This window comes from Narcine bancroftii, chromosome 1, assembly GCF_036971445.1.
Source record: "Narcine bancroftii isolate sNarBan1 chromosome 1, sNarBan1.hap1, whole genome shotgun sequence".
In the NCBI taxonomy this organism is placed as follows: Eukaryota; Metazoa; Chordata; class Chondrichthyes; order Torpediniformes; family Narcinidae; genus Narcine; species Narcine bancroftii.
The window spans coordinates 336,586,633-336,658,721 of record NC_091469.1 but is presented as its reverse complement, the minus strand read 5'-3'; the positions used below and the strand labels follow the sequence as shown (position 1 = coordinate 336,658,721).

At 40.8% G+C, this 72,089-nt stretch overlaps 1 long non-coding RNA gene across 1 annotated transcript; it reads right to left on the bottom strand.

The window, feature by feature from the left end:
• Nucleotides 1-19,446: 19,446 nt before the first annotated feature.
• LOC138752246 (uncharacterized) lies at nt 19,447-50,660 on the bottom strand. Its single transcript, XR_011350441.1, has 4 exons — nt 50,280-50,660; nt 47,697-47,769; nt 35,779-35,825; nt 19,447-19,609 (listed from the first exon to the last, which is right to left on the bottom strand). It is a non-coding gene; the product is annotated as an uncharacterized lncRNA (long non-coding RNA).
• Between the last annotated feature and the right edge of the window lie 21,429 nt (nt 50,661-72,089).

Genomic DNA, 72,089 nt, shown 5'->3' with positions numbered 1-72,089 from the left:
ATTGTAAACAGCCATCAATATTTTTGGGTTTATCACATATGTAAAAGCTAACCATGTCAAATTGTCATTTAGTCATTGTTTTTACTTTTTGTGGGCCTTTATAAACAGGATTTTTTTTTAAATTGCAAAGTCAGAAGCTCCTATTGTTAACTTGCAGAATAATTTCCTTTCCTTTTTTTTTGCCAGTAGGCAGGATCAATTATTTGCTCTCCTTTGTGGCACTACATCCTTAGTACATTATAGCTTTCCTGCCAGTAATAATTTAATAGATGCTGATATGTACAAATGGTGCTGTATAAACAAAAGGGGAACTAGTGGCCAGTGCTTAAGTTTACATTATACCTTGTACAGGAAGAAGGGTCTTCTGTGAGCAGTCTAACAGGTCAACTCAAATATAGCATACACATATATAAAGTCAAAGGGCAAGAGCACAATTATAGAGTATTGATTTGGAATTGAAAAATAAATGATCAATTCACACCAGGCAAGGGCAGCATGAAAGCATTGTCGCAGGGTTCGTTCAGGAGTTGGATGTCTTCGGGGGGTTTGGGGGGGGGAATGTCTTTAACTTGTTAGTTTGTGATTTTATACTCAAGCCTTTTGGCTGATGGGAGGCAGAGAGAGTATGTCCGATGAATGTTTCACTCTGTTGGCTGCTTTTCCTAGGCAATGGGAGAATGTTGATTAAGTCTTTGGAGGGAGGGATGGATTGCCTTAATTTCACTTCCTTCCACAGCTCCATCTGATCTTGAGCAGAGCAGCATAGTAATGCGTCCAGCAAGTATGCTTTATCTGTGCACCTGCAGATGTTGTTGACGTTGTTGGGTATGTTGAGCTTTTTTAGTCTTTAAAAAGTGGAAGTGTTGGGTGTTTTCTTTGACTTTTATGTCAGAATAATTTGGTCAATGTGGGATCTACTCCCACTTGAAGTCTATGATCATCTCATATGTCTTATCAATGCTGATATTATCTTGGCACCATGCCCCTAGTCTTTCAATCTCCTGTCTATTTTATTCCATTTTGTCATTATTTGATGCCCAGGCAATGACTATTGAGTCATCAACAAAGTTGAAGATGGATTTGGAACTGTATTTGGCTGGGAAATTGTGACTGTAGAGGGAGTATAAGTATAGGACTGAGTACACATCCTTGAGGAGCACCAGTTTCGAGTGTGATCATGGAGGAGACGACATTAAACTCTTTACTGATTGCAGTCTGTTAGACAGGAAGTCAAGGATCCATTTGCAGGAGAGGTCATGAGGAGGCAGTAATGCTTAGATTCTAAATGTGGGAAAGTGCTTAAGAGGGACTATCATACAAAAGTAGGGATATAGTCATTGAGCAGTAGTTTGACATGAAACAAACAACATTACAGCACAGAACAGGCCCTGGAGCTCATGATGTTGTGCTGACCTATGTAAACCTACTCTGTAACAATCTAATTCTTCTATAAATCTCCATTTTTCTTATACCCATGTGCCTGTCTAAGAGAATTTTCAATGTCACTTTTGTACCAGTCTCCACTACTGACTCCAGCAATCCAATCCAGGCACCCACCACTCACAGAATGAAATAAGTACCCCTGATGTCTCCCGTATACATTCCTCCTCTACCTTAAACAGATGTCTTCTGATATTTGTTTGTCACTCCAGGAAAAAAGGTGTTGGCTACCCCCCCACCCCCATCTATGCCTCTCATAATCCAATGTACCTCCATTATGTTATCTCTTATCCTTTGTCGCTCCTAAGATTACCTGTCAACCTTGCTTCATAAGAAATTATCTCCATTTCGGGCAAAATCCTGGTAAATCTACTCTGCACCCTCTCTGAAGCTTTTACATTCTTCCTGTAATGAGGTGACAAGAACTGAATGCAATATTCCAAGTATGGTCTAACTAGAGTTTTGTAGTGATGCAGCATTACCTCATGACCTTTGAACCAATGCCCCGACTAGTGAGCCCAGCATACCAAACCTTCTTAACCAAACCATCAACTTGTGTGGCAATCTTGAGTGATCTATGGATTTGGACCCCAAGGTCCCTCTGTTCTTCCACACTGTTAAAGATCTTCCCATTAACCATGTACCCCACCTTTAAGTTTGATCTTCTAAAGAGCATTTCACACTTATCTTGATTGATCTCCATCTGGCATTTCTCTGCCCACATCTGCAACCTATCTATGTCCTAATGTAACCAATGATAACGTTTTACACTATTACAAAACCACCAATCTTCATGTCATCTACAAACTTATTGACCCATCGCTCCATTTCTTAATTAATGTCATTTATAAAAATCACAAAGAGCAGGGGTCTCTGAGGAATGAAACTAGTTACTGACCTCCATGCAGAATACATTTCATATACTCCCATCCTCTACTTTCTAAAAGCAAGCCAATTCTGAATCCACAAAGCCAAGTTCCATGCCTCAATGACTGAATGAGCCTACCTTTTCAAACGCTTTACTGAAATCCATATATGCCACATCCACACCTTATCTTCATCATTTTATTTTGTCACCTCTGCAAAAAGTTCAACATGTTTGTGAGGCATGGCTACCCCTCACAAAACCATGATGACTATTTTTGAAAAGACTATGCTTCTCTAAATGCACATAAATCCTGTTCTAAGAATCCTCTCCAATAGTTTGCCCACTACGGACATAAGGCTCAGTGGTCTATAATTCCCAGGATTCTCCCTATTATCTTTCTTAAACATCAGTGTTCTTGGTGTCCATGTGTTTCAAGGCAGAGGAGGATGGCCAGGAAGATGGTCTCTGCTATGGATCTATTTGGACAATAGCAAAATTGAAGTGGGATAAGGCTGGCTGTGAGGCTAGGGTTGATGTGAGCCATGATCAGGCTCTCAAAGCACTTCATGATGGATGATTTTGGAGCCAGCAGTAGGTAGTCATTTTCCCTATTATTGGGCATTTCTTTTGTACTGGTATGTTGGTGGCCTCGTGGGAAAAAAAGTGGAAACGCAGAACTGTTGGTCCAGTGGCTTTACTAAATTAAAACTATTCTGAGGTGTACCCATGCAGGAAGACTGAGGGAATAAAATTCTCTGGCAATACTTGATCATGATTTTAATTCAGAGACATTGAAGGGAAGGTGAGTGATTTTATTTCTCTCCAGAGATTTTTGTTCTAATTTTTCTTCAACTTAGAGTGAAAATGGAGTCTTAGTTCAATTATCAGAATTTCTGGGTTTCACTTTTTGTATGTTTGGTATGAAAGATTCAACAGCTCTGTTAAAAAGGGTTGAGGAAACTTTCAGTAAGGCATAAATAAGAATTATGCATCTTTATACCCAATGATGTTTACGACTTTCTAGTAAGCATAGAAACTGGTCTGAGTGAAACACAAAAGTCTGCATACTTTGTAATTTTACCAAAAACACACCACAATGCTGGAGGAACTCAGCTGGTCTTTCAGCATCCATAGGAGACAAAGATGCTGCATATTGCTGATGTTTTTGGGCCTGAGTCCTTCTTCAAGGAACTGGCCTGCTGTACTAATACTAAATTGGGAGCCAGGCTGGATTCTTCACCAAATTGTTGCCTTGAGGAAGTACATGGCACATGTAATCAAGCAGACAATTTACTGAGCTTGTTAATGTGAATTTCGCTTGAACAGTAGCACTAAATAAGATATTTTGAACCAATGATAGTGGATGCAGGGACAACCATCTAATTGTCAACCTGGATTGCACTTTTATCAACATTAATGGAGCTAATTCAGAGATCCTTGTTTTGGCCTTTATGCCATATTCATTGCAAAATGTGAATATCTTCTGGTGATTGAAAGACAATCCTTTTGTCAATGATTCAAACCAATGGTTAAGAATAATTTTATTTGTCTGCATAATACTGATACGCATTTGTATTATTTGCAGTCAATATTCGGACAAGCTTCCTCTTTCTGGGCAGAAAACGTGTATGAAAGAGAAAATTATAATCAGGTCTCCAGGACCAGTTCAGCTGAAGTTTCCAGTGGGACTACAGAAATGTTAGGCTGCAGCTGTCAAAAGCACCAAATTACTGTTCACTTCTTAACTTTAAAAACCTTTGACTTTACTCCATTTTATACTAAAATTTCACTCTGAAATAACAAAGTGCAAAATATATTTTCCTCTCAGAGTTGTGAGATTAATGCTAATCACATTGTCAACAATTTATTTCTCATCAATATTGCTATTTAGGGCAGATGCTGGCAGTATCTTTGAAAACAGTTCTTTATCTGTTACCATGGAGAATACTATGAAGTTGGTATTCAGCACCAGCCTGCCCTCTTTAGCTGTTTCAGCAATTCAGGCATCCTGACTGTGTTAGCATTTCAAACCTGGCCTCACCATTAGCTTTTCTCCCCAACATGTCTCCCTGGCGGCTCCTCTTTATCATTACAAGATTTTGCTTTTTCCTGCATAGTTTTATGGGTTGTTGCATCACTTTATAATTATTGTTTCTCAGCAATGATTTAATATAGCAGCAGAAAGAACAACATTGCAAGCTACTTCATGGGGGGCAGGTGGGGGGGGGGGGGGGGGGAAGACACAAAACTAAAGGAGGATACATGGCAAATGAAATAGAATTTCAAAATGGGCCAGAAGGAAGAGAGACAGATGACTGCAGAAGCGTGGGGTGTATTTTATGAAAATAATCTCAGGCTATGTATGCCCAACTAATGTCGATGAGCCAAATATATTTTCAAAGCTGTAAAATAAGAATTTAGGGAGGGATTCTGTGGTTTTCAGGCTGAAGGATAGACAGAGACAAACAAACATGAAAGCCTTAATATCCATATTGCAAAAATATAATCACCACACAAAATAAAATCACTTACAATTGGAAATAATTTATTTTGATTCAAATCATGGAACCATGTTTTAATAGATGAGTGTGCTTCCAACACTTTAGAATGAATATTGTGAAATGTTCTGGTGGGCAAATTGATTGCAATATTTGGTATCCAAGTAGAGAATTTACGTTGCTAGAATTATGACTCAAGATCTCTAAAAGGCTGCGCAATCTAATCACTTCAGTTAATGGAAAATGCAAATGGCATACAGGATGAATCAACAAGCAAGTATTATCTTTAACAGTGATTATCCCACAGCTTTCTGAAGTCTGCATAAGGGAATCAAAATTATAATTCTAATTGTGCTCAAAACATGTTTAAAAGTGGGTTATTTTAATTTCCCAATGTTATTAAACTGCTGGGCAGCTCTGCACAGAAAATTATGCATCGTTCTAGCTTCAGATGTTGACATTGCATCATAAATTGCCAGAATATTTCAGCTGATTTCAGATTTCACAGTTATTGTCAGAGTACATACATGACATCACATATACCCCGAGATTACTTTTTCCTGTGGGCGCAGCAGAATTACCACTAATTTGCAATGAAAAATAAACTGTACAGAGTGTAAACATGTAAACAAATAAAAGAACAGTAAACAGATAACAAATGTAAGCAAACTGTGCAATATAGGGAGAACAAAAAGAAAATCAAAAAAAGTGCGCAAGTAAAAGTCCCTTCAATGAATTTCTGATTAGGTTTGTCATTGATGATGGAGGGGTAGGTGCAGATAAAACCAGATATAATGTTCCTGAACCTTGTGGTGTGTGTCTTGTGGCACATATACCTCTTTCCTGATGGCAGCAGTGAGAACAGAGCATATACTGGTTGGTGTGGGTATTTGATTGCTGTGAGAGAAGTGTTCCCTGTTAATGTACTCAGTAGTGGGGAGGATTTTGCGTGTGATGTCCTGAGCTGTGTCCACTACTTTTTGGGGGGCTTTATGCTCCGGGGTATTGGTGTTCCCATACCAAGCCATGATGCAGCCATATAACCATAACCATATAACCGTTTACAGCATGGAAACAGGCCATGTCGGCCCTTCAAGTCCATACCGGTTCACTTGAACAACTCCACTAGCTCCTCTGCAAACTCCTGAGGAAGCAGAGGCTCTCTCAGGTCGCTACATCCTGAGATTTTCCAGGTCCTCATAGATTCTCTTTCTAAGACCCCGTTTTCTTGGATACTTTACTCCGTTCCATTTCTCTTTAGAAATCGCTGTTCTCTGGGAATCTCAAAATACTTCCCACCACACCTCTATAAAAATTTGTCAGCGTTTCTGTGTCATACCAAACCCCTGCAAACTCCTGAGGAAGTAGAGGTGCTCACATGCTTTCTTCACAATGCCATTGGTGTGTTGGGTCCAGAAAAGATCCTCTCAGATAATGACTCCCAAGGACTTAAATTTGCACACCCACTCCCCCTCTGATCGCCCTCAATGATCATTGGATTGTATACCTCTGCCTTTCATTTCTTGAAGTCAACAATCAGCTCCTTTGTTTTGGTGACATTGAGTGTAAGGTTGTTGTTTGTGCACCATTCAGCCAAGTTTTCAGTCTCCATCCTGTATGTTGACTCATCCCCTTCCTTTATACAACCCACTACTGTGGTATCGTTGGCATATTTGTAGATGGTGTCATTGTAGTACAAAGCCACATAGATGAAGGTGTAAAATGAGTAGAGCAGGGGGCTAAGAACACAGCCCTGTGGTGCTCCAGTACTGATAGAGATTGTGGAGAAGTTCTTATTAATCTTCACTGATTGTGGTCTGGAGGTGAGGAAATCCATGATCCAATAATACAGTGGGATGTTAATATTCAGACCTTGGAGTTTTCTGATCAATTTTGAGGGGATGATGGTGTTAAATGCCAAACTGTAGTCGATGAAGAGCATCCTGATGTATGCATCTTTGCTGTCCAGATGTTTAAGGGCTTTGTGAAGAACCAGTGAAATGGCATCTGCCATAGATCTGTTACTGCATTAGGCACACTGGAATGGATCCATGTCACCGCTCAGACAGGAGCTAATATACTTCATCACCAGCCTTTCCAAACATTTCATCACTGTTGATGTAAGTGCTAATAGTTGATAGTCGTTAAGGCAGCTTATGACACTCTTCTTGAGAACCAATATGATTGACATCTGTTTGAAACAGGTGGGTACTACACCCTGCTGGAGTGAGATATTGAACATAACTGTGAATTCCTTGGTGAGTTATGTTAGGAATTAAAGTACCTTTAAAGAAATTGCTCGAGACAAAAATTGAGAACAAAGAACATTTATTACTACAACAATGCAAAGTTGGGTGCTTCCCCTTACCCTGGGAATACACACACACACTGGGGCTCACCCAACTTTTATACAGTTGATTTCAGTGTAGGAATACCCTCCCCCTTACATTCTTCTGCCTCCTGCTGGAGAGGTTTGGCATTAGGCAATCCTGCCTGCCTACGTGCAATTTCAGTATACTTGGAGAACCAGGGGGGGGGGTATCCTGTCGGTGTCCCTTCATGTCATTGTCCTTATTCACACCTTCCTGATTCTCGGGGCTACAGTCTCTTGATATGCAGAGTTGACTCATTCTATCTAGGGTTGGCTAATTTCATATGTATAAATCTGTGTATGGTTAGCTAATTAGAAATGTATGACTTGGTACTTCTGTCCAGGGCTAGGAGACCCTTATCTGATCCAGACTACCTCAACTTCCTACATTCTATTGTACCTTACCATTCCTTATCTTAGTCCTATGGTCTTGTCACAAAGGATAGAAGATTCTTATGTTAATCGTGCTGACTCTGCTTTCCTGCATCCTAAGCCCCAAACTTATCCTGTTTGAACTGGTTTCAGCCATTTTACTGATGAACTTTAGTTTCTTCCATGTTCATAATTTTAGGTCAATTTTCCCATCTCTCACAATCCTCACTTTTCTTTTAGATCAGTAATACTGATCTTTCACCATGATCAGTGTTACTGATCTTTGGTTACTAGTGTCAGTGTGACTGATCCCCCCCCCCCTTTCCTCACTTTTCTTTTAGATCAGTAACACTGATCTTTCAAGTGTAAGGTGTAGTTTTACCCAGTTGGTCAATAACCGAATTGTAACACCTGTGTAAAGTCTTTAGGTAGGGGAGCACCATGAAGGTCAGGGGAGTGAGTCCAGCTGCTTATTAGGGTTTGGAGTATCAGGCTCCAGTTCTCAGTAAAGAGTCTAGTCCATCCCATACGTTGAAATATTGAAGCAGTGTCTTTGAAGCACACGACCTTTGTAAGTGTTGTCCCGACGAAGTCTGTGAGAGGCGCTGCCTTCAGCAGCGAACAAGTAGCAGTCTATGAGAAGCGCTGCCTTCAGCAGCGAACGAGTAGCAGTCTATGAGAAGCGCTGCCTTCAGCAGCGAACGAGTAGCAGTAGTCAGGCGGTTCCGTTTGATTGTGGCTCGTATCTGATGTCCTCTTCAGCCCCGAACCCTAGGGCCACCGATCTCCGAAGGCTGTTTGGAGCCTGATATTAAAGTGTCAAGCAGCTCACGTTGTTGGAAACTGGTGCTCCCTTTCATGGGGTGATGAAAAGTGACCAAGCAGGGGGGGGATTGTTTCTTGTGATTTAACTGTGTGTTGCAGCTTGTCTGCTAACATTAGCATATGTATCATTGAACTTGTGAGTTGCAGCCTGTCTGTGTACATTAGCATATGTATTAACTCTCTCTCTCTCTGTTACATGTACAATCCTGACTACCATTCTGTCTGTCTTTGTCCCACCATGTCCTTTGTGCTATCGCTTCAAAACTCCTGTCTTTAATACCTGTGTAGGCTAAGATACAAATTAGATGTACTCCACTAAAGCTGTTCAGTTCCCCTGGTCCGTATTGGAATCCCTTGTTAACCCATTATGACTATACATTAAATCTATGCCCTGTCTACATTCTAAAGGAGCTGAATTGTAACCTCTGCTGCCCCTATTCCAGGGGGGCTTAAAACATTAACGAACAATATTCCAAAGAAATTAGTAAACAACAATGAAGAATACATGTAAGCTCATTAAAATACAATAAGAACTGAATAAAACACAAAAAATGTAAAGCTCATTGAAAACTGCAATAAAATGCAAGAAGAACTGAATAAAACCACAATAAATGTCAAACTCATTGGAAACTGCAATAAAATACACAAAACTGAATAAACCACGATAAATGTAAAGCTCATTGAAAACAGCAATAAAATACACAAAACTGAATAAACCACGATAAATGTAAAGCTCATTGAAAACAGCAATAAAATACACAAAACTGAATAAACCACGATAAATGTAAAGCTCATTGAAAACAGCAATAAAATACACAAAACTGAATAAACCACGATAAATGTAAAGCTCATTGAAAACAGCAATAAAATACACAAAACTGAATAAACCATGATAAATGTAAAGCTCATTGAAAACAGCAATAAAATACACAAAACTGAATAAACCATTAAAAAAAACGAATAAAATTGTAACATTATGGCACTTTGTCATTAATTCTTTGAATGTGGGTCCAGCCTTTCTCTCTTGTTCTTACTGCGGTGTCTGTAATTAAAAGTACACAGAAGGGACCATCCCAGGCAGGTTTTAGTTGATCCTCTTGCCATGCTTTTACATATAACCAATCACTAGATTTTAATAAAATGAATAACAATCTGACTTTCCTTTGTGTTAGTGTAAAAATTGTAAAATGAAACACAAACCATATTTGCATGGGTTTTGAATATGTTAGACCTTATTAAAATGCAGTTGGAGCTGCTTGTCTGTATGGGGCACAACCCTCCAATTTGTTAGAGTGAGTACATAACAGACATTGCAGCACAAGAGCCCCTGCAAGAGAACTTGAAACATATTCAACCTTTAGTTCTGCCTTAAGTAAAATGCCTTGTGCCACAGCTCACAGGAGCTGGCCTTATTTAAAACAGTCTGTAAAACAGGCACCAAAAAAAAAGTTAAAAGATGTTGTTATGAAGATTGCACACACAATAATTTAAGTACAGGCTAGTTTCTATTATATTCCACTTAAAAGTTCTGCTGCATGAATCCTGGAGCTTGTGGAGTCATTATTGAATCAAGAAATATTGGTACCATGCCAATCTCATTCTAACATGCCAATTTCTCCAGTCCTTAAGTCAAGATGTACTGAATAGCATCTGGTACAAGATCTGTGAGTTCTCAATGATATTATTATTCTTATGCACCCAATTGTTCTGAACAATGCCACCAATTTAAATCATATTCCACCTATTGCAGTACTCACACACCACCATAGACCAGTTCGCAGGTTTATTTCTCCATTAAGCTGAATCCAGTTGCGCAGGATTTACCTCCGTGATTATTTACAATGTAACTTCCGCACTACCGGATTTAAATATAAACCTGATGAATGGGGGAAAGTTATCATGAATTAAATAACAGCGGCAATACAGAGAAATTGTGCTGAGGCATTAATTTCACTCCGGAGGAAAATGCACCAGAGAAATGAATGATTAAACTTATAGGAATCCCCATAGGAATCCCCAGAGGTATCTTTATTCTCCAGAGGTGGGTGATCTTTAAACTCACGGACCTTGACTGCTGAATGTGTAGAAGAAATGTATTTGATAGGGCTCCATACCTCTAACTGCAAGACAAGAGCCTGAAGCCTCAATTTCAAGTGCCACAGTGCACTTAAAGGGACATGCACACTCCTGCTTCAACTGGCTGAACCAGCCACTTTACACATCAGATCCTTTCTTTATCTCACATACACTTAAAGTTAAGATGTATAGAACTCACCCTATTTGCGCAAACATTTCTCCCTGCAAATGTTATAACATCACTCAACTCTCAGGTACTCCCTGTGCAAAATCACATTTAAATACAATTTATTTCATAAATTGGAATTAACTGGTAGTTAAATTCGCTAATTCTACAGTATTGAAAAACGATCATTTATGACATTTAATTTTTAGCATGAATTTTAATCAATATTGGTCAGTGACTGAAGGGGGAAGTCGTGATTTATGAAATTATCTCTGGTCTCTACTCTCCCACTCCCTGCACTTCTCCCAACATTCAGGAGCTGGCACACAGTCCCTGCCTTTTCCATGTTACTCATCTACTATTACTTTAACTGCTTGCATCAAAATGTTAGCCTTTGCTTTCTGCTTATCCTCAGATGTCTGGACAAATGCTTTTTGTGTGATCTGTAGAAGCTGGGTTATTCCCTGCTCATGCCAATTTTCTGTCTTTTGTAATTTTCTCTTAATGTCTGGGGCTGAGTTGGTAACAAAACCTGTTAGTACCAATTGTTCCCCTGCTGGGGATTCTATGTCGAGACCCCTATATTGTATATATATTTGGTCCCAAAAATTGGTCTAACTGTTCGGCACATCCCTGGGGATCTTCTATCAGGGAGGTCAGTTCTTTCTTAAAGTTACACACTTCAGTACTGGTCAGGGGCACATTTACGAAACCGAGACCCTCTCCCATGGGAACTTCCCACAGTGGTCTCATCCAATTGGTTTCTAGCTTATTAGGTCTGGGTTCCTGCTCCCTGGGAAATGAATCAAAGGGTTCTGCCCTTTCTTCCTGAAGAGTCTCACGCTGTTCTGAATTAAAGTTACCTCTCTCTCCTGCCAACAGAGGTGGTAATCGATTGCTTTGTGAGCAAGTTATCATACCACTCCTGCTCTCTTCTCTCTTCTCTAGTGGTGGGGGAGGTGGGGAAGGTGCAGAAGGGTAGGTCATAGGAGGGGAAGGAAAGATAGGAGCCGGCATAGGAGGAACATAGGGTGGAGGGAGGGAATGTAACACATCCCAACCCTGTGATTCAGGGACAAGAGGTTCCTCCTCTCTCTTATCCCTGGATTCTTTCTCATTCAAAACCAGCTGTTCAATGGATCCCTTGAGCCAGCAGGCTGCATATTCCCTGCTCTCAACATTGTCTGGCTGGTTTTGATAGAGCCATAAGTTCAAAGCTTCACACATCCATTCATCCTCGGATCCGAATTTTGGCCAGTACACGGAGCTCCCTTTAACCGGGTATCCCACCCATTCATTACAACAATACCTGACCGTCGTCAGTTTGTCTTTACCGCGGGTCTTTCCTGTGCCCCACTCAGATAACATCATCCCAAGCGGGCTGTACGTAGCTATCTGGTGGTCACGTCCTGTGTCAGGACTCTCATCTCTACTGCCCGCTAGTTTGTCTTTACCGCGGGTCTTTCCTGTGCCCCACTCAGATAACATCATCCCAAGCGGGCTGTACGTAGCTATCTGGTGGTCACGTCCTGTGTCAGGACTCTCATCTCTACTGCCCGCTATTCCCATACTTAGGAACAAGTAAAATACTCTTACCGAGTTCTGGCAGTACTGCTCTAGCGCGCGTCCTTCCGCCGTTTGTTCTCAATGCCTCTTCTCGGATATCACTCGCTTCTTCCACTGACCAGCCACCCGTCGCCCGTGAGTCCAGCTGAATCAGCCGGGGTGCACCTACTCTCGTCGTCGGGGTACTCTGTCAGTGGAGGGAGTGTGATCCCGGACGAGCCCCCATTTGTTAGGAATTAAAGTACCTTTAAAGAAATTGCTCGAGACAAAAATTGAGAACAAAGAACATTTATTACTACAACAATGCAAAGTTGGGTGCTTCCCCTTACCCTGGGAATACACACACACACTGGGGCTCACCCAACTTTTATACAGTTGATTTCAGTGTAGGAATACCCTCCCCCTTACATTCTTCTGCCTCCTGCTGGAGAGGTTTGGCATTAGGCAATCCTGCCTGCCTACGTGCAATTTCAGTATACTTGGAGAACCAGGGGGGGGGGTATCCTGTCGGTGTCCCTTCATGTCATTGTCCTTATTCACACCTTCCTGATTCTCGGGGCTACAGTCTCTTGATATGCAGAGTTGACTCATTCTATCTAGGGTTGGCTAATTTCATATGTATAAATCTGTGTATGGTTAGCTAATTAGAAATGTATGACTTGGTACTTCTGTCCAGGGCTAGGAGACCCTTATCTGATCCAGACTACCTCAACTTCCTACATTCTATTGTACCTTACCATTCCTTATCTTAGTCCTATGGTCTTGTCACAAAGGATAGAAGATTCTTATGTTAATCGTGCTGACTCTGCTTTCCTGCATCCTAAGCCCCAAACTTATCCTGTTTGAACTGGTTTCAGCCATTTTACTGATGAACTTTAGTTTCTTCCATGTTCATAATTTTAGGTCAATTTTCCCATCTCTCACAGTTACTCAGCACAGATTTTTAATACTCAGCTAGATACTCCATCCGGGCTGAATGTTTTCCTCAGATTCACTCTCTTGAAGGCAGCACACACATCATCCTCAGATATGGACAAGATGGGATCATCAGGGGATATGCGGGTGTAGAGGAGGAATTCTTTGTTGTAACTGTCATCAAATCAGGTGTAGAAGGCATTTTCTCCATTGGGAGAAAAGCTTTGCCATCTAGTACTTTACCGGATTTGGTTTAGTAGCAGGTTATGGCATTTAGGCCCTGCCACAGCTGTCGGGTGTCCCTTGTTGTTTATATTTTTATCCGGAAATTCCACTTTAGCCAGGAGATGGCTTTCCACAGGTCATACATGCCCCTTCTGTATTGATCTGGATCTTCGGACTTAAAGAAACTGTTCTTCAGCCTTCTGTGACCAATTTCTAGCTGTCCTGATCTCAGGATCCTCTCTTTTCAGACTCTGTCTATATGAAGGCAGAAGGAGCATAGCCAGGTGATCCAACTTGCTAAGATATGGTCTTAGGAAAGACCGGTAGGGCTTCCTTATCTTGGTGTAGCATTGATCGAGTGTGCTGGGAACCTCTGGTATAGCAGGGTACATGGTCGTGGTAGTTAGGCTGGGTTTTCTTGACAAAGGCCTGGTTAAAGTCACCAACTAAGATTTGTAGTGCCTCAGGCTGGGCCATCTCTTGTTTACTGACGACATCATGCAGCAGATCATGCAACACAGTTGCATACCATTTACAGCATTATAGTTTTATTATTAAATTCCTCTACTTGGAAGTACCATTAAAGCTATACAAATGGTTCAGATCACATATGACTTGAAGCCGCATAGAATCTGAGAAGACAGACTTTCCATTTGTCGTGCATCCACGGAGAATGCTGCAGGACAATGACTTGCCCTCTCCCACCCCCCCCCCCCCCACCACGTTCATGTGTCATGCGTTCTTTCTGGCAGCCTGCAGGCAGTGGATGCAGTGGAAGAAGTTGCTTATGGAGCAGATGGGTGGGAGAAGTGGATGTAGGAAGATTTAGAATTTGGTTTAGAATAGTTTAGAATCCAGCATTTTAGGAGATGGGTAAGCAAGATGTTTGGGTAGTGAGCAATGGGTGAGACCCAATTAGAAAGCCAGATTTTGTTGCCCAACTAACAGTCCCTATTAGTAATTGAGCAGGTGCATACATTGCTGTTAATTTGGAGTCACATCTAGGCTAGTTCATGTTAAGGGAATAGATTTTACTCTGGAGCACATCTCAGAATCGGATCGGGTTTACACCAATTTCATAATTACTGTGCTGGTAGAACTTTATGCCACATGCATTTGAAATTCCCAGCTGCCATGTTGAACTTAGAATACAGCACTCCATCTGTTAAGTCATCATTAACTGAAAAATAACTCTTGATGCTGGAAATCTGATTTTAAAATACTCTGAAGAGTCAAGATGAGTAATATCTGATGAAAGACCATTGACCTGGAATGCTCAGCGTGGTTCCCCTTCAATGAAAGCACCCTCAACTGCTAAGGACCTCCAGCATTTTCTGTCTTCAGTTCATAAAGCTACCATCAGGATTTTGGTTGCTAGCCTCGAGTGGCACCTGCAGAAACTGATCTTGACATACTGAACAGACAGTATGATTAAAGGGCTGGGGCTGATTTAGCTTGTTTCACTCTGACATTCCTGAGAAGAAGCTTTCATTTTGAATCAATCGGTGTCCAGCTAGTGTGCGCTGTATCAATCTCTTCCTCTGGCTTGTGTTGGTAACTTGGAATATCACCTTCTCCAAATGAAGACACTAATTAGTCTTCCTCAACCATAAGGGACTGTCTATGAAAACAAAAAGAAAACCTATCAAGACTTAACATGAGAAACATGTTCATATATTCCTAAAGGATGCTGTAGAATTTGAATTATACTTTTTGAAGGTTTATTGCACTGGGAGATATTCACACTCAGCAAATTATGAACATCATTTATATTCTTTGTGGCTGAGTCACTTTTTTAATTTCAAATTCCTGTATCATTTCCAGCTGTGCCATCAACTTTTCGTGAGGGAAGCTGAAGGTGCTAATAATACCAGAAACCATGCTTTCAGCATTCAGTAAATGCTAAGATTTATCTCTCCACCAACGTTAGCAAAGTTGATGAATTGCCTACTTACTGTTATTTGTGGGATCTGGTGTTAAAACTGCCTGCTGGAGCTTCCCACACAACCACAGTCACTCAACTTGGAAATTCCATTGCACATTATTTCATATCTCCCAAGGACTCGATATTTGAACCTCCCAAACTTTTCAGTGTTACTAACAAAAGGAAGATGGAGTGGGAAGCCAATGGGTTGAAATAAGTGCTCTAAACAAATGAGTTTTCTGGTTCATGAACTGAGAGATCAATGTTGTAACATTTACTGGTTGAACACTGGTACGAAAGATGTGTATAATCCCGCAGTAATAGCATTCGGCATGTCTCTATGTTCACCCATTTTCATTGCAGCAATGGTGTTGAGCATCTAATGCTCTGTGACAACTCAATGCATTATTCATGAACCTTTTACCAAAATTTAAACTTCAAATTTATCGTCAGAGTATATAAATGATGCTGTCATTTATGTCAGTCCTGAGATCCTTTTTCCTATAGGCCAGCCAGAATTTCTAATTATCAGTAATTGTATACTGTACTCAGAAATGTTTAAAAAAGAAAGAAATGTAAACAAAGTAAATGTGAAAATGGAGAAAAATAAATATTCAGTAATAAATAATGAGTAAAGTAAGAATCCTTAACTGAGTCTCTGATTGAATCAGTTGCTTATTAATCTGTTGACTGAAGGTGGTGGTGAGTGTCTTATGGAACCTGCGGCTCTTTCCTAATGGCAGCAGCAAGAACAGAGCTTAACCTGGGTTGTGTAGATCTGTGATGATTGCTGCTGCTCTCCGATGACAACGTTCCATGTAGATGTACTCGATGGTGGGGAAAGGGGAAAGTTGTGCTTGTGATGTACTAGGCTGTGTCCACTACCTTCTGCAGGGCTTTCTGCTCAGAGGTATTGATGCCTCCATACTAGGCTGTGATGCAGCAGGTTAGCACACTTTCTTCTACACATCGGTAGAAATTTGCCCATGTTTCCAGTGACATACCAACCCTCTGAAAAATCCTGAGGAAGTTCGAGGCACTGACTTGCTGTCTTCATGAAGGCATTACTAGGTCGGATCCAGGACATGTCTTGCGTGTGAATATGAAGTCTTGGGTCATGGGCTAATGGTGTCATTATGATGTCATCAGCCCGCCCCTAGCCAGCTCTTGATGCAGCAGTACATTTATGAAGAGAGGGGAGTACTCCGTTTCTCCTCTGCCGCAAGCCTGAGGGATCGGACTCGGCGCCTTGGAGTCGCACGTGGAGAATTTTTGAAGGTAAGGTCAGCCATGTGAGGGCAGAGAATCTCCACCTTTACGGTCACATTTTCTTAATCTATAAAAGGGCCATTAACTCCCATGAATTTAAATTTTCTCGCCCTCTCAACTTCTGATCACCGGTTTTCCTTTCCTGAAGTCTATAATCAGCTATTTGATCTTGGTGACATTAAGTGAGGGGTTGTGGTTAGTACACCATTCAGCCAAATTTTCAATCTCTCTCCTGTATGCCAACTCATCACTCATTTTTACACCGGCATTACAGATGTTGCCATCCAGTTGTACTTCTGTTTGTTTGCTGATTCCTAAAATCTTTGCAAAATCCTTTTGTGTGTGTGTGTGTGTCTGTGTGTGCATGCATGTGTATGCACATGCACATGTGGGTCTGTCTATGTGCGTGTCTTTTTCTAAGAGTTATCCACCAAGAATGAATTGAAACCCAGTCCACTCTGTTCCTCATGGCCACCAGTTTCATTCCCCTCCTGAACTTTGGACTTACAAGATTTGAAAGTTTTTTTTAAAAAAAGCTTTAGGTTTGGATTTGTCTTTTATTAACTGTACAACCTGATCATATTTTAGTGATTGTGACTGAGTAAAAAACTGGTTATAGTCAAGCACTTCTCTCATCCGAACTCCGAGCCACAGCCTTCCAAACTTCCTTCTCATTCAGCACAAGGGCAGCACTCAATTTCACGCTTTAAATATTGTTTGCATCAGGGTTCCTTTGTGTACGTGAAGACTGCCTGGCATCAATCTGAATAAATCATTGAATTGTGAGGAATTCTGTTTCAATTTGATCTCTGATTGGGGGACACTCATATTGCCTTCGTTGATATGCAGACCTCTGCACAATTCCTGATGAAGTCTGTGAGGCAGTGACACATGTTTAGCTTGGCTGCTGAGTTCTTGAATGTTGACCAGCATGTCATCTACAGGCTCAGATCAGTAGAATATGAGTATATTACCACATTCTCACGTTTCAGCTTCTCTTCATAAGAGGTAAAGAAGAGTTACATTATCCCAAAATATGGGCAGGGATTAAAGCGGAGGTGTCTTTGATGGCTGTGAAGCAATGGTCAACAGTGCCTGTGTCTCTGGTGGGACACAGGGTATGTTGATAGTATTTAGGTAGTACACTCTTGAAGTTTGTTCTGGTTGAAGTCTCCAGCTATGGTCAACAAGGCCTCAGGGTACTCTGTTTCAAGACTCTTGTGAGGAGTACATAGTACATCAAACACTAACATTATTTCCATCTAGAAACTGATGTCAATCAACTTCATCCCTATCATTTCTGTCTATACCTCTCATGGTTCCAGGAACATTGACATGATACCCAACATTTCCTCACTTTTAACAAATGTGCAACAGCGACTGCACTTCCTGGGAAGACTGAAGCGGGTAAGGCTACAGGCCACCATTATGTCAACCTTCTATACGATCACTATCAAGAGCATTCTGGGCAGCTGACTTACAGTGTGGAACAGTTGCTGCAGAGAAATGGATCAGAGGTAAAACCGCAGGACTATAAGAGTGGCAGAGGGATCACTGGAATCTCCCTCCACCCGATCAACGTGATATACCGGGATTGTTGTCTGAACAGCACATGCAAAATCATTAAGGACCTCTTCCACCCCGCACACAGCATCTTTCAGTTGCTCTCATTGGGGAAGAGATACAGGAGTATGAGCCAGCACCACCAAAACATGTAATACAACATCCCTTCCTCAGTTATGCATTTTTCACGTTTAGAGGAAACAGTAGGATAAAATTTAGCTAACTGAACCGAAGTGGGCCCAATCGACTACACAGCTTCTTCCCATGGGCAGTGAAAATGATGAACAACCCAAGGAACTACTCACACTAACCATCCGAGACTTTCGTATGCACAAAACCATATATCTATTTATTTATTTATACAGATAAAATACTCGTCCTGCACGTGTATTATTTGTATATGTGTTATGTCTGGTTGTGTGTTGGCATGTTTTGCACCAAGGAATGGAGAAAACTGTTTCATTAGGTTGTACTTGCGCAATCAGATGACAATAAATTTGATATGATTAAATTTTTGACCTCATTTATGTGCATTCACAATCCAAAAAAACTTTTTTTATTTCAGAGCCAGTTACTGTAGGATCCTTAGGCTTAGACCAAAGACTCCAGCGTAAAAAGAATCACAAATTCATAATTATTGATCTGAGAGGTATATGGGAAAATCATCATAGTTTCTATCTATTTCTCATGATAAATTTACCTGGTCTTGACATTTCTCACTATTTCTGCATTGTTGCTCGATAAAAACCCTGGAATAGTCTGTTCACTGCACCACCAAAGATAAACTTGAGGAACAGCGCATCTCTCTCCTCAGGGGTAGCCTGTAACACAATGGTGTGAACGTCAAATTTTCTAATTTTAAGTAACTCCACCAAGATCCAGTTCCACTATTTCCATCGATCTCTAACCTTCACATGTGCTTACTTTTCTCTTGAACCACCCCCCACCCACCTCCACTCCTACTCGTGGTGTCTGTACTTCTCTAAACTTCATTTATATGGTACCCTACCACCTGACAATGTTCCCTCTAATTTTTAATAGTTAGTTTGTGCAACAATATTATGTTGTGCAAATATTTTTCCTGTGACAAAAGTATGTGCACACTGAATGCTTCTGCAAATGTAAATTAGAAATTGTTTCAAAATAATTTTGACACAGCCTATCTCACATGGCTAGCAAAAATGTATTGGCGTGTATTGTCATATGATTGCATTCTACAAAGTATAATTATTAATTACTACATTATTTTAGGTAACTAACCTTTTGTGCGCACATTAATTTCTGTTGTGCGCTTGTTGCAAAACGTATGTGCACAGCTTTGAGAACAGTGCCACCTGCCCCTCAGTCTTACCTATCCCTCACCTTTATGCTTGCTGTCTCCCCGTCCCACTTTAGTCTTGACGAAATGTCTTGACCTGAAATGTTGACTGGACAGCTCCCTTTCTCCAGCAGCTCATTATTTGCTCAAGAATCCAGCATCCGCAGTTCTTGTCTCTCTAATCCAGGTCACTATTTGTGCACTCCATGTTAACTGCAGTGATACCAGGAAACCAGCAAGTTACTTGATCAAGGAGGTCTAATGGAAGCAATCCTTGCCAGCAATCTTCTAGTCCCATGTACAAAAATATACTTGATATTGTGCAATGTTAAGTCCATTGATAATTTTTGATATTTGGAGCACCCTTGCTTTTTTGGTTTCCAACTTGACTGATAATTTGGTTGTCAGACACACTTTGAGAATTTGGTTTCAATTTAGAAAACATTTTGGTTACCATAGGTTTTTATTGATTAGCCCTAGTCTACGTAATTCCACTTTAAAAACAAATCTTTGATCTAAGATATTGATTATATTCAGTGACTAAGCTTGGGTACCCAATCATTTCTAGATCTCTATATTGACCAAAATTTTGCTTCTTTTGAACAATTATCTATTAAATTCAAAATACCTAAACATCCCTTTTTTTGTTATTTACAGATTAGAAGCATCTTAAATTCTTTAATGCTGAGATTTCCACAGGATTTAGATTTTGACCTTTTTTGGGAAATATTATTTTAAAGGGCTTTCTGCCCTTTATGAACTACTTTTAAGATCTTGGGATAGTTCTCTGGGTGTTATTAAGAAATTATGGGAGCAAGACTTTCAGCAAACATTTGCTGAACTACATGGGATTTTATTTTGAAACATGTTCACTCATCTTCTGTATTCATTAATACAATTTAAAGTAGTCGATTGGGCCCACTACGGTTCAGTTAGCTAAATTTTATCCCAATGTTTCCTCTAAACGTGAAAAATGCATAACTGAGGAAGGGATGTTGTATTACATGTTTTGGTTATGTCCTTCTCTCTTTAATTTCTGGCAAGGGGTATTTCATACCTCATCATTAATTCTTAGTATTAACTTGACTCCTAGCCCTTTCATTCTTATTTTTGGACTGAGTGGGCCATTTGATTTAATGCTGACTGTTTCACAATCCCACGTAGTGGCTTTTACTTTCCTCATTGGTAGAAGGGTCATTTTACTGAGTTGGAAAGATGCCGTCCCTCCCACTCCTACTCAATGGTTGTTGGACGTGATGGCATATCTTTCTCCAGAAAAAAAAATAGTTAAGATCTATTGCAGTTGTAAAACACCTTTCTTTCTGTTTGGCATCCTTTATCAATTATTTTCAAAATTTGTAGATTATCTTTGTTTTTTTTTATGACCCCATAGTTATTATTAGTAGTGGATTCCTTTACTCGGCCAGCAATCCTCATAAGGTGGGGTTTGATTCTTAGTTGAGGAATATGTTTTTTTATTCATTTACTTTTTTTTTCCAGGTAATAACATGGGTATTTGTACCTTGTTCATTGTTATAACTTGATATTAATTTACTTTATTATTAATGCCATGTGTAACTATGTATTTTGTGTATGTTAAAAACAATAAAAAATTGAGAAAGAAGGACATTGTTCAATATTTATTACTAATAAACTTATAAATTATCCCTGCTGAATTTATCCAAACATATTGTTAGAAACAGAAATATGTTTTGACTTCCTACAGCATTTCAAGCAACATTGCATAGCTCTTTAATGCATTTTCCCCTCCGTAATGTTGATGCAAACTAGGTGCAGATAATGAGAGCAGACATTTACTTACTGAGCTATTTAAAGGTTTGAATATAGCATGAAATCTCCAATTTGCATTCTAATAGGACCTTAGATAAGAGGCTTTTAGATTGATACATATGAAGGAGTGGAGGGATATAGATCATGTGCTAGATTTACTTTAATTTGGGCATCATGTATGGTGCACACATTGTGGGCTGAAGGGCCTGTTCCTGTGTGTACTATGTTTTATGTTTTCGATATTTCTAAGATTTTCTTCATATATCGCAGGAATCATTCAAGATTTCAAAATTCCTTTATGTAATAACGTATTATACAAAATTTCCTTCAGCTTGCTGTAAAGCAGACAAAGAGTTGCCATTATTATGGCCAATAGCACCTTACAGTAAAAGAGAAAGAGAAGCAAAAGATGTATAAAGAGATATTGAGAGTCCATGGATTCCACTCCAGTGCTCTCACAACCTCTGCTGCACCGATCTCTTTTCAATCCATTGGCAACCCGAGGTCCAGTTCCAAAGCTCATATACAATCAGGGAGCCTTCTGCGCCCAAGGCACTTTGGGAGCACTACTTTCCCTCAGCCCCCTCACAAATCCCGACTGCATGAGCCCTTCAACTACGTCACTAACTGCCTGCAGCCTGTGTGGGTCCTTCAGCTGCTGAGCCCATTGCTGCTCTGTTGCTGTGGTCACCACCCTGTATGGTCATCATCTCCTCTCCTTCTCCTTCTCATTCATGGATGGGGGGTAGTGTTCTCTCTGGTTCTGGTGTCCTGAACACTTATTATCATGATTATTCCCAGGATTAATTGTTGAAAAATTTGTATGCTCAAATAAATTTTAAAATAGATAAAATTGCTATACCACAAATCTTGAAACTTTCAATCTGATTTAATTTCAAGTGTGGTGATACGGAATTAAAATCTAAATAACCTTTTATTTTTAAAGAGGGCAATTTTTCTGCTCACTAAAGAATATCCAGCAGCACAACTCTGTACCCCAAAGTTCCCAGGATACCTAAAGTGTGGGATTTACTCCACAGATGCCACTTAACCTGGTGAGCTCTTTGATCATTTTTTTTTTAAGATCAGGGACAGGCCTCCAGGTGAAGACTAGGGTCAGAATGGGGCAAATCTGAAACACCTCCTCTTTATCTTATCTCAGCTGCATGGGTGTGAACGTGGTGGAAAAGATCACATCTGTGCAAGGGGTTCACATCAGACCACATCTTCCATCCCATCCTATCGTCAACAGTTTGTGAATGTCATTAGCAAAGCCTACATTTTGTCTTTATCCTCAATTGCTCTAGAGCAACCTGGGCATAGATGACATTTATTACTGTAAAGCATATTAATGAACCCATTAATAAAATAGCATTTTTTTTTCAAAAATCCATCTATTCATGTATTTATTTCCATTTAAAACCACCATCTGTTATGGTGTGATTCAAATTCATATTGCCATATCTTATCTGTGCTGATCCAAGTATTTAATCACTCCACTATCAAAGCCCACACAACACTCAAAAGCTCTCTCTTATTCTACTGTCTGAGTCTTCTTCCTTGTCCTCACTTTGATTAGAATGTGGTGGAAGACTTTTATGTTTAGGTGTTCAGTATTTCCTATCTCATCCAGAAGAAGACCACATTACCAGCTCCTGTCTGTTCCAGGATAATGGAATGGAACAGTGATTGATCAGGTTAGATCCTGTCCATCATTATCCTTAGGTATATTCAGTCCCACTGAGTCAACAAACCCACCACACTGCACTGTTCTTAATAGTAAAGCCATACACCTGTCTTGTGGCAGCAAATGAAACATAGGTAAGGAAGCCACTGCTTACTACGCTCTCGTTTTCCCTCTGTCTCTTGCTTCTCGTCTCTTTCCCTTTCTCTCTTTCTGTCTCTCAGGTATCAAATCTCAACATTGCTGAAAAAAATGGCAAGAAAAAATTGTGGGCATTGACTTTAGGTTAGAGAGTTGGAAGGCTTAACTACTAAACTGGATCTGTTCCAGGTGTGATAGATTCAGCATGAAAAAAAAAATTACTTTATCTTCATCCGTATACCAGTCCTCTTGAGTATTTCCAGGAATGATCGTCACTTTGTCCATGAGAGGACATGGAACATTGTTAGATCTGAGATGGTGTCCATCACGTTATGTACCACTATCATCATTGCCCAATGGAGTTGATTCAGAACCAACATTGTAATTTGATACTCAGAGCCAATAAGGCACCTTGGACCATAATAAACAGGAAGGAGTGCTGTCTGTCACAACTGCAATCTTAAGGACTAGCATATTCCTTCATCAGACCATCAATCCAAACCTAGTTGAATCAATGTAGAAGAGCAGACAGCTGTAAATAAGTTCAGTGTTGATTTAATGGTGATACCACACAGGATCAGATGTATCCTAAACATGAAGTGAAGCAATAGATTGTAGATTAAATTTAGCAACTCCACAGATAATGGATCAGACCAAAGCTCTATTGTCCTTTCACACCTAGTCAAGAAAAAATAGAGGATTTCTGCCATACTCAATTTTCAATGACAGAAAACTATCCTTAGCCACAGCAGATGATCCACCTCATCTCAGTCACCCACCTTCATTCTGATATTCAAAATCATTCCAATTACCTATTTCCTTTCTCTTGATATAGAGAGATTCAATCAAACAATCAACCAAATAAGCATAGAAAGTATACAAGTAGGTCAGAGGCTAAATATTCTGCCATGAATGACTTTCCTCTTTGTACAAGGTACAGGACATAGGTCGAACAGAAAATCTCCCCTTGCCTGGATGAGTATAGCCTTGAAGGACTTGAAGGAGTTCAATGTTACTGAGGATGGACCTCTACTTCCCATGGGATACAGGCAGTAATTTTATTATCCTGGAATGGGATCATCTGCAGTCTCCATGTACAAGTCACACCTCCTTACTTCAAAATATACTGCTATCTTTCATTATTCAGCTGAAAATCTATACCTCCCTAATCAACAGTATTTTGCAAAGGTCCATAGGAAAATAATGCAGAAGCATCTTCCTAATGGAATTAGGGATGGCAATAATTATTGAGCTTTCCACATGTATGCACACACCCAATGCAGGAAAATAAAATTAAGTTTCATCATTATCAATATTACCATGACGAGCTCATTTTATGTTTTTGGTAAAATTAAATTATAGTTAAAGGATAAATAGTGGTCCACACACCAAGAATTTTCCTGCTTGCAAAATATTACCTTGAAATTCATTGAGATGGTAAAGGGACTCAGATTTAAACAGTTCATGTAAAAAATAGCTTGCCAGTTACAGAATTTAGGAACATTCAAACAAATGAAGTCATTATTCTGTCTCAGTTCAAGAGTAAACAAGTGTTACAATGGCATCGATCATTTGATAATGCACCTAAAAATCATAAGATTAACTTGCAATTCTGTTCTTTCCCAATCATTTTATTGCCCATTATTTTGGATGCAGTGTCAACTTGATCTCATTAACCAACAGTCAATATTTCAGAGTGAACCAATGAGAGATATGCCTATTTGAGGAAAGTTATTGGTTTATTACATTAGGAGTGTTCCCTATCCTATTGACTAAACAGCCCACAGTGAACAGACAATAGAGTCAGACAATACTCAAAGTCAGATGGCAACATTGGCTTCTTTAATACAATGGTCTTTTCTGGCACTTAATCATGTTACTACAACCCCATATTTCTCAAATCAGCTCTTCTACTCGCTTTATATTCTCACTTTCAATATCAAATCAAGAAAAATGACACCAACATTATGCATAACCATTATCTCCCCATGAAGTAGAAATTTAAAACCATAATTGCAATAAAAAACAATTGATTACAACCCACACAAGAAAACAAAAAAAAAATTATTGCTTGAAATGGGATTTCAGTGTGGGAAGAACTGGAACTGTAGACATTTGCTTGGTAAAGAAATGGAGGCAGGTTTTCGTGAACACCTTATCAAAATTATGGGATATAGACACGATTGAGTATTGTGATGGGTAAAATCTCAATAGTTTCTTATTGTTTCTTCTTTATTAGGATGTGAGTGAGGCTGGCAAGCCCAAATTGTTATGCCTATTTCTAAATCTCTTTAGAAAAGTGATGGTTAACTGGCTTCTTGAATCATTGTAATGAAAATATTTAATCAGTGACGCAATAGTGTATAACATGCTGCCACATGTAGGACTACAAGTCCCCCAGTAGACAATATACTCTCGGAATATCCCATGAATGCAGAAATGCAATTGCTCTGCAGGCAGTGGCAGCTTTGTGGAGTCAAGAATACATCCGTCACTGAAGAGAGCATAATCTGTGACTTGTTCTTGCCAAGCAAATATTTATGGAGCTGATTCTGGTGTTTTTATGGGGGGTGTTGGGGTCATTGGGGATCCATGGTGCATTGCATTGTATGTTTTGGTTGATTTATAAATGATAAACCACAATTATTTATTCAAAAATTATGGTATAGTAATACCATTTTTAAATAATAATGATTTTCAGAGTTGGCCTATGAGAGAAGTCACAGTACTGATAGTTAAGTACTGATCTCTAGGCGTACACTTCTTGAGTCGATGAACATACATAGTGAAATACTTCATGGAAAGTAGAGCCACGTGATATTCAAACTACAATATATATATATCACCATTGGCAGTTGCTATATTTGTTTCCTGCAATATTTACTACAAGAATTGTCTGTGGCAAAAGCGCTCGAGGGCGAGAAAAGGCAATTTTTCAGTTGCAAGCTTCATGCGCAGATCCTTGCTCAAGGGAACACATATCAGGTAAACAAAACAGCATAGCCATAAATTTCCTATCCATTCATTCCTTGGGATGAAAATTTGCTTAGTTTGCACTCTCCACTGGTTGGACTCTAACCTGTGAGAACGCAACCCGAAAATGTGACCACCTTTCCATGTCTGTCATTCAATAATTCCAGTGGTTCCATTTTCTGAAGGAATGTGTTAATAATTGCTGTGAAAATGCCAGCTGTAATCTTTAGGGGAAAATAATAATGCTAACAGAATGTAGCAGTGGAAAATTCTTGTTCAGCTGAAACAACTTTGATTGGCCTCACCATTCTTTTTATCTGAAAATATTTGTCCTGGCCTTGGAGAATTCTTCATAATAAATGTAATATAATGACCTTCAGATAGTTGGACCAATATGCCAGGCAGAAGTAGATTGCAAAACTGAGGGAACACTATTGGAGATGCTGCCATTTGTTAATTGTCTGTCCTCCTAGTTAATAAAAAATCATTTCTCAGCAATATTTGGAGAATCGTAAGACCATAAGATATAGGAGCAGAAATGGCTATTCACACCATCAAGACTGCCCCGCCATTCAACTATGAGCTGATCTATTCTTCCACTTTGTCCCACTTCATGGCCTTCTTCCCATACTATTTGATCTCCTGGCTTATCAACTATCAATATCTACTTTAAATACATCCAATAACTTGGCCTCCATAACTGCCTGTGGCAAAAATTCCATACCATCCTCTAGCTTAAGAAATGTATCTGTATCTCTGTTCTAAGGAGACACCCTTCAATTCTGAAGTTATACTCTCTTTTCCTACACTCTTGCATCAGCCTTTCCATATTACTCTATCTATGCCTTTCAACATTCAAAATATTTCATTGAGATTCCCCCTCATTCTCTTTAATTCCAATGAGTACAGGCCAGAGCCATCAAAGGTTCCTCATATGATCAACCTTTCATTTCTGGAATCATCCTTGTGAATCTCCACTGTACCTTCTCTAATGTCAGCACATCCTTTCTTAAATGAGGAGTCCAAAACTTCTCACAATACTCCAAGTGAGGTCTCACCAGTACTTTGTAAAGCCTGAACATCGCATCTCTGTTCTTATATTCTATCCTCTTGAAATGAATGCCAGTGTTGCATTTGCCTTCTTCGCCACCAACTCAGCCTGCAAGTTAACCTTCAAGGTATCCTGTGCAAGGACTCCTAGGTCCCTTTGCATCTGAGAATTTTCAATTTTCTCCCCGCTTAGAAAATAGTCTGTCCATTTATTTTTTTCTACTAAAGTACATGACCATAACTTCTCTGCCCATTCTCCTAATCAGTTTTAGTCCTTCTGTATCTTCCCTGTTTCTTGTACTCTACCTGCTCCTCCACCTATCTTCATATCATCTGCAAACTTGGCCACAAAGTCATTTATCCATGAATCTAAATCACTGATATACAACATCAAAATAACAGGCCCTCACACTGACCCCTGTGGAACACTATTAACAAGCGAGAATATTCAGCATACAGCATGGTAACAGGCCAATTACACCTAATTGACCTACAACCTCATTATGATTTGAAGGGTGGGAGGAAACTGGAGCTCCCAGACAAAACTCCTTACAGACAGCAGTGGATTCAAACTTTGTTGCTGGCACTGATAGGTCAGTGGTTAGATCACTGGTCTTGTAAACCAGAAATTGTGAGTTTGATCCTCAATGGGGCCTTATTTCTGTGAGGGGTGCTTGACAAAGTGGTGATTCTTTGTCTTCCTATGGTAGACAAAAGTAAGATTTTTTAAACTCTGTGACCCTGTTACATTTCAACATCCCACTGACCGCAATTTTTCCCCACATGCCTGTCCTTCCACACAGACTGTCTCTACTTGCGCTCCAACTGTCTCTTCCTCTGTCTCTTCACTTTTGTTTCTACTACATGTGAATGTAGTTTCCCCAACAGCATTAGAAAACATCTTTGCTAGGATATTGATGCCCCTGCAGATCAGGTGCAACCCATCCCACTTGTACAGGTCACCACCTTCCCCATAACAGGCTCCAATGATCCAAGAACATGAAACCCTGCCTCTAATTTGACTGTGTTTTCTTCCTGTTCTGACTTTCCATAGTTTGTGGCACTGTGAGTAAACAGAGATGACCACCTTGGAGGTCCTGCTCTTCAACCCTCTTCCTAACACTCTTCATAGGAACTCTACCTCACTCTTCCCTATGTCATTGGTAGCATTATGTAGCATAACTTCTGGCTTCTCATCCTCCTCTTCAAGAATAATATGCAACCACTCATAGACATTATGGACTCAAATACCTGAGAGGCAATACCCTATCCTGCTGTCTCTTTTGTGGCCGAAGAATCCCCTAACCATTGAGACCCCTACACCTCTCACTCTGCCTGACTACCACCTTCCTGTCTGAGGCTCAGAGCCAAACACAAGTGTTATTGGTCTGGCTGCTGCCTTGCATAGGTAGGGCATCCCCTTCAGCAGTATTCAAAGAGGTAAATGTTGCTACAGGGAATAATCACTGGGTGACCCTGCACTGACTGTTTACTCCCCTTACCTCTCTCAGTGTTCACACATCAACCAGCTGAATCCTGCACTCTCAATGGAACCACTTTATTTATGACTTAGCCAGCCACCCGGATGGGTGGCTCCATTTTCTTATTATGGTCTTTCAGGAGATGGAGTTGGCTACACATCCTGCATGTGTAGTCATCAGGGAAATCATCATATTCCATGAATTTCCACATCCTGCAGGAGGAATATTCGAATGCCATGTCTCTCATCTCTCCTGCACTGTACTACAGGCAGCCAAGACCAAATCAGCATTAACAAAGCTCAAACCTTACTCTTCTTACCTTCATCTTTTGCCTCAGCTTCTTGTTGTAAGGCTCGCGAGACAAAGACTAGAATTGCCATTCTGATTCTAGCTCCTCTTCCAACAATTGCCACTCCAAAGATGGCCAGTCCATTAAATCCCACCTCTTTTTTATGGTTTGAGAAAAAAAAAAGAGAAATTCTGCGAAAGGAGAAAGAACTCATCATGTGTGGTGGTGGTCCACCTGGCTTGCCTTTTGCTCATACCGCTGATGCTTCCCAGCCTGCCCACTGGGTACTGCTTTGAAGGGAAATAAATGATCATTCGTCTATTGCAAAAGCTTTACCTGCTACTCAACTGCACCTCCTCGCCGAAGGCCCTTGAGCCGAAGCCTAGAGCTCCCACTCCTTCACTGGCCCATTCACACAATGGCCACTTCAACATTGGCCGCTCTGCTTGCTCCTGCTTTACTTTTATTTGTTCCTGCTAATAAATGACAAATTCATTGGTCTGCTAAAGCACCAAGCCCCATGAAATGCTCAATGACTTAAACTGTCCTGATCTCGCACCCTCTCGCTTTAACTGTTGGGACTCAAGGATTGCTACCTTGTGAAATGCCCTCAGAGTTTTTCAGTGGTTTTGTTAAATAGGTTTATAAATGGAATGTAGGCAAAGAACGAGTCTATCTGGGAAATGCATTGAGGGATTTAATTTTTATTCTAAAGAAACAAATAAAGATAAAGATTCCATTATTGTCACATAGAATGTAACATATATGAAATTCTTTAACTTTTGTCTACCGTAAGGAAGACAGAGAGTCGCCATTTTGCTCAGCGCCCCTCACAGAAACTTACAGCATCTGGTGTTCCCAGGAGGTCTTTCCTCCAAGTACTGATCAGACCTGAGCCTGCTCAGCCTCCGAAATCAGACAATTCAGGTGTATTCAGGCTATTAGGTTTACAATTCCACAGTAACTGTATCATAAAGAAGTGCTATTAAAGCTTTCATGTGTGAGATGTTTACTTGTTTTTGTAAAGAACAAATCTTTCTGGAACAACTCGTGCAGTGCCTCAGATTATGATAGAAAAATTAATTGCCTCAAACATTTCACAATCCTAATGTTGATTTCTTATTAATCATTTTCAATTCTCACTGGTCAAATGTAATCTTTTAAGAGATCAGTCGTTCAGAAGGTATCTTACAGTATTAGTTAATAATAATTTAAACAAAATGTAATTCATCTTTTGGCATTTAAAATGTGTATTCATGATAGGTTGATAATAGCAATCATCATATTAGATATGCTTGACTTAGAGCACTATTGTTTACATATAAAGGTAATTGTTATGAAGGCTTTATAAATCTGCAATGAACAGCATTTTTGAATATTAGTTTAAATAAAATTAAATGGAAAATTTCTCACATTGGTTTCAAAGAACCAAAGTCACACAGCATGGAAATAGACCCTTCAGCCCAACTTGCTACACCAACCAAACTTGTCCCACCTATCTGCATTTGGCCCAGATCCCTCTAAACCAGAGGTTCTCATCCTTTTTCTTTCCACTTACATATCACTTTAAGTAATCTCTATGCCATCGGTGCTCTGTGATTAGGAAGGAATTGCTTAAGATGGTATGTGAGTGGGAAGGGAAGGTTGAGAACCACTGCTCTTGACCCAATTGTTACTGAAATATTTTGCTTGAGAAAAATTGTCATTGGCCCATTTCCTTTGGAGTTATGAAAACGTGCACATAACGAGTCAATTAGGGATGATTAAAACAGTGGTTTTCTTTCCACCCTCATCACCTTAAGCAATCCATTACTAATCACAGAGCACCTATGGCATAGGGATTAGTTAAAGTGATGTGTGAATAGAAAAAAAAGGTTGAAAACCACCGCACTAAACCAATTTGTCCATTTTTTTTCTTTAATATTGCTACAGTAACTGCCTCAGCTACCTTTCCTGGCAACCCATTCCATACACTCATTAAAATGTTACAACTCAGTTCTCCTCACCGAAAACTTGTGTCTCCTTACTCTAAACAAAATACTCTACATTCAACTGATTTACAGGCAGGCACGGTTGCAGCGGTTGGAAGGGAAAATTGATTGGTTGGGGTTGGGTGTTGGGTTTTTCCTCCTTTGTCTTTTGTCAGTGAGGTGGGCTCTGCAGTCTTCTTCAAAGGAGGTTGCTGCCCGCCAAACTGTGAGGCGCCAAGATGCGCGGTTTGAGGCGATATCAGCCCACTGGTTGTGGTCAATGTGGCAGGCACCAAGAGATTTCTTGTACCTCTTCTTTGGTGCACCTCTGTCTCAGTGGCCAGTGGAGAGCTCACCATATAACACGATCTTGGGAAGGCGATGGTCCTCCATTCAGGAGATGTGACCCACCCAGCGCAGTTGGATCTTCAGCAGCGTGGATTCGATGCTATCGGCCTCTGTCATCTCGATTACTTCGATGTTGGAGATGAAGCCGCTCCAATGAATGTTGAGGATGGAGCGGAGACAACGCTGGTGGAAGCGTTCTAGGAGCCGTAGGTGATGCCGGTAAAGGACCCATGATTCGGAGCCGAACAGGAGTGTGGGTATGACAACGGCTCTGTATACGCTAATCACTGCATGCTTAATATGATGGGGCAATATGATGGGGTTACTAGGTGAGGGAAATGCTTGAGCATTGCTCAGCAATGGCTGGAGCTAGGTTGGAGGACGACAATGCTGAAAGGACGACAAATGCAGCTCATTTGCACACAGGTGCTGCGGGCCACAACACAGTGATTCTTCCAATCAACTAGCAGCAAAAAAATGATAGAAAATCTACCCCCAAGATGGAATTCATCACACTGGCGACCATGAAAACCCACCAAAATAGATTGCTGAGACTGAAATCTAGCAATTGGCCATATGTCTGAATATGAGAATCGTTTGCGGCTGACAGAACTCAAGACATATTAGTGCATCTGTGTTCTTTAGGAACCACAGAAATTTTTGCACTGGAATTGACATGAAATTGAACACCCCAGAGATGGTCTTTGAGGACGAGATGGTGGCTGAAGTGCTCATGAGCTGCAGTTGCCTCTACTGCTGGGCCTGGTCATTTCCCAACTGCTGTTTGTAGAAGTTGCAAAGTGGCTGGCATGACTAGGTGGTCAGCACCAAATTTCTGGTGCTGCCAAAAAAATATACCGCACGTCACCTCTACCACGTCCTCAACCGGCATGATTCCCACTAGGGAGTAATTCCATTGGGTGGTCAAACCTGGATTTGTGTAGTGAGTGCTACCATTTACTGCTCCAGTTCAGTTACCTTCAGCTTTCTAGGTACAGTAACTAGTTGCTCCAGCTCGGTTTGCTCCTGGTTGTTCTTGGTTCACTGCAGATGTCGTGGACATAATGAGATCGGCATGACTCACCAACTCCTCAAGGGTGGGCGTGCGAAAGACGGTAAGGTATCCCTGAAGTTGAGGAGGCAACCATTGGAGGAATCTCTGCTTCCATACATCCCCTTCAATAGGATCAACCCCAGCCAGCCTGCACCACCTTCTCAACAACTGTGACAGCTTCCTATCCCATAGGAAGTAATTCTGCAATATGAGACTACAAACGTGGCTGAGTACACTCCAAAATAGCAGCGTCAAGGATGTCATATTGGAGTATCTTCTGGATTAACAAAAATATCTTCCACTTCACAGGTAATCTGTCTGGAAGCTGAGCCACAAGAAAACTGAATTTCATCTTCTAACTTGTCACACTGAGGGTGGAGAATCATGCTTTAAGGATCGTGAAACATGCCGGCGCGTTGTTAATAAAAAGGGAGGGAACCTCCAGCTTGACCTCCTCAATTGCTCCTGTCAAGGGGTTATTCTCATCTCTTTCCATTTCTACCAAGAAGGTGCTGTGAACCCTTAGGGTCACCACTTGTAGCAGCTACAAGTTACCACGTATACACACAATCTAATGAAAACACTCACTCATTCTTCAGTACAAAATGGAGTTGACCTTCTTGATTCTTTCAGCCTTTACATCTGTTCTTCATCCCACAAAATGCCACCCAGCCAAACCCCACTGAACTTTTCATTGGCTCTTCCCCACATGGGTGATTTTGACACTCTTAATCACCTCCTTCTGCGTCCGCGATCCATTAGAGTGTATGCAGCCCCCCCATTCCATCCCGCGCATGCATGTTACTACTTCTGCATGTTGCCATAGATACATCATCAGTGGCAACTGGCACTACTTCTGACACAGATAGGAATGTGACCGCGACAAACCCGATGGTGTCTGCTTTCATACTCTTAAGCCTTTCCCCTAATCATTGAGGAAACGTTAACCTAAATGGCAGAATCAGGAAGCCACTTTTGCCCCCAGCCAGATGTTGCTTTGCATCATATTCCTTCAGTCTCATGATATTCCCACCTTATCACATTAAAACTATCCCCACTTGATCTTTAAGAGCATCATGAAATCAATTAATTTTCCTCTAAATGTCAACAGCATATGAAGGTTTGGCTGTGTCATATAACTTACTTAGTTTATCAATAAAATCTTGTCATTAATAAAAAGATCATTTGAACCAAATGATGTTATTAATCTTGAGGATAGATTTAGTCCTCAGCTCTAATCTTATTAAATAAAATGCCTCCATGTCATAAATTTGCTTTGCTTTGTCAGATAAGACATGTTGTACTAATTACGATAATCTATAAAGACTTTTCCTTCTAATGTAAAATTCTGAGGAATCTAAATATGCTAACTACAGCTAATGAAGAATATTTGAAGTAGTTACGATGATTCACCCTCATAGATAATCCTTTTTTGGTCAATTGGGTGTAATTGGGCCTCACAGCCTCATGGACTGGAAGGGCCTGTTACTGTGTTGTACGATTACATTTATAAATAACAACTGTTCAGGCTTATGCTATTTAACACACTTTTCTGCACATTCTGCCTTTGCTCTTTTAGTTAGACATTATACTGGGTTAAAATCTCTTAATAACCCATATCAGGATATGTACATCAGGATAATTCACAGATTTTGATGTTTTGCAGGAATATTAAAAAATATATTTCCATCATATAAATGTCAGAGATTATCAATTGTAGACATTGCTTGATGTCATAGAATATTTAATCCATACTGTAAGACTTATTACATTGCACATTCAATTAAATCACAACATACTCTCTTTGAATTCATATTATCTAAGTGGCCTTTCTGTTGTGTAATAAAACTGCAGTTTTCTAATTTAACTTAATGAGGAAATATAAATTAAGAAAAAAATGACTTAGTCCAACTGATATTTGGCAATGAGATTATCAAACAATCCTCAGAATGATACGATACTTAGGCAATAACTCTTCATTATGTGCTCGCTTTTGTTTATTACAATTCAAAGTGGTACATAGACCACATTTATCTCAGGCTAAATTGCCTCACTTTTATTCCAATATGAGTCCCTGGTGTGATAGGTGTAAGAGCAAAGAAGCGTCATTAATTCAAATGTTCTGGACTTGTCCTAGTCTAGAAAAATACAGGAGAGAGATTTTTCCATATTTTATTAAATTGTTCTACTATAAATTTAACACCTAACCCTTTGGTGGCTTTCTTCGGTACAATGGGAGGGAATGATTCTTCTTTTATCTCTGGTTCAGGTTTGCACTATTTCTCTTGCCTCTCTTTTGGCGTGGCGTGTGATTTTACTTAAATGGAAGGATGTTGCCCCGTCTACTCAGGATCAGTGGTTGTGTGACATCATGTTCTGATGAATATGGAAAAGATTCATTATTCAATTAATAATTCAGATAGAAGGTTCCATAAGTTATGGGGGTCATTTATGATTCACTATTTTACTTTATAATTTCATTTCAGTGTAATTAAATTGCATGCCTTGTATCTTTTCCACATTCTTTATATTATTTTTTTTTCTACCTTTGTTTGTCTCTTAGCACCTGGCAACATGGGGTTTGAGTTTTTCTCCTTTACTATTTTCTTCTTTTTAACATCATTTAGAATATGAATAATAGATATAATTTACTTGTCATGTATGGTTTTTGTTATACAGAATGCCTTATTAAGTTTGTGTAACAGTCCATATCATCTTATTGAATAGAACTTTTTTGTATAAGTTCTTTATTAAAATTAATAAAAATATTTTGAAAAAAAAGAATAATGTAATACAAAAAAGACTTTCAGCCAAACAGATCTGTGTCATCAATTTGAAAGAGCTGTAAAAGTTAAAACCTTGTGTTTTTGATTTTTGTTAATTTTTATGACTATCCCTTTAAATAAGATTGTTGTTTGTAGTGATACCATAATTACTATGACATCATTTGTTGTAATTATATGGACGTACGGTGAACTTGCTTTCATTTTTCGAAGAATCATGGCAGAGATGTAAGGTGGAGATACTTTTCATTGAATTCATCTTATTTCATCTTATTTTTATCTTATTTCATTTTAATAAGCTTAATTTTGGTTTTACTATTTAAAAAAGAATATCATTATCATTATTCAGTATGCTTTATTTATTCACTCAAGTTATGAAAACATTGATGTGAAGTTATGCAAAATGTTTTATCAACCAACTTATAGCTGCAAATCTTGATTTATTTGATTAATAAGATAGTAATTTGGAATATCGTCGCTTACGTTTCTGTGAAGATGACATTTTGAAATTTGGAAATACGGGAGATTGGAAAATGTTGTCTATAAGGAGCAATTCAACTACACTCACTGTTCTGCACTTTATCTCAATCTTGAATTGTTTTCCTTCAAAACTCTTTTTTTTCAAACATTCTTCATCCAGCCTGAAAATTTGACTATATTTCCCCGCAGATTGTGTTCCTCCAGCAGATTTCTATTTGATCAGTCTTTGGTTCACTTTAAATCCATAAATTTCAGAACACTATTTTGAGCAAAAAATAAGAGGTAATGTGTTTGACGTAACCCCAGCCTTGTGTGTACAGTTCCTATGGCTTACTCACCTTTTGACAACTCCTGTAATGTTGTAGTCATCAGAAATACCTAGAAACTATTGAAAAAAAAAACAAATGAGTTGTCAAAATGTATATTCCAGAGTTTCTAGCCATCTCTGATGATCAGAGATATTTAGTTTTCCTTTTAAATTATTGTTACTAATTTTAAACAATATAAATTTAAAACTACAATAAAAATCCATTATGAAGTGTTATACATGGCTATTAAACAATCAATACATGATTAACAATGGCGTGAAGCAAGGCTGCGTTCTCGCACCAACCCTCTTTTCAATCTTCTTCAGCATGATGCTGAACCAAGCCATGAAAGACCCCAACAATGAAGACGCTGTTTACATCTGGTACCACACGGATGGCAGTCTCTTCAATCTGAGGCGCCTGCAAGCTCACACCAAGACACAAGAGCAACTTGTCCGTGAACTACTCTTTGCAGACGATGCCGCTTTAGTTGCCCATTCAGAGCCAGCTCTTCAGCGCTTGACGTCCTGTTTTGCGGAAACTGCCAAAATGTTTGGCCTGGAAGTCAGCTTGAAGAAAACTGAGGTCCTCCATCAGCCAGCTCCCCACCATGACTACCAGCCCCCCCCCCCCACATCTCCATCGGGCACACAAAACACAAAACGGTCAACTAGCTCGGCTGCACCATTTCATCGGATGCAAGGATTGACAACAAGATAGACAACAGACTCGCCAAGGCAAATAGCGCCTTTGGAAGACTACACAAAAGAGTCTGGAAAACCAACCAACTGAAAAACCTCACAAAGATTAGCGTATACAGAGCTGTTGTCATACCCACACTCCTGTTCGGCTCCGAATCATGGATCCTCTACCGGCATCACCTACGGCTCCTGGAACGCTTCCACCAGTGTTGTCTCCGCTCCATCCTCAACATTCATTGGAGCGACTTCATCCCTAACATCGAAGTACTTGAGATGGCAGAGGCCGACAGCATCGAATCCACGCTGCTGAAGATCCAAATGCGCTGAGTAGGTCACGTCACCAGAATGGAGGACCATCAGCTTCCCAAGATTGTGTTATATGGCGAGCTCTCCACTGGCCACCGTGACAGAGGTGCACCAAAGAAGAGGTACAGGGACTGCCTAAAAAAATCTCTTGGTGCCTGCCACATTGACCACTGCCAGTGGGCTGATATCGCCTCAAACCGTGCATCTTGGCGCCTCACAGTTCAGCAGGCAGCAACCTCCTTTGAAGAAGACCGCAGAGTCCACCTCACTGACCAAAGACAAAGGAGGAAAAACCCAACACCCAACCCCAACCAACCAATTTTCCCCTGCAACTGATGCAACCGTATCTGCCTGTCCCGCATCAGACTTGTCGGCCACAAACGAGCCTGCAGCTGACGAGAACATTTACCCCTCCATAAATCTTCGTCTATGAAGCCAAGCCAAAGAAGAAAGACATGAAGACCAGTATATAAATTGAAAAACACATCCATAAATCATAGTCTGGGTGGTTTATTATATTCAAACAAAAAGAGAGAGAGAGAAAAAGACAAAAAGGGGAAAAAGAAAAAAAAATCACAGCCCTTTCCCTTACCACCGTTGAATGAGGTTTTATATACCGCACATTGAAATAAAAACAAAGGGAGAAAAACAGAGTTAAAGAAAAGCTATAGGTCAAAGAGTCAAATTGTGTGGAAAAATTATTAAGTGGGGAAGTGAGTCATGAATGACACCTACAACATATGAAATTTTATTCCTGAATTATTTACTGAATACTGACCCTTTTCCTATTCAGACAGGACATGATGTCCCCCAGCCATTGACTGTGAGTGGGTGGAGCAGCATCCTTCCATTTAAGCTGTTATGGGGCTGGAGGACCCAAAACCCAGCAGCAATAGAAATTCACCAAGACAAATGGTTACTTAAACAAAAGTCATTTTCAATTTTCTTTAAACATAAAAACAGGATCAAACTTTAAGTTATTACTATTAATTTAACTTAACCTAACTTATCCCCTTCTAATTCTAATCACACATGTATGCAATGTGTATATGTTCAGGAAAGTTCTTTGATTAACAGTCTAATCTCACTTCTCACTCCTACAAGTTCACCGGTATCAGGCAATTCTTGTACTGTGCAGCGTTTAACATTTATGAATTCACCAAGCTCTGGTGCTTAAATGTAATTGGTTACCACTCAGGAAGGTTCTTGTACATTTCAGAGAGAGATTTGTTGCTCGTTGGACACACACACAAATTGATTTACTTCCATCAGTCACTTCAGTGTCTTGCCAAAGAAACTGGCCCCAACAAGGATTTCCAAATGAAAATCTCTTCTTCCAGGTCACCACAGAATTCCTCTTGTTTCCCTTATTTCAGGTGAAGCACTCTAGCCAGCTATTTCCTCTTGCATGGACAACAAGGGTTTTCACCAGGCTGAACTCAGAACTCACAACCCATCTTCAAAATGTAGTCTTCATCAAGCTACCAGCTTGTCATGTTACAGCTTCAAAAAGCCACTGCAGAACTCTCTCTGAGAGAAACTGTTTGGTCTTTTTTCTCTCTCTCTCTCACTCTGCTTGCAAAACCACATGACCCCCCACCGCCCCCCCCCCCCCCACCAAGCTCTAGACCCATTTTTCTGAACCTGTTCATCTGTTGCTTTCATTACTCCACAGCCTCAGTCCAATTAATACCTACTTGTGAAGTCTCCAGAGGCATTCTTCAAAGTTTTTGCAAAATCACTGGTGCTTCAATGTCTCACTATCAGCAAAGCTCTTGCATTTTAAATGAGATCTGTTTTGTGAAGTGTTTGTTTGTGACCTACATTAAAGCACCACAACCTATCTCCTTTAAAAACATATTTATATTGTGACAGAGTATTTAGAGATGGCTTGGGAGGAATTGCGAGAGTAACTTGCACACAAACACATTTTAAAACACAGGACTTTTGCAGAGTGCTTTTTGCAGAAGAACAAAGTAACAACATTCAGCAGCTTGCCTGGGAGAGCATGTGATCTTTGCAAGCAGAGGCAGAAGAGTTTTGCTCAGAGAGGGAGGGTGTGAAACAGAGAGAGAATGAGTCATAGAAATCAGTTCCAGAGGGACAAGCTGGCAAACTTTGGAAGGCTGCCTGGTCAAAGGAGAAGACTGGTGGTTTGAAAGGTGACCTGAAAGAAAGAGGATCATCTGGAGAACCCTGAAGGAGGCAAGTTTTATCAGCAAGACTGATTAAGAAGGAATCAGTTGTGGATGTCCTGGAAAAGGAATCTCTCTCTGAAAACCAGCAAGAACCCTCCTGAATGGTAACCATTTGCCTATTAAACACCAAAGCCTGGTGAACTTTGTTAATGCTAACTTCTGTGCACAGTACAAGAATTGATTGCAATCAGTGAGATTGGACTGTGATGCAAAGAACTTTTCTAATCTTAAATATACATTACACACACTTGTGCTTAGTATTAGAGGGGGGGATTAAGAAAGTTAGGTAGGTTGAGTAAGTTGATAGTAATAAGTTAAAGTTTAATTCTGTTTTCTTGTTCAAATATAATTAAAAACTACTTTTGTTTAAGTGACCCTGTGTTGTGGTGCATATCTATTGCTGCTGGTTTTGGGGGTCCTCTGGACTCTGTAACATTTTATAATATAAAATATAATATATCTCACAAAGAAAAATCGCACATCTCACCAAGAGTAGCAAAGGAAAGAGACATTTAAGAATAAACAGATTTAATAATTAAAAAAATATATTTAGATATTAAAGAAAAAATGCACATTCTCTTTACTGTACATGTTCATCCAAAACAATAGCCATCTCTAACAATTGGAAACGCACCTAAGTGTAACGCTGAGCAGCTATGCATAGTGTATCCTCAACACAAGGCAATTTGACCATCCGAGTGCTCCTGACTTATGCACCGCAATTAGAGGTTAGGAGCACCCCGATTCTGTCCAGAGGTTCCCACAGAACTTGTACTGAGTCATCGCCACAATTAACCAATGATTTTCTCTTTGTTTCTTTCGTGGATTATCTTAATGCTCCATTTTCTTTTATGCCAGAAAAGTTTCAACAAAGAGATAACAGGAGAGCTCTGTCTAACTCTTACTATGCCATGACCCTCAATAAAATTGTGGAGAAACCAAAAGACTTTTATTCCCTTGAGAACATCGTATATCCCTACTGTTTGGTTGACCTGCACTGAGTTGCAGGGGGCTGTGGAACAGCCACCTTTATGCAGGAGCCTGTGGGGAGGGGCCGTACATACAACCAGCCAATAGGCATGCTTGACCAGATAATTATAAATTACAGTGGTTTACCACATTCACCCCTTGTTTTTAAAAAGAGTCTCACGGGGTGAAGTGGAATTTACAAAGTAACACATTTACAATTTAAAAGTTATAACTTCAGCCTGTCAGACAGTCTGGTCATTTGTTAGGACCATCATAGAAATGGATGCGGTATAGCAGCGGAGTCCTGGACAGTCTCTGGCGCCTGTTCGCATTCATCAGTATTGTGCTGATGGATAGGCACCGTGCCTGGCGTACCCTCCCTCAGGGCAGAGGCAGGATACCAGAGGACAAGTGCATAGTGTGGAGGGTGTGGGGTGATTAGCAGCTGTCTCCAGGGGTCCTGAGGGAACCAAGTTGCTGAGGGAAACTGTGTTTTTGTGTCCATCCAAATATACCACGTATACATAATGTGGGTTGGCGTGGAGGAGGTGGGTCAGACTTATGGTTCCTCATGTCTCCGGAGCAGGACAGGCCCTGGGGATGTCAGCCATATGGGCAGTGTGGTCCCTGTTGTACATTTCTTGGGGAAGGAAAACATGTGGTGTAGTGTTAATGGTAGTGCACAGCAAGGACCTGATAGAGTGGTGGGGCTCCGGGAGAATTTCCTGCCAGTAGTAGACTGGGAGACCCTTTGACCGCAAGGCTGGGAGGACTGTCTTCCAGAGAGTAGCATTTTTCCTCTCCACTGGCCCATACCCCACGGGTTGCTCTAGTGTTCCTGCTTGTGGCAATGCCTCTGGCCAGCAGGTACTGGCACAGCTCATCACTCATAAAGGAAGGCCCCCAGTCACTGTGGATATAACTGGGGAAACCAAATAGAGTGAAGAGACTGTGCACGACCTTGATTACTGTGGCAGCGGTTATGTCCGAGGAGGGGATGGTAAATGGTATTTGTCGATGATGTTAATGAAATATATGTTACTGTCGGTGGAGGGCAGGAGTCCTTTAAAGTCGACACTGAGTCACTCGAAAGGAGGGTGAGTAGTCTTAATTAGTTGTGCCCTGTCTGGCCAAAAGAAGTGCGGCTTGCACTCAGCACAGGTCCTGATCTCGTCAATGGAGTACGGCAGGTTGTGTGCTTTGACTCCGGGGTGACAGAGATCATTATGGAGATTTTGCAGTTGGTCAAACTGGCCACTGGCACAAGACCTACGGGACAGGGCATCTGACGGCTCATTAAGTTTCCCCAGCTAGTACAGGATATTATAGATATAGGTGGATAATTCTTTTCTCCACCACAGTATTTTCTTGTTTTTCATTTTATCCCACTGCTGATTGTCGAACATTAACGCAACAGCACTTTGATCAGTCAACAAGGTGAATCTCTTACCAGCCAGGTAATGGCACCAGGGCCGCACGGCCTCGACAATGGCTTGGGCCTCTTTCTCGACTGAGGAGCATTGAATCTCAGGGCCCTACAGGGTGTGTGAAATGAATGCGATGGGCCTGCCAGCCTAGTTAAGGGTGGCTGCCCGGGCAAAGTCTGATGCATCGCTTTCCACCTGAAAAGGGGTGGCTTCATCCACAGCATGCATTGTGGCTTTGGTGATTTCTGACTTGATGCTGTTGAAGGCTGCACAAGCCTCCTCCGCCAGAGAGAAGGACGTAGATTAGATAAGATTTGCTAACTGTGAATATCTGGAAGTTAACATGCTTTGCCTTGGTTAGAGCGCCCTGAGTACAGTCACCCACCAAGTGGAAAATATTCCATGTCTGTCCTCACTAAAAAAGGTGGCACTGCAGGAGCTACTGAAGTGACAGCACAGCTGCTCATGCAAACCTGGGAGACAGGAGAATGGAGACACAATGCTGCTCCACAGCATCCCATCTCTCATCTCTAATGTCGCAGGTTCCTTAGAGGCACTTGAATGGTCTGTCTTTGAAAGTTCTGCAACCATCAGGTCTGTGCCCAAATGACAGCATCTGTGCTGGGCAGCATACCACAAGGGGTTACAAACTCTGGGGAAGCAGCCAACTGGCCCAGGACACTAAAAAAAGGGGAAAACACCCCTGTTGAGAAGGAGAAGCATAGGAGACAATCCTACAGGTCGATGACCATGACAGTGGACTAGCAAGGGCCTCAGTGGCTGAAGGACCCACGCAGGCTGCTTGCTCTTGATGATTTGAGATTGGAGGACTCACACAAATGGCTGCAGCCTGATGGACAATGGTTTATGGGAAATAGATATCAGAACCTGGATTTGAGAGCATGCCTAGGACAAGAAAGGCTCAGGCACTGAAGACTTCGTGATCATATTGGAGGTTTAGATCTGGAGCCAATGGTTTGAACTGGAGTCTGTGTGGCACTAGAGACTGCGGGAGCCCTGGCACCAGAGACTGCGGGAGCCCTGGAAGCAAATTCACATTCAGTCATTGTCTTTGAAGGACTGTCTTTGTTTCTCATTTTCCTATTGTTAGGGACACCGGACAAAATTTGAAGTATATCGTGTATATTACATTTTCAATGTATTATTATGTGACAATACAACATGAATCTTGGAACCTATGCTTTAGATGATGGAGAGACCTCCTGAGCATCTGGCATCCTGCTACACATCATGAAATTTCACCACCTCTCACAATTTCAACCTGCTTTAAAGCCACTTTATTAACCCACATTGATGGATTGATGGTAAGGGATTCAACGTTTATAATTTGCAGGGATATTTGTTTTACTTTTTGAAACATCAAGTCTGCCAACTATTGGCCAATTTACTCACATCAATTGCCACAAGAAACCAGAGCTGGAATAAGCCATTTAGCTCCAGAAGTCTGGATCCTGCAGCAAAATAACAGATGATCTAGTTTGGGTCTATGTACCATAATTATGAGCATCCCTATACAGCCTGACTCCCTCATGTTTCTAATGTCTGCCAGTCAGTGTCTTGAATCCATTTGATGAGTCCATTGCTCACTACAGTAGAAAGTTCACATAATATCAGAGGAGAAATTCCTCCTAATTTCCATATTAAAGGAATGACTCATTATTCTGAAACTGTGTCCTAGATATTGGGACTAGAGAAAATAATCTAATAAATCCATATTTGATTTTTTTTTAAAGCGCTTTCTCAACCTGTCCTGCCAATTTTAATGAAATATGTAAGTCAAGTGAAGTTTATTTTCATCTGATTGCACAAGTACAACCAAACAAAGCAGCATGCTCCAGTCAAAACGTCAAAACGCACAGAACGGACAAAACAATACATATGCAGGACAAGTATTTATGGATACAAATAAATAAATAAATATTTTTTTCATGAATAAGAGAGTCTTGGATGGTTTTTGTGAGCTGTTCATTGGTCATTCAGCATCCTCACTGCCTGTGGGAAGAAGCTGTTCCTCAACTTGGTCATGCTGGCTCTGATATTCCTGTATCTCTTCCCCGACGGGAGCAGCTGAAAGATGCTGTGTGCAGGGTGGAAGGGGTCCTCAATGATTTTGCGTGCCCTCTTCAGACAATTATCATGTCATTGGGAGGGAGGGAGACAACAGTGATCTGCTCAGCCACTCTTGCAGTCCTATAGATTGACCTCCGATCCACTTCTCTGCAGCAGCTATAAGATACTGTGATGCAGCTGGCCAGAGCTCTCTTGACAGTGCTCCTGTAGAAGATTTACATGATGGTGGTCAAGCCTTGCCTGCTTCAGTCTTCTCAGGAATTGCAGTTGTTGCTGTGCCTTCCTAAGATGTAAGGAGGTGTTCAGAGTTCACGATAAGTCACGAGTTAAGTGAACTTGGGGCTCTCCATTCTGTTCACTACAGAGTTGTTGATGATTCGTGGATGTTGGTCATTCCAAGTTCACCTGACGTCCACAATCATCTCCCTTATCATCGTCTTGTCCACATTGAGACTCTGATTGTGACGCTCACACCATGTCATTAGATTTTCCACCTCTTCTCCGCAGTGTGATTCATCTGAAAACTTGATGAGACTATTGAGGAGGATCGGGTGATGCAGCTGTGGGTCAGCAATTTGTAAAGAAGTGTGCTGAGCACTCAGCCCTGAGGTGCGCAACGTTCTGCTACCAACCCAGACAGGCTGTGGTCTTTTCATTAGGAAATCTAGAATACCTGTGGTATTGAGTCACAGCAAGGGCAGCTTCCCCACCGGCCTCTGGGGAATGATAATTTTGAACACCAAGCTAAAATTAATGAACAGCAGCCTGTCATACGAGTTGTTCTCCAGGAGGGTCAGGACAGAGTGAAGGAACAATGCTTTTGATGTATACCTTCAGATCAGTTTTTCTTAGAATTCAGCTCTTTTTTTTTACATTTCCTCTTGATCTTCAACTCTCAGCATGAAATTTCATCTTTCCCAATAGCCTTGGAGTCTATTTCTATCTTCTTGCAGTTCACTTTTTCTTACCTTTTGTCTCTTCTGTAAATTTGGAACTTATATCCTGCACATCATGTCCAAATCATTAACTCACCTTAAGAAACACAATTTTACTAGTACTGCTGCTGGAGGTATTCCATTGAAAACTTCTCTTAAATAAATAAAACCTTTTACGACTACCTTGGCTTTCCTTTTTCATAGCCAGCATCCAATTTATGTTTCTACAGCCCTTTTTATTACATGGTCTTGAATCTGAATCACATCTATGTTGTGACATTTTATCAAATCCATTTCACGGTAACTGCTTTCTCTTCATCAATTTAATTTAAAAATGCAATCGGTTCACTTATACGATGCTTGTAATTATTCTGTTCTCAGGTACCATTCCCAGCCCTAAAGAAGTTAGCAAGTTTGAAGGTCAGGGCCTCTGCAATCCCAAACCCCTCCTCTTTACATCTGTCAGTACCCTCAAATGTATCCTACAGATAACAACAGAAGCATTTTCCTCTAAGTGCAGCTCGCCATTTTAGCACCTCCCCTTTACCAATGTTTAGCCCTACCGTAAACATAATTGGACACACATTCCTTTTCTGAAACTTGCAATTTCATCTTTCTCTTTCGCAAAGGAATAAATGTATTTGATGCCACAACCTTGACTTCAACCTACGTGTGCACATTCTCTGACCTGCCCCAACTTTCCTCTCTCTATTCATTTTCATGTTCGAACACCCATGGCTAAAAGGAGATAAAGGCTTTTACTCATTGAAGTGAAGTGCACAGTGGAATTCCTAAGGGGCAGCAGGAGGATCATTGTGTTTTTTTAGGTGATTTAATGATTTGGACGTGAATGTGCAGAGCATAATTTCCAAATCTGTAGAAGTCCCAAAGGTGTATTTCCATGCTCTTTCTTTGATTTCCTTCCCCACCTTATTTTCTAAAAACTGCCTGATTTTCTTTTGTTCAAACACAATTCCGGAAAAACTCAGCAGAACAAACTGTGTACATGATATAGCACAGATAAAGATACATAACAAATATTTCATGCTTGAGCCTTTCATCGAGGTATGTAAGATATACAATATGTAAATAAAGTACACTGTTTGAACCCTGCTGAGCTTCTCCCGAACTGATTTTTATACTTCAATCATGGTGTCTGCAGACTTTTTTGTTTTACTCCCGATTTTCTCTTGTGTTAACACCCAGCATTTATCATGTGCTTTCTTTTTTTTTTCTGATTCATATCATAGACTATCTTTTTGATCATCTTTTCACCTCTAGCTTTAATTTTCCATTGGTTACCATTAATGGGAGTGAACCACGGTGACAGTTAAACCATTTCCAGTTTCAGCTTCAAATCAGATTTGCCCTCAAATTTTGACTGTAGTTTACCTCAGCAGATACTGTATATGCCAGGGTATAGGATGGTCCTTGAACATTATAAATGTCACCCCAAACCAAGGGGTTGCCTTGTACGCTAAGTATAAAATCCGAACTTTAACAGTGAAGTTTCATCGCTCCCCCGCACCAAGATTAAATAATTCCGAACCTTGACAGCAGTCTCAGCACCCTCCCCCCCATGCCAAGTATAAAATACAAACCTTAACAGCAAAGTCTCAATGCTCCCATGCACCAAGTATAAAATACACACTTTAACAGCAAAGTCTCAGCACTCCCCCATGCCAAGTATAAAATAAGAACCTTAACAGCAAAGTCTCAGAGCTCCCACGCACCAAGTTTAAAATCCAAACCTTAACAGGGAAATCAGTGCACCCCTGTGGGGTCCATCCTCCCAGTCCGACTGCCATGGGCTCTGTACAGGCTTTAAACGGCCTGTTAAAGGAGCCAATGGCGGCTTATTTTAAAATATGCCGATAAAATTTAAATGATTAGTGGGTAATTTGCGTTAAAAATATTGTGAATTAGTATATTAAATGTGGTTAGCAGCATCACTCCATTGGTTAGCAGTAAAAACCTGACTTGGGGTAGTCTTAAACAGCAAAACCTACATTTCAGGAGGTTGCCTTATACAGAATGTTTAATGTGCCAGCATATATGGTATGATCTCATTCCATTGAAAATGCCCCTTCAATTGACTTTAATTTTTACATTGGAGTCTTCCCAATCATTTTCCTGAATGGTATGATATCACACTGACTCTTTTTAAATAGCCTTCACCAATATTCAATTGTCTTTGATGCATTACAAATTCTTATTTGCCAACAGAGCCTTGAAACCCGTTTGATTCCTTCCGATAATTAAACTGCTTCTGCTAATAAACCTAGTGTCTAACTTTATTATATTCACACAAGCTAGAATATTAGATGAAGTTTTAGAATAAATTGCTCCACTATCACAGTACACTTCCAGAACAGCCTGAACACAGGACATAACCAATCAACAGAATGAACTGATAAAGTTGAAGTTGCTTATATCACAGTAAAAAGGTAGTTGATGAAGATAGAGTAGTGGATGGTTTTAACACTGATTTTACTAAGGTATTTGACAAGGTCTCTCATGGGATGGTGATCCAGAAGGTGCAGGTGCATGGTGAAATGATAGGTTGTAATAAAAATTAGTTGGCCCATAGAAGTCATGAGAGAAGTGGTGGAAGGATGTTATTCTAGCTGGGGGGTAGTAACCATTGGTGTTCTGCAGGGATCAGTATTGGGAATCCTGTTGTTTGTAAGATGGATGTCTTTCATACACACACATGCGCACACACACGCGCGCACACACACACACACACACACACACATACACACACACACACACACATAAATGATTGAGATGAAAATGTATGTGAGTGGGTAAGTAAGTTTGCAGATGACACTAAGATAGGTGGAGCTGTGGAGAGTTTAGAGGGCTATCAAAGGAAAAAAAATATACAGGACAATTCCGATGATCCGAATTGTTCAGGACCAGGCCTATGTTGGATAAATGTTTTTTTTCCCAATAACTAATCAATTTTTAAAAAACAGCGCAGTAGTAACAGTAAATCATTTGCAACAGTGTTTAAACAACAAACAATGAGAAGACTTTTTAAGCATTAAAATAATGTTTAATTCTCACCAAAAAAATGCTGACCACCACCAATCACTGACACCTTCCTGCTCCTCCAGGGAACCCCATGTCCTCGCTCCTGCCTGGAGCCCAATGTTCCCACTCCTACTGAGAGGCTTCTCTCTTTGATGAGGCCAGGACAAGGGATTCTTCCACACCACTTATGGCGGGGAGACAGTGGCTCGGAGTTTGAGAGGAAGAGGAAGGTCAATAAGGGAAGGTGAAGAAGAAATGGAAAGAGAGAGTGGAGGGAGTTACCTGAAACGAGGACAATCGCCATTCTAATTTCACGCTGGATGAATTTTTTTCAATCTGTGAGGTCAGTTCGGCTCTGAAAAACATTTGGATAAATTAGGATTTCTGATTTGTTTTGGATATCCTCATTTATCAACAATTTGCAAAAAAAAAATGATAAATGAAAATTTTAGAGAATCCAATTTCAGATAATCAGAGTTATACTGTTTATCATTTTTAGATTTTGGCAGGGAAATGGCAGGTGGAGTTTATCCTGGATAAGAACAATGTCTTACACTTTGGGAGATCAAATATAAAGGGAACATGTGCAGTTAGTAGCAGAGCTATTAAAAGCATTGATGTGCAGCGGGATTGGTGGTTGTGGAGGGGAAGGTCAGGTCCATAGGCCCTTGAAAGTCATCACTGGGTGGTAAAGAAGGAATATGGCATGTTCAGTGCTTGGTTAATAAACAGAATAGGAAATGAAAGTTGGAATCTTCCTTCAAATTATTATATTGGGTTCAAATTGTGGATTTTTTTGGTAAAATCAGAAAAATGCCTAAAATGAGGAAACCACTTTAAATTGAAATACGAACTTGAAGTCCTTTTGAAACTTGTTGGATCACATACCCATTGACAGATGACAGTTGCCTTGATAATTTGTTGAGAGAATAATACCGTTTTCCATTTTGCAAAACTTCAGTGTATTTTGTCTTGAGAATACAATAATTCTCCATTTTATACACATCTAGAATTCCTTAAGGAATCTGCGATGGTTATGTTTTTGAAGAGCCTTAGCTATTCATTTAGTTGAGAGAGAAGGAGAGAGGGAAGGAGACATATATAAAGATCTATTTGAAAATGTTGAATGCCATATGACTCACCTACTAACCTGAGTTGAAACACTAGCTCAAGATCATTACTGTTAAGAGACACTGTCAGAAGATTGACAGATTCGCAAATGCTGTGAAATATTTCCTGTAGACAACTGTTGGAATTGACCCATACCCTCTCCATACCAACCAAATCTGAAGCCCTTGCCAACAAACTCTGCCATTTATTGTAAGCATCTCATTTTGAAAACAAATCCAAAGTTGATGTTGAAGGTTGTTAGAAAAACAGAATCATCTACTGGCCAGTAGATACAAGCTAGATACAATTCTACAATGAATTAAGGAAAACACCAATGCATTCTGCTGCAAGTAAATAAATTACAGATTCAAAATATAGCTGGAAAAAAATGAATCACAGGAAAGAGAAATATTGTTCAATTTTTGACCATTCACCATCAGAACAACACTTTTAGTGAGGTCAGCAGAATGAAAATAAAGCCTTCTGTGCAAAATTTTGGAGCAGAATAAGAGATGATCCAAGTAATTTAAATGTCTTGACATTTTTGTTGTAAATAATAGCAAGGACAAGGTAAGTCATCCAAATTTTGATTATACAATTACAGTATCTCTGGATGATGAAATCCAGTTAAAGCCATGTTCTCTTAATCCTTTATATCCACAATATTTCATCTTTGGGGCTTTTTTTTGTTTCAGCAAACGTTTCATTAGAAATGTTAGCAATGCACAAAATGGAAGAGGAGCTAACAGGTCAGACAGCATCCATGGAAGGCAAAAGTCAATGTTTTGGACCTTCATCACAAATAGCTGGAGAGCAGAAGCCTTGTGGGGGAGGGAGGGACACAATCTGGCAGGTGAAAGGTAAATACAGGTGGGAGGGGGAAGTAATGAAAACAAACTAAGAAACCAAGAGGTGATAAGAGGAAGAGGTAGAGGTCTAAGAAAGATGCTCCCTGATTGGTCTGTAGATTATTGAATGAAGGGAAGGCGATGGGGAGCTAGAGGAAGGAAGGTGTGGGTGATGAGCAGATAGGGAGGGCAGGGGAGAAGGTGAAATTGGATCAGAGGGATTAGAGTAAGAAGGGAGGGGAGGATAAGGAAACAAGAGGAAAGGATACTGTAAATTGGAAAATTCTATGTTGACACCGTCTGGCTGGGGACTGCCAAGACTTAATACAAAGTGTTTTCTTTTAATTTGCATGTCACTTCAACTTGGCAATAACAGCATGTCAAGGGAATGCGAAATGAAAGATAGGTTGCTGGCTACTAGGAGATCCTTGCTGTTATGGCAAACGAAGTGAAGGTGCTCAAAGCACAAAGCAATCCCTCAATTCGCATCCAGTCTCCTCATGTAGAGGCTGATGCAGTAAATGACTCCTGATAGTGTGGCTTCACTTGGACTGACTCTTCAGCACCTTGAGCAGTCGTAAAGGAGGAGGTGTAGGTGTACTACTTGGTGTGGTCATAGGGGTAAGGGCAGGGGAGCATTTAACGGGTAGGGAGGAGGAAGTCACGGAAAGATTCAAGATTTAAGAGTCAAGATTCAATTTATTATTATAGTAATAAATCAATGTAATATTGCATGAAATTTCTTTTTGCCCGCTGCAAGGCAGATAGATTCGCCACTGGCAGGAATTACCTAAGCACCTCTTACAGCCTTACAGTCAACTTGCAGTCAGACTTAGTCAGAAGGTCTTTTCGTAGTTGGCCTCCGCATGGAGCCTGGCTAAAAGCCGAATGAAAAGATATTTCTTACCTTTTCATTCAGGCCTGGAAAAGCCTGCTCCAATGTTCGATTTCAGCCGGGAGGTGGCAGTGGCAATGATGCGGTATTCGGGAGGCGTGGCTACTGGTGCCATGATGCCATACATATGTGGCGAGCAATGACTGACTTCGCTACTCATAATCCCCCACTCAGCTGGAACCGCTCTGCATTTCCCAGAACAGTTCCAGCTCTGAGGGGGATTATGGGTAGGGAAGACGGTCATTGCTCAGTTGCATATTTGGCCACTGGTGCCAACAAGCAGCCCCAAAGGCTGAAGTGGCATGCTGAGGTGCCAGAGGCCAGTGTGCCTGGCGGGGCTGTCACAGCCCACCCTGGCCAACAACTGACAGCCCCTGCTGGCTGTCCCTGCCCTGATGGCCCCCATTGGCTACCCCTGCCCTGTAAGCCCCTGCTAGCTGCCCCTACCCTGACAGCCCCCGCTGGTCGTCCCTGCCCTGAGGGGGTCATGGAAGGACAGGAGTGAGTGAGTGGGAGAGAGAAAAGTGAGATGGGTTGTGAGCTGACAGCATTATTGTGACATCATCGGCCCGCCCCTAGGCAGCCACTTTCAGCGGCAGTACATTCATGATAGGTGGCAGAGCGCTCCACTCTGGTGCTAACATTACCTCAGAGAGGGATTGGAGTCGACACCTTTGAGCCGGTTGGGGAGCATTCATGAAGTTAAGTTTTCTGACGTGAGGGTGGAGAATCTCCGCCTTTATGTTTGGACGTTTTTGCTTTATGAAAGGGCCTAGAGAGAGAGGAGCAAAAGAAAGATGCCCCCAGAGTCATCGAGTGTCCATAGATTTGCCATCAGTGATCCACAGTCCCCACAGCCACACAGAGTCCAGTCCAAACCATTGGCAACTCAACCTCCAACATGGTCAGGAACCCTTCAGCGCCCTCAGATACCTTTAGACATCCTGGTACCCCTCCCGCCAGGTCGAGCCCGTCTCCAGCAACCCACAGCTTCCATGGGTTCCTTTCCTTGAGTTGCCAGCAGCCTGTTGCATGCAGTGGTCCCTCAGCTGCAAACCCGCCCCCCCCCCCCCCCCATTGATCTGCAACCATGGTCACCGTCCCCGCAGGTCATCTCCTCTGCTTCTCCTTCTCAGGCGGTGCATAATCGTCCCATCCTCCGGTTCCCTGGAGTCTTCTTCCCCTCGTGGCTGCTGCTTAATTGACACTGCCATCTTAGATGCAGACCCATGGTCACAGGATTTCAGTTAAAACCACAGTTGGCTCCCTCAACAGTCCATTCAAAGTGCATGCGGAGCCAACAACAGTGAACTTGGCGGCTGGACCCGGCGGGAGTGCTGCACATCCACTTCCTCACTCCCCGCAGGTCCACGCCAGTGGCAGCTTGGCCATCACAACGGCTCCGGCAGCACCGCCACCTTTAGCCAGATCCCTGCAAAAAAGTGGAGGGAGGGGTGGTGTGAAGGTGTAGCTGGTGGTGGGATCCATTTAGTGGTGCCAATTGCAGAGAAATGTGAATTGTGTTTGTAGCAAGATGTAAAAGAATGTTTTTGCAACAATCTTCCTGTTCCAAGCTTTAAGATCAGAGAAGCGTGAGAGCTGTGAAATGAGAATAAACTGGGCACTAAAATTGCAATAGACAAGGATTCTGGGAAATCTGCATTATGCTTCCAATGTTTAAGGATTGGTGTGCAGGATTACAGCTGCATTTGTTTGCTGTGGAGTTACTAGAATACTTCTGCTGTGACACTATCTTAATACATTTGCTTAATGAACATTGAGTGACTGCTGGGTAAATGAGTTCACATTTGGAGTTGTACTCTTGTGGGTGGTCTGGATGTAAACACGTTACTGGATCAGTGATTGACACTCGAACTAGAAATTAGATTTCTTCTTATTCTTGTTAGTCCCCACAAACAATTCAATATACTGCAATTATTCTGTGTCACAGTTATAATTAATAAAGGAGTGAATTGGAAGTTATTTTAATGCTTCTGCTGCTTTATTTTCATTATAGAGCATGATGTTTTCTTTAAATGTTACCATTCAAGAACACAGGAAAAAAGGAGCTTCTCCTATATGCCACCTGGACCCTAGTCTGTTGTACCATTCTTCTGGATCCCACAAGCCCACAATCTTTCCAAAATTTATCCACCGCCACTTAAAATACCTCCAGTGCTTTGGTCTCCACAACTCTCTGGGCCAGAGAATTCCAAAGATTAATCATGTTCTGCAAGAGAAGATTCTACATACCTCAGTCTGAATTGACTAGTCCATCATTTTGAAATTATAACCCCACATTCAAGATTCTCCCACTCATGAAAATTCAATGAGATCTGAATTCTTATTGACCTTTAAGATCTAGTAGGTTACAAAAATGATCACCCTTGTTTCTTCTCAATGTCAAATATTACAGGCAAAACCCATTGAGCCTCCCTCGATAGGATAATTCTCTAATCCCAGGCATTAGTCTGGTGATTCACTTTTGGTCAGTCTCCAATGCTACAATATCCATTCTTAGGTAATGGACTAAATTGTGCGCACTCCTCTAAGTGTGACCTCAGTAACACCCTATATAATTGTAACAACATTTCTCTATTTTTAAACTCTGAGCCCGTTGCAAAAAAATGCCAATATGCCATTTGTTCCCAACTGTTTGCTGAAATCGCCTGATGACTTCTTTGTTATCTTCCCTCAAAATTTAAGTCATTTACAATCTTTTTTTCCATTTGGATAATAATCTCCCTTTTAACTCCTTGCACAAAAATACATGACAGAATTTGAAGTTATTATAATTCAAAGCTTGCCTTTTGGTGTGTTCCTCAGATTTTGTTCCCATTGCTGTCTGAAGAGGAATGTTGGACTACAGATGAAGGAGTTTCTGATGGGTGTGGATTGAAATTATATTGAAAATGGCGACTAAGAACACTTATTATAATTTGGCTTTTCACAATTCTCTGGAGTAAGAGAATTCCAGAAAAAAACACAAATGTTGGAAGAACTCAGCCGGTCTTGCAGTGTCTGCATTAGGTAAAGATATATTACTGGTGTTTCAGGCCCGAGGCCTTCCTCAAGATACAAGTGAAAAGAAAGAGCCACAGATCTGGAGAAAAGGCTGGGAGAAAAGGGAATAATGAGAGGAGAGGAGAACAGATCAATGGTATTAATTGGATATGATAAGAGGACAGGAGAGAGGAAAACGTGAACATTTATTTTGGCTCTGTGAAAGGAGACAGATTAAAAAAAAAGGGAAGAAAGAGAGAGAGACAGAGCTCAAGGTCTGATGACGTGGAAAGATCGAGGGAGAGTTCTAATGGAATCCATCCAAAGAAGTTGATGTTAATGGAGGATGCCCAGTCAATATACAAGGTGCTATTCCTCTAATTAGCGGGTGGTCTCAGTCAGGCAGTCATGAGTCCATGGACAGACAAGGAAGCAGGGTGGAGAATTGAGATGGGTGGCTACTGGAAGATCCATGCCATTGTGGTCCATCTAAGGTGCTCACCGAAGCAATATCCCAGTCTGTATCTAGTCTCTCCATTGAAGAAGAGGAACAATGATTGCAGTAGATGACCTCTCCAAATGAGGACTGTTCGGGACATGTGAAGCATCTCCTGTGGTCACAGGGGTAGGTGACAAGGGGGACTATAAATGGGGAGAGAGGAGTGAACGAGGGAGTTGCAGAGGTAGCTGTAGCTGGGGAAGTCAGATGGGGAAGATATGTCTGGTGATGGGATCATGTAGGCTATGGTAGAAATGGCAGAGGATGAAATGTTGGATGTGGAAGCTGGTAGGTGGTCGATGAAGACAAGGAGAATCCTGTCATTGGCATTCAGAGGGAGCAGAGGGGACCAAGGCAGATGTGCGGGTAATCGAGGATAGATAAGCAGGTGAGGGCCCAGTTGATAGTGATAGACTGGAAGCCACGTGGTTTCAAGAAGGAGGACATCTCTAATAATATGGCATGAAAGACCTTATCCTGGCAGTAGACCTGCTCATCTGCCTTCAAATGCAACACGGACTGGATTCCTACTGCATCCAGTGGTCTCCTTGGAGAAACTGGACACAGACTGGGAGATCACTTTGTTGTGCATCTTGGCTCTGTCTGCTACAATAGCATGAATCTGCCAATGGCCACCAGTTTCAAATCCCCACCCCATTCTCTTACTGACATGTTGTCAATGGTCTCATGCACTGCCAGAACACCCATAAATTGAAGAAACAACACCTCGTATTCCATCCGAGTACCCCCTCCTGCCAAATTCTGCCCCATATATCCTGTCCTCTAACTCTATCTCTCTATTTCACTTCCATTTTCCCTCAATCTCCTTTCACAGAGCCAAAATCATTTCTCATCTTTCTTCTCCCCTGTCCTCTTATCATATTCAATTAAAATCTTTTATCTGATGGTCTGTATTCCTTCCCCTCTCATTCTTCCCTTTTTTCCCAACCTCTATCTTATTTCTTACTCATATCTTGAGGAAGAGCTCAGGCCTGAAATGTCAGTAATATATTTTTACCAACTATGGATGGTGGGATACCGGCTGAGTTTTTCTAACAGCTATGTGTTTTTACTACAATTATAGATCGTCCTCAATTTATGACCATAATTGGGACAAACAGGTTGGTTGTGACTCGGACTGGTTGTAACTTGTCACCTCATGCTGCTGCCAGGAGCGAGGACTTTGGGCTGCCGTGGGGAATGGGGACCTTGGGCAAGTGGGGACCAGACTGCTGCTGGGAGCATGGACTTTGGACTGGCACCAGGAGCAGGGACCACTGTATACAGTACATTTAATACAAAATATGTACTTGTACAGTAGTTTTAATTAAGATTTAAAAATAAAATTGGTTGTATGTGCGGGTGGACGTAACTCATGTTGGTCGGAAGTCGAGGACTACCTGTACAACATCTGCAGGTTTTGAGGTTCACTCCATTGGAGAATTTCACAGTCTGAAAACCCACTGAACGTACCTCTCCTCTACACCTCAGTGTTAAACAATTGCCCATTAATCTTACAATTAAGTCCACTCATTCAAAGTATTCTCACCTTTGGTAACATTTCAATATTTCCATTTGTTTCAATGTGATCAACCATCATTCTTGTAAACACTAAGGAATATTGATATAATTTCTTTACACGTAGGACAATGCTTTCATCCCAGGAATTAGATTAGTGATTCTATTTTGGGCTACCACCAATGCTAGTTTATCTTTTCTTAATTAAAGGGGCCAATATTATGCCAGCAGTAGAAATGCAGCCTACTCCTGGACACTTATAACAATACTTCACTACTTCTAAACTCAACTCCTTTTGCAATCAAGGCCAGTATACCAACTGCCTTTCTAAGCACTTGCTGCACCTACCTGCTAACATTTTATGAAATGTGCACAAGAATACCTAGACAGCTTTGCATTCTACTCCTCTATAAACTTTCTTCAATTAGATAAAATTCTGCCTTTAGCTTTCTCTTACCAAGTACATGATCACTTTCCCACAATATTCTGCATTTGACAAGTTTTTGCCCACTCACTTAATGTATCTCAGTCCAATTACAGAGCTTTAATATGCTCATTTTTGTATGCCATCCTACCAGTTTTCATGTCATTAATAAACATATAAATCTTACACACTGTCCTCTCCTCTAGGTCATTACTATAAATGATTAATAATTAAGACCCAATAATTAATCTTTAAGTATAGGGATAGATAATTTGAGCTCGACTCCATTTCCCCTACGTGATAAGCAATCAGTCCATCCCAGTGCAATTCCTTAACACCATGTGCCCTTATGTGGCACCTTCTCAAATACCTTTTGAAAACCCAAATGCCTTACTCCACCTTGTTTCTTGGTTCACTCCACCATGTTTGTTGCATCTTCAAACACTCTAGAAAAGTTGTCAAACATGGTCTTGCTTTAATAAATCAATATTGATCAAGTTGATTGCATGAATATCCTCTTATTGATGGGCCCTCTCTTCCTCTAGTATCTTGCCAGCAGCAGACTGCAAGCAAAGAAGGCCTATAATTACTTGCTTTAGCCTTCTTCACTCTTGCACCATGGAGCCGCAATTGTAGTTTTCCAATCCACTTGCGGCTGGAATTCAGTCAGCTTTGTAAAATCTCAACCAATGTCTCCACTATCTCTTTCCTTTAATACCTTTGGTTACAGGTAATCAGGATCTGCAACATACCTGCCTTTAGTTCCATTGCTTTCTTCAAATATGTTGCCTCTCATTATAGTGATAGATGGGGATGCAATGGATGGGCAGGGTATGTGTGGACCAGATTATGCACCGTCCCAACTCCCTGGTAAATTGAGAGAATTACTCAGGCTCATTATAAACGTGCCTATTTTTGTAGTCAGCAAGGAACCAGGAGCATTCTCTGCTATCTATAACTTCAGGGAATTTAGGTCATTCCATGCTTATTAGTCAACCTTTTTAGATCTGTCCAGAATCAATTTCATCGAGGAAGGACATACTTCTTAAAGAAGTAGGTAAGTGAGATTTGGACTAAATAAACAACAAAAAAGCACAAACTCCATGGGCTAAACACCTTCATTGTATACCTGAATTAATCTATGATTCTTACATTTCAAAATCACACTGCCTCAATCAAGCTCCTTTCTCTGCAATTTCTCCAAATACTGGATCACTCCAACTACCAATACTTCATAATAAATAGTTCAGTAGTTGAAGAAGACATGCTAGTGCCATCCTCTTATTAATGGATAGATGCTGGATTTAACCATGATCTATAAACAGACATGGAAAGAGAAGACCCTTGGTATGAAAAGGTCAGAGTACAATTTTTTAAAATTAATATTCAGGTATGATTTTTTTACGAAGGCAATCAGAAATGCATGTGGGAGTTTAAGTTTTAGAAAGATAATTTACATGGAAGCTCACCATTGTAATTGGAACCTATTTAGCAACTGAAGGTCACAACAAGAATGAAGGTTTTAAAACCATTCTATTAATGATGTGAAGATAAATTATTGGGAAATGCACTGCAATGAACGAGGCATTAATATTCCAGGCACCAGGTATTGCTTCAGTGATGCGCAATCCTCACCAACACAACTGATCTTGTCACCTTGCTAGAAATGCAAGTGACACTTTGAAGTCGAACAAAATTATTCTCTGGCTGTGATTCAAGTGGCAAATAATTACAATGCATTTGAAGAATGAAGAAATGTCTCATTGATTCCAAACCTTAGAACAGCCTTGAAGTGCACAAGATCAAAAATAAATCTTGGCTTTTCACCACAAATGCAAAACAATTAATGTGGCTGTCAAAATGGAGAACAAAGGATTTCCTCAGAAGGAATAATGTCATGCAATGTGATTTTAAGCCCAAAGAAGTGTGATCATGCATGCCTGCAGGGTGGATTTGGGCTCCTTCTTCTGGCTATCCATCCTAGAGGATGATGATGGTTCCTTTCAATCAGTTTGTGGGGTTTGATATGTACGTCCTGGAGTGGCTGTACAGACCGATCCTTGACAGGCTCTGCTTGCCACATACTTGGTAGGAGAGGCCTGCAGGGGCAGCAGGGGCAGAAGTTCTGTTGTGACTTTTCCTGCGCCTTTCCTCTGTTGCCTCCTTGAGCTTGTTCTCAATAGTGTCCACACCTTTTCTGATGGTATCCCTCCACTGCAAGCTATCTTGAGCCAGATCCTCCCATGTTGATAGAGCAATGTCAGCTTTTCTTGAGGCTCCAGTGAATAAAATCCTTGTACCATGGTCACTGGCCTCCTCATTTTTGGGTACCACTAGACAGTTGGCCATACAAGATGTTCTTGGGCAGACATTCTGACAACATGCCCTGCCCAGTGCAATTGGGCTGACATCACCAAGGTTGAAACTGCTGGCATTCCAGCTTGAGAAAGGACCTCAGTATTGAAGACCTTGCCTCACCAAGTGATCTTCATCAGAGAACATAGGTGACGCTGCTGCAGTTGGTCAAGTTGACTCGTGACTCTTATATGGGCACCATGTTTTACATCCATATTACAAGGATGATATGACAATGACCCTGTACACCTTGCATTTGGTGGCCAACCTGATATTCTGTGACCAAACCCGTTCTTTCAGCTGACCAAAGGCAAAGCAGGCCTTTCTGGTTCTTGACTCAGTCTCTACATCTAGAGAAGCTGAGGATGTAATTGTGCTGCCTCAGTAGAAAAACCTGTTGACAGCATTGAGATGAGTGTCATCAATGAGGACAGTTGGTTCATCGTAGCTTGAGCCCAGGGCCGGTTTATACAAAACTTGTCTTTTTCAGCTGGTTGTCTTGGCAGTACTGGAAAAGCAACTGGTGATCTCCTGTAAATCTTTGAGAGAGTGGGAAACCAGTGCACAGTCATCAGCAAACTGTAGGTCATGAGCCACAATTTCCTTAACTTTTGTTTTGGATCTCAGCCTTGCAAGGTTGAGGAGCCTGCCATCAGCCCTCATTTGTAAGAAGATAATTCTGATGTGCCATCCTGAAGTACAGCAGCAAAGAATAGTGCAAACAGAGTAGGAGTCAAAACACAACCCTATTTTACACTGTTGCAGAAGGGAAATTGGTTTGACAACTCACTACACATATTGCCGCCTTGCCTTTGTGGAACCAATGGATGATGTTGGCTAGGTGTGAAGGGCAGCCAAATTAGATTGGTTGAGAGGGAAGAGTGAAAAGAATCTGTAGCTGCAAGGACAAAGGGCATCTAAAAATTGGTCTAGAAGTGGTTGGCCTTCTTTTTGGAGTTTATGGTGTCTTCTCAGTAGACATTATAAACTGGTAGGTTATGAAAAGGCACTGACAACAACTGAGACCACCAAAATGAGGATAAGGGTATTACTAATGATACTGAGTTTATGGTCATGTACATTGTACATTAGCACCAAAATTCTTTCTTGCTGCAGTGAAAAAGTATTTTTATACCAAAGATAGATAGGCAGATAATGTCTATTAGTGCAAAAAGGTGTGCTAAAATAATGTAGACTGTCCTTTTAGTGGTGCTGGAGCAGTCAATTATTAATGTAACAAGGGGAGGTTTAAGAGCCTGATAGATGTTGAAAAGTGTTCTTGACCCTCGAGATGCTGGACTTCAGATTTTTCTACCTTTTCTTGAAGGTAGTAGCAAGAAGCAGTTGTGACCAGGGTGATGGGACTTTTGCAAGTTACTGGTAATTTTTGGACCTGGTCAAAGTGTCTCATTTGTTACAGTCACCAATCCTTATGGCAGGTATGGCTCATAACATCATACTTTCACTTGCATCCCTCACTCTTCTCCAAGTGGAAATGACACTAACACGAGGGCAGGTTCCTATTTGTTTGCAGTGTGAAGGAAAAAAAAAGATTTTCATCCAGTTCAATATGGAAGAAAATTCACTCTAGTAGGGAATGGCTCATGCAGGTATGTTTAGAAGAGGAGAATACAAGGGGAAGGGCAACTGAAGACAGGATCATAATTACATTAACTCAATGTATCTCTGTTGCACATAAAGTCACAACAATAATGGAGAGTCTGGAGGCTCAGTTTTAGTGAGGAGGCAGCTGCCAAATTAAAACATCTACCTTGGGAAACAGAAATACTGCAGTTGTTAAAATATTGAGCAAATAATTGCTGGGGGAACTCAGCAGGTCAGTCAGCATCCAGATGTAAAAATAGTCAGTCAATGTTTCAGGTCTGGACCCTTTATTGAAATGAAAGAGAAAGGGGAGTGATAAAATGTCCTGCAGAATGGATACAAGGCCTAGCTTGTCCATACTGAACAGTGGGCTCTCCTGGTCTGTCCTCAGTTGCCTGAATTGGGCAAATGTTAACCAAGTGTTTCCTAAAGGAAACTAATATACCTGCTTCTTCATTTTTGCCTGGGAGCTCACTCCATATGCTCATTACCTCTAATTGAACTGTCCCATCATATCCCTTCTAACTTTCACTCCCACTATGTATACAAAGGGGTAAAGAACCTGGTGAAGGGGGCCAAGAGGTGACCGAAAATGTGAAAGGTCGAGAGACCAACAAGAAGGGTTTTGGGGGTGGGGGGTAGAAAACAAAAGTTAGAGGGAGTAGAAATGTACAGGAGTGACTAAAGATGAAAACAGTAAGACCAGATGGGGTGAGATTTGTTAACGTTGGAAGAATAAAATTCATGCCATTAGGTTGAAGGTTGTCCAGTAGTGAGATGATATTGTCCATGGTCAGGGTGAGGCCAAACATAAACTTAAGGAACAACACATCAAATCTGATTATCCTCAGCAATATCAATCATCTCATGCCTATTCCCTTTAAAATGCCTGCTCAGAATGTATTAAAAATGTGCTGAATCCGTGCGTGGTTTCAATCTCAGATGGTACAAGTTTGGAGTTGAGTCCAATTTGAAAAGCTTGATAGCAATATCCAGGCTGACATTTCCAATGGTGTGGTTTTTGTTGCTGCACATACACAATCTCAGATAGACTGGAAAGATTCTGTGACACTATTGGAAGAAAAGCAAGAGAGTCTCTTTCAATAACCTGGCCTATACTTCTCCCTGAATCATCTAGTCATATTATATCAGTGTTTGTGATGCCCTGAAGTATCCAAGGTGGCTGCTATCTTTCCTATAGTACAGTGCCATCACATCAATAAAATAATTCATGATCTTCAAAGCACTGGAAGACATCTTAAGATTGTGAAAGGTGTCCAATAAATGTAATTTTTTTCTATTGTATGTATACTAATGGTAGCAGTCCAAGACTATTTGCTATTGATTATCTTTAATACAGCACCTCTCTTTACAGAATATCCATATGAGATTGCTGCTTTCACCCATACCACCACATACCAAGTACTTTTATGGCAAGTGGACTGGGGTGGTCAATGATGCAATCATCCAGCCAATGCACATTCTATGCCCGAGCTACACATACTTCAAGAGGGGTATTGGTTCAACTGATGAGGGAGGACATCATGTGGTAATTAATGGGTTTTCTCACCCATGCTTTATCTAAACCCATGATACAAATTTTGCGATCTATGATGCATGTGGACACACTGTGAACTGCACAAATGAGACATGTGGTATGCCTGCTCTGTAACAGTGAAACATAGACTGGAGCATGGCTTACAGCAGGAACCTGAAAATTAAATGTACAGATGAGTATCTTTCCTTACATTTTATGAAGTAAATATGCCATGTTAAGTTTGTGCATAGTTATGTCTCATGGATTTGAATCGTCAGCTCAGATTTCTGGAATTTGTGTAGTGAAACAAAAATTGTGATAACATGCCAGATTAGATGCAAGGAGAAGACATAAATGTCTTTGGGCATAGAAGATAGATAGTATAGGCAAAAAGAAAAGCCTGCATGAGGTGGATGATGGGAGAGATTGAACAACAGGAGTGTCCTGCTGCAATAGCAGAAAAAGCATTGGTATGGATAGAAAAGTTTGAAAATACACGAACATAGTGTGAGGGGGAGACATCTACACCACACTGCATTAATGACAGGCAACTACATGTGGGTGGAAACCTTGTGGCAATGTTTTCACTTAGACAGACTGGAGGGGGTGGTAGTGACACTCAGTACTGCTTCTGCTGAGGTTTGTAGCCCTGATCTTCTAGCCCTATTATGTTGTTAGTGAAAGGGTTTAATTGTGGAAAGAAAAAAAATAATGAAAGGAACAGAATTCCAAGATGGAAGTTTCAAATCCCCAACCAATCATTCTACAAAATGTCAGATTTCATCATTATTTAAGCTATCTGTGTATGATGGTGCAAGTTACAAACAGCTATAACATAATTTTTATAAAGGTGCATTTAATGGCAATACTACAAGTGGAGACACTTTTGTAATGTCCTCTTCAACTAAGCTTGGTGACGAGACTTCTCCTTGAGAGTGATGTACATAAATTTTATTTAACTATCCTCCACTCAGAATGTTTACTGGGAAATTGACTTTGCTTCAGCACGCTGTTTAAACAAGACTGTTTGCCTTGACTCCAATGTCTTTCCGAACTCAATGGCTGACACGCTGTTGTCAGTAAATACTGTGCTTTTATTAATTTCCTGCAAAGTTGGGGCAAAAGAGGTGGCAAGGAAATAATTTACTTCACCAACACAAAGACGGATAAGAAGATAATCAAAGGTTGACTCACTATCATGAGAGCTCTGAAATTTTTTTGGTCAAGATTAAGTTAGATCAGATCATAGCAACAGATAAAAGGCTGGCTCTGGGCCTTGAAATGAACAGCAAATAGCATAGATTTTCCCCAAAAGCAATGGCAAAATGTCTATTGTACAACTTGTGCCATCATTAAACTGTAGCAAACTTTGGTTGCACTTAAGTGATTTTAAGAAAGAAGCATCGACAAATGTCACAAAGGGTAGGCCTTCTCCTGGAAAAGATCACCAGTACTATCAATTGTTTTTAACATGGTACAAGCCAATATTAACCCCCATGAAACTTGTGCCACCCAGTAACTCCGAATTAACTGATCAACCCCATATGCTTTAGAGGGAAGAGAAAACTAGAGCTCTCAGAGAAAACCCATGCAAATCAGGGAGAAAATACAAACCCCTTACAGACAGTGGTAAAACATGAATATCTGTAGACTCTTTCAAGTGGACAGAATACCCTGATGTAAAGCTGCATATTCTACCCCTATGAAGCTCTCCGGGAGGGATAATCACCGGAGCACCGAATTCCCTCTAGGCACTTGAATGCAGCTACCTGAAAGTGGCTGCTAAGGGGAGGGCAGATGACAATCTGCTGGCGTCCCAACTCCCTGTGCCTGACAGCCCCCATCCCTGTGCTTGACAGTCCCCCTCCCCACTGCCTGACAGCTCCCCCTGCCCCCCGGCACGAGACTTCGAGACAGGGATGGCCAGCGTGAGACGTCAAGGCTGGGGCGGCCAGCACAGAATGTTGGGGCAGGAGCCCCTGTCCAGACCCCGTGCCGGCTGTCCCTGCCCCAACGTTCTGAAGGGACAGGAGCCGGGGTGTGCTCCAAAGTGTGCCTCTCCTGGACAGCACAGTGCTTTCAGGGCTACCACCTGAATGACCATTCCACAGGGCTGCATCCGCTTCTGCAGGCACATTCTTGGCGGAGAATGCACCTGAAAGCGGCTAAAGCTGTGCTGGGTAAATTTTCCATTTGTGTAGGTAATGATGATAAGTTTGTGATAATAGGTTTATTGTCATATACATTGTACGATGCAATGAAATTGCTGCAGCTTAACAGGTACTTGTATCTATAAACTATAATTGTAAAGTTATTTGAATTAAAAGAGACAATAACACATAAGATAATATTTAGATATACTCATGCAAAAAAAAAATGATTTGCAGTAGTTCAGCCAGTCCTTTTTAGTTGTATCAGAGTTTTCCCCAATTAATGTTACAGGGAGGTTCAAGAATCTGGTAGCTGATGGAATGAAACTGTCTTGAACCTAGAGGTACTGGTCTTCAGGTTTGTGTACCTTCTGTCTAAAAGTAGCAGTGAACAGAGTGTGGTGCAAACACTGTTTAAGTTGGCCCACCCTCTAAACCTGTGAATCCACCCTCTCGGAAATCCCTATATAAAGGCTATTATGCCCAGTCCCCTCCCTCAGTACCTGCATTAGAACCTGGCCAGCAACATGTGACATGTGTTGATGTTTTAAGGTGATTAAAGCCTATTAATCACAACTCTCCATCTAATGCAGTTGATTGATAGCACCACAATTTAATCACCTTAATTTTTGGCCATGGATAAGGCAGATAAACTGGACACTGACCCTAAAGATCTGAAGGCCTCCATCAAATTCGATCAATGGCTGCACTGCCTCAATGCTTTCATGAGATGCAATGTCGTGCAGAGTGAGGAATACTAATGAGATCTACTCTTCACTCAGGTCATCCACCACATTTTTCAGAGATAAGGGACTGCACTACTTACTCGACTGTAATGGAACTCCTACAGAGAATATCAGTCCCTGATGAATGTAAACCCCAATTCTATCGGCTAGACAAAACCCACCTCATCAAAGCCACCTGCCATTTTGAGCATCTGAGTATGGATTTTATGGGCTCCCTCCCTTCCACCAACAGGAATGTTTACTTCCTAAATATCATGGACGAATACTCCCACTTCCCTTTTCCATCCTCTGCCCAGACATGTCCATGACCACAATCATAAAGGCACTGCATAGCATACTTGCTCTGTTTGGATACCCTTGCTATATCCATAGAGACCAAGATCCTCATTTATGAGTGAAGAACTGCATCAGTACCTAATGGCCAAGGGCATAGCCACAAGGAGGACCATGGATTATAACCCCTAGGGGAACGGCCATATAGAGAGGGAGAATGACATCGTCAAAAGGCCTGCCCATCTCCTGGTGGCAAGAGGTCCTCGCTGAGGTTCTCTACACCACCAGGTCCCTCCTCTGTATCGCTACTCAAGCAACACCGCATGAAAGGCTCTTCTTTCCCTAGGAAGTTGGTGTTGGGAACCACACACTTCATCCTGGCTGATGATCCCTAGGCCTGTACTGCTCCAGAGCCATATCAGATGCCACAAGACTGACCCTTCTTGTTGAGGTCTACCTCCTCCACGCAAACCCCCAATAAGCTTAAGTAGAATATCAGGAATAGACAGCAGGACACAGTTTCCATCCAAGACCAAGCGCATGCAGGGGACCCCTCGACAAACCAATCAACATCTCTTCAGGGGGCAACTGGCCTCAGTATTTGCACCTGACAGAGCACCTCAACCCCAGACTGAGCAGCACCACGGTCCTACTAAACTCTCCCTCAGCCACTGGAGTCACAACCTGTCATGCAATACACCACTAGGGAACCAGCAATGGAACCATAACAAACCTTATGATGGTCACAGCAACAGACAAGACCACCAGACAGGCTGAACCTGTAACGAACATTGAATCACTTCACCCTACCAGACTTTGTTTCAAAAGAAGGGGTGAATGTGGTGCAACGACTGTATATATGTTTTGTATGAGCTGGCCCAACTCCTGAACCTGTGACTTCTCCATTCCAGAAATTCCTATAAAGGCTTTTACACTGAAACCCCTCCCTCAGTACCTGCCTTGGAACTGGGCCAGCAACATGTGAGATGTGTTGACGACTTAAGGTGATTAAAGCCTATTAATCACAACTCTTTGTCCAATGTGGTTGATCGATAGCGCCACAAAGAGATTGTGACCAGAGTGATGAGGGTCCTTTATGATTTTGGCTGCCTCCTCAAGACATTAACTAACAAATATTTCTGTAATGGATGGGAGGTCAGAGCCTGTAATGGACCTGGCTATGTTTGCTTTCTTCTGCATTCCTTGGCACTTGATGTAACAATTTAGTATATTTTGCTCAGTTCACTTATAAATAACAGAAGAATTAAAAGGCAAAAGGGAGATACTTAGATACAGGGCTACAAGGCTTGTGTAAGTTTGCTGATGACATAATGATGAGTCAGAGTACAGGAAAAATAGAGAATCCACAGACAGGATAATTACTTCTTCTTCAGCAATATGAAAGGCTGGAGCACACAGCCTGAGTAGATCAAATGTGATAAGGAGAAGATGGAGGAGATCTTAGTTCTGGGCATAAGTATCCCCAACTAGTTGATAAGAGGTGAAAGCAAAGAGGGTGACCAACATGGAATGTATCTATTGGCTGCTCTCCTGAGGCTGTGGGAAGTTAAAGCAGAGTAGATACTCATGTTAATCTTCAGAAGTGTAAGGAACTTTGGCATGACTCCACGTCCCCTAGTTATTTTTAAAAATGTGCCTTAGGAAGTTTCCTGTCTGCTAGATGCATTACAAATTGGTGCAGGATATACAGTGCCCAAGACCATAAGTATCTGCATGCATTTCAGGCCACCATGCAAACCAACCTTCCCTCTATCTACTCTGCTTTAACTTCCCACGGCCTCAGGAAAGCAGCCAGTAGATACATTCCATGTTGGTCACCCTCTTTGCCTTCACCTCTTATCAAGTAGTTGGAAAGCACAAACCAGTCACAACCATCCAGAACTGGTCAGGACAAATCTATCTACAACAGGGGTGAGCAACCTTTTTATTTTAACATCACATTCCATCTTAGGTAATCCCTATGACATACATGGTCTGTGAATGTGAGGGATGGATGAGAATTACTGCTCAAGACCCAATTGTTACTGAAATATTTTGCTTGAGAAAAATTGTCATTGGCCCATTTCCTTTGGTGTTATGAAACCAGGCACATAATGACTCAATTAAGTATGATTAAAACAGTGGTTTTCAAACCTTTTTCTTTCCACTCATGTACTACCATAAGCAATACTTTACTAATCACAGAGCACCTATGGCAAAGGAAATACTTAGAGTGGTATGTGAGTTTTCTTTTAAAAAAAGGGTTGCCCATCCCTGATCTACAAGCTTCTTGAATGCTACCTTTCTCTGTTGTCATTGGCTGCTCAGTCCAGGTTCCCACTACTGAATAAATCTCTTTGTGATGGTTAGTATGCATAGCCAATCTTTAATATAACTTGCTCATTATACATCAGTTCTTTGCTGTATGTACAAACTATTTATTATGTGCTCATTCCTTGAATACTCAGCCTGTTAACCACCCAATTCATGTCAGCCGCCAGAATTTAATATTGGTTATATAGCCATTATGTCATCTATTCTACTCCAGGTATTAAGTGTGTTTCAGGAGAATTGTCAGTTTGTTTTTTTTTGGCCAGAGTTACAGTTATGGGAAGAAACTGTTTTTGGTGGGGATATTAATTTGGGTCAAAGTAGATTGGGAGATTAATTTGGTTGAAAAATTATGAGAGGCCTAATCAAAGTGAACAGAAAGGAGTAGTTTCTAGGACTGACAGGTCAGTAACAAGGGGGAGTAGATTTCAGTTGGTGAAAGAAGAATTAAAGGATAGTTTAAAAAATTGGGGTCTGAATCTCACTGTCTGAAAGGGTCAATGAATCTTTCTGAATTGTTGATTCTTGGATACTCAGTAATTCTTGGATACTCAGTACTCTACAACCCTGGTATGATTTTAAGGGTGGGATGACACCGGAGCACCCATAGGAAACGCATGCAGACTCGGGGAAAACTTACAAACTCCTTACAGACAGCGCCAGATTTGAACCCAGGTCACTGCCTCTGTAAGAGCATTGCACCAACTGCTAAGATAACCATGCCTCCCATTGAATTTGTGATCCCATTGAACTTGCAATCTTGATAGCTATATTCCCTTTTCTTGGAGAGGATCGTTCGTTGACACTTCTGTGATTCCAATGTTATTTATTAAAGAGTGGCAATTATAGACACATAGATTATTTGGTTGTCTTGTAGTTGCTGATAGAAACAAACTAGTTAGCCCTTGATTACATTCTGTTTTCAAATCTCTACCTATCCTTTCTTGTCAATGTTAATGCCATCTGTTTAGGCAGTGCCTAGGTAGAATATACAGTAAGTTTTGTTCCTCCAATTTATGGTAACTTCAGTTTTGCAGTGCATGAGACCATAGACAGACATGTCTGGCGGTTTATGGAATGGGTGTAGATCAATGGGACTAGTGGAATGATGTTTTAGCACAGATTAGAAGGACTGAATGACCTGTTTTCTGTGCTGTAGTCTTCTATGGTTTGATGGTTCTATGTTGCTCTGGGAATGATGTGTGGAATTACAATGTTAGGACACTTGGACATCCTTGCTTTTGTAGCAGAAAAGCAAATGTGCTCAACAAAATGATCTCCCAATCTGCGTTCAGTCTTCCCAATGGAGAGGAGTCCATAACAGGAGCACTGGATGAGTAAATGACCTATGCAGATTCATAAATGCTGTTTCACTTGGAAGGTCTGGGACCCTGAATGGTGTTGAGGAGATTTGTATGGGCACTATTGTAGCTTTTCTTGTGGTCACTGAGGTAGGTTCCAAGGGCCAATTACTGGGAAGGCGTCTCTAGACCCCCCCCTCCACCCAACTTGCTTCCACATCCAACATATTATCCTTCCCCATTTCAGCCACCTACAAAGTGATCACACGACCTCTCCACCTTCTGAAGATACCTCTCCCTCTGAGTTTTCCACAAGGTCCATTCCCTCCGGGGCTCCCTCATCCACTCATCCACTCATCCTTTCCCACTAATTGTCCTTCGGCATCCAGATAAATTTTACAAAATTGTGAAGGTGGTCCTGAGTTTTTACTATCGGCATTGTGGTAATATTTTACAGTAGGACCAGGTTTTGCAGAGGCCCTTTGATTCATTGTTAAGTTTTGTCTTCTCGTCTTGATTGAGTGAACTTGCAGAGAATTTGAGCTTAGCCTTCAAACATGAGTCTATGCAGGTGTAGTTACGGCTGATCGATGGTTGACCATGGCTCTGCAGTGAATGTGATAAATGTCCACACCAACCAGCCGTAATTTGTATTAGCAATAGATGGACCTATTTTGCAGAAAATGTATTGGAAATTATATGATTGTCCATTATTATCACTAAACAAAATACCTACTGTTTGCAATAATCATAAATTTCTTAGAACAATGATTTCCTAACCAGAAGGACTTCTCCCTTGGTGGTGCTTGCAGAGATGTTGCATTCTTTGCTGAGAATATTTGATGCATAGAACTAAATCAAAGCTGATCTTGATAATGTAGTAAGTGGATGTGGACAACTATGTTGAAGGCTGCAGAGAGATCAAGAACATGAGAAAGGTCAGTGCCGCATCTTTACAGTCAGAGAATGTGAAGTTCTGAATTTGATTCTGGAATTTAATGTGTCCCTTCAGATCCTAGTTCAGTGTCTAATCAGCACCAAGTTCTGTCAGATAAAGCTGTGATGACACAAAACTGTTTCTAATTAACTTGGGGATATTGATATCCAATATTTCAGGGTGAACAGTTCCCTGTCTTTGGGTTTCTCGAGGTCTAAATTCTGCTGATCAAAATTATGTTTAGTTTGCCAGGATGTCAGCATTAATTAAAAGACTGGGTCCTCAGGAACAATTCCTTTTTGGCTTGATTTAAACACCTGCTGATCTTTCCTCTGACTTATCTTCTTTCCTTTCATTCTTGGATGCATGAAATGCTATTTTTTTATGGATGACCATTTTGTGGAAGTTGAGATAATGAGGGAATATTAACAGATTCTTTGTCCACGGGTTATGTTAGAGCAGGTTTCAGACTTATCCTCCTATATTAACTCCATGTGCTCTTGACACAAATATCATTATAAATCTACCAATATGCACGTACAATAAACACACACCAGTGAATGCAGTTGCTATAATGGCACAAATCCATTCTCCATTATTATTTACTATACCATCTGACAGAGTAAATTAGTATTGTGATGGTCTGGAGTTGAGTAATTCTACATCCATTACAGTAGAGCCAAGGCAACATTCGAAGCACAAATTTCAATCATGTTGAAGGATTTTGTTGGGGATCCAGCCCACCCCCACTAAAACTGGATCTCTGAAATTCAGTTCAATGAACCACACTAGCGTTTTCCTTACGATCGGATGAAGGCACTGTGTTATGGCACCGAAAGATGGCTTCCCAGCATGATCTTCCCCAGTTTTGAACACAACTCTGGCAATCCAGATACTGGGAAGGGATGGAGGGATATTACTAAGCCTTCATTGAAACCTTGAATAAACATTTCCTTCTGACAAACCTGGTGGTATTTTAAAACAAATTCACCATAGTTTATCATGCCAGGTAATTCTGTTTCTTCTCTGTCATTGACAAAAATCAGCATTTAATGCTTAAATTAAATTGTCCTTAAGATTGCTAAGAGTGAGCTGCTTTGTAGACCAAGTTAACTGAATCTGCTGAAGGCATTCCCAAAAGTCATCCTAGTTGAAGAAGCAATGAAGGAGTGTGATATGTTTTCAAGTGGGATGGTGTGCGATTCACCCCTGTGAGTCCTGTCATGGTATTGCAGGGTATTTTATAGGTTTTGGCACAATGGAACAATTTATTGGTCGAGGAAGTGAATGTCCAAAGTAATGGAGGTGTGTGTGGAGGGCAGAAGACAATCAAATTAACTGCTTGATTCTAAATAATCACAGATTTTGAGATTGCTATTGGAGCTTCACTCATCCAGACACAATTGCGTGTGACATACACTCTGAGTTTGGGTTTCCTTGCCACTAATCAAGCCAAGTCAGAATGCTGAAGATTTGGTTCGTTCAAGGAATAGCTGTGACTATTCCAAGGTTTCTGCACTGTATGCCTGGAGTCTTTACCAATTTTTAGCACCTTCATTTCAAGTATTTTAACAAGACAGAGACTATGTGTGTTAACTTTAATAATTATATTGATATCAATAATTATATTGATATCTGGGCACCATTTCCTCATTTCTTGTCTGTGCCTCTGTGTAATGGCCTGATGCCAAAAGGCTTTGGTGTTTATTCACTTTTGGACTTTTGGAGCTTGATATTGGATGATGCATACTACTTAATAGTATAGTTTATAGCATCCTTTATCACTTCTGGTTGAAAATAGACAAAAGAGTTAGATTGGATCTGTTCTGCTTTTTCCAAACTGTTGAGGACATTCCAGTGCTGTTGCTGGTATTGGAGCAGTTTGGTCAAATGTACATCCAACCCTGCAACTTAAGTTTTCATTTCTGCAGCCAGGAAGATACGACTGCCAACTAGAACTGTCAACTAGTGACAAACAGTACAGATTTCCCCTCTGATGCTCCACAAAAAAAAAATTGTCCAATCTCCCTTGCCTTGCAACTTGCCATGTCCCAGCTTTTCAACAGTCAATAAAAAGATTAAATAGGGGAAATGCTGAACTGAGCAGTTTCTCCAGACCTTCCTTTATCCTACCTTCAAGAAATTATCAACTACCAAAATTAATATTGATGCAAAATTAACTAATCCCTTTCACAATAGATAAACTTTCATTTAAATAATGGGAGAGAAAAGGGATCAAAAGAATAGAAAATTGTTTTTCGGGAAATAATTTATTATCTTTTGAATAAATGAAGGACAAATATGGTATAACTCATGGTACAATATTTCCATACCACCAACTGAAAACCTACTTGAAGGACAAATTGGGAAGCAGGCTGAGGTTACCAGAAGGAAGCAGTTTTGAATATGTGATTACAGACACAATGATAATTAAAAGATTTATAACAAACATGTACATCAAACTGCAAGAGAAAGAGAACGATGAAAACTCAAACAAAAGTGGGAACAAGATCTAAACATAAAGATAAAGAAAGAAACATGGGAAAAACTATGCTCCGGAACTATGAGAAATACAATAAGCACGAGGCGACACATGATACAATATAATTGGTTACACTGGCTATACACCATGCCCCAAAAGTTAAATAAATGGGACCCAACAGTATCAGATAGATGTTTTCGCTGTAAGAAGGAAACGGGAACAACAGTACATGTAATTTGGGCATGTGAGAAAGTGGAAAATTTTGGGGAGATCTAAATCAGGTATTAAATAAAATCACAAAAAATAACATACCAAAAAATCCAGAGATCTTTCTTCTAAGTAATATAAGAAATAAAGAATTTGGACTCGATTTGGATGGAGCACAAAAAAGATTTATTATGATAGCCTTAGCTGTAGCAAAAAAATGTATGTCAACCTGGAAATTAGAAGAGAGCCTGAGAATACAGCAATGGTACATAGAAATGAATAAATGTATTCCATTGGAAAAAAAAATAACACATAATTTAAGAAATAACATCACAGTATTCGAACAAATTTTGGAACCGTACATTGAACACAACAGAGAAATCCTACTGTGGACCTCCACCACCTAAAATGACAGAATGAGAAGAAGACAAAATGAACTGACCCAGTGTGTAAA